The sequence below is a fragment of the Hippocampus bargibanti genome, linkage group LG20, assembly GCF_051943395.1.
Source record: "Hippocampus bargibanti isolate YZ-2025 linkage group LG20, ASM5194339v1, whole genome shotgun sequence".
NCBI lineage: Eukaryota > Metazoa > Chordata > Actinopteri > Syngnathiformes > Syngnathidae > Hippocampus > Hippocampus bargibanti.
In genome coordinates this window covers 1,707,143-1,774,267 of record NC_142753.1, presented here as the reverse complement: position 1 = coordinate 1,774,267, position 67,125 = coordinate 1,707,143, and the positions used below count along the sequence as shown (strand labels likewise).

Below are 67,125 nucleotides of genomic sequence, written 5' to 3'. Positions count from 1 at the left end.
CGAGCGGTGGGTGAGGCAGCAGCCGGCTGAGCCTCACCATGGATTGTGCAATCACTATGCTAACTGTGCTGGTTTGCTCTGCAGTGATAGCGCATTGCTGTCCATCTGCATATCGCTATTAGTGTTCAAAAACTTTTAGTATATGAACTACATTTCTACAGTTTAGCTGGTGTATATAATGTACAGTCACTGTACATTATAAACACTGTACTGCAGTGTTTATTTTATTTTAATCAAAACTGTGTGCATAGGTGAGGCACACAGTTCTCCTACCTCATGACAGGGGGCGCTGGTGATTGCGACTCCTCGGCTGCAGAATAATAGAATTAGTGATATCAAGCTACAGGAAACAGCAAGTTAAGTGCAACCATCCAGTCATTTTTTTCGTGTTGCTTGGCCTTATTTTCAGAATGGTGGATTACATATCTAAATTGAAAGAATTTTCTAAACTGGACTTTCAATCGAAGCAGGATAATTAATAATTCAAGGAGGACCAACACCGGACTGTATAGCTCACAAACGGTGAGAGATGGATGTAAATCTCCTGGACAGCTTCTCAGCTTTTTGGCCAAGAAGGATCTCAATGAAACTATTCGTGAGGTGACAAAGTTGCTCCAACTCGTGCTCACTGTTCCAGCTACTACAGCATCAGTGGAGCGGTCATTCTCAGCACAAAAGACTGAAAACGTGTATACAGTCGGAACAGGACTGATCAAGGACGACTTTTTTCACTGGCAGTGATCTCCATTGAGACAGAGAGACTTTTAAAACTGAAGAAAGATGAGGAAGGCTTCTACAAAGAAGTTATCGATGCCTTTCTTCAGATGGAGCGACGCATGGACTTCATTTATAAGTAAAGGTAACACGGTAATACTGTTTTTTTATTCTTTTTCTATGCTACAGTTTGTATACAGTATATAAAGAATGCTGACATGACATTTTAAACAAAACACGTTAACTGTTGCCAATCAAATGGTGAATAAACGACTCTGTAGAGTTCATATGTTTGTAAATCTGACTATGATGACGTCAGTGCCTCACTAGCCATCAACCTCAGCGCACGCCACTGCATCTGTGTTGGATGTCATGCATATTAGCATATTTGATAATAAAGCTGACTTTGACTTTTAAATACATATATTTTTCAAGATGCGCTATTCTGAGAAAAAAGTCACAAATTTGCAAATTTGAATCTAGCAAATTTGTGACTTTAAATGTAGTAAATTTGTGCCTTGAAATCTAGCAAATTTGTGACATTAAATCTAACAAATTTGCAAATTTGAATCAAGCAAATTTGTGACTCTAAATCTAGAAAATGTGTGACTTTAAATCTAGCAAATTTGTAACTTTAAATGTAGCAAATTTGTGACTCCAAATCTAGCAAATTTGCGACTTTGAATCTAGCAAATTTGCGAGTTTGAATCTAGCAAATTTGCGAGTTTGAATCTAGCAAATTAGGGACTTTGAATGTAGCAAATGTGTGCCTTTAAATCTCGCAAATTTGTGACTTTAAATGTAGCAAATTTGCGAGTTTGAATCTAGCAAATTTGCGAGTTTGAATCTAGCAAATTAGGGACTTTGAATGTAGCAAATTTGTGTCTTTAAATCTCGCAAATTTGTGACTTTAAATGTAGCAAATTTGCGATTTTAAATCGAGCAAATTTGCGATTTTAAATCGAGCAAATTTGCGCATTTGAATCAAGCAAATTTATGACTTTAAATCTAGCAAATTTGTGACTTTAAATGTAGCAAATTTGTGACTTTAAATCTAGAAAATTTGTGACTTTAAATGTTGCAAATTTGTGACTTTAAATGTAGCAAATTTGTGACTTTAAAAGTAGCAAATTTGTGACTTTAAATCTAGAAAATTTGTGACTTTAAACCTAGCAAATTTGTGACATTAAATCTAGCAAATTTGCGAATTTGAATCAAGCAAATTTCTGACTCTAAATGTAGAAAATGTGTGACTTTAAATGTAGCAAATTTGTGACTTTAAATCTAGCAAATTTGTGACTTTAAATGTAGAAAATTTGTGACTTTAAATGTAGCAAATTTGTGACTTTAAATCTAGCATATTTGTGACTTTAAATGTAGCAAATTTGTGACTTTAAATGTAGCAAATTTGTGACTTTAAATGTAGCAAATTTGTGACTTTAAATCTAGCAAATTTGAGACTTTAAATGTAGCAAATTTGTGACTTTAAATCTAGCAAATTTGTGACTTTAAATCTAGCAAATTTGTGACTTTAAATGTAGCAAATTTGTGACTTTAAATGTAGCAAATTTGTGACTTTAAATCTAGCACATTTGTGACTTTAAATCTAGCATATTTGTGACTTTAAATGTAGCAAATTTGTGACTTTAAATGTAGCAAATTTGTGACTTTAAATGTAGCAAATTTGAGACTTTAAATCTAGCAAATTTGTGACTTTAAATCTAGCAAATGTCTGACTTTAAATCTAGAAAATTTGTGAATTTAAATCTAGCAAATTAGGGACTTTAAATGTAGCAAATTTGTGCCTCTAAATCTAGCAAATTTGCAACTTTGAATCTCGCAAATTTGCAAGTTTGAATCTAGCAAATTAGGGACTTTAAATGTAGCAAATTTGTGCCTCTAAATCTAGCAAATTTGCGATTTTAAATCGAGCAAATTTGTGAATTTGAATCAAGCACATTTGTGACTCTAATCGAGAAAATGTGTGACTTTAAATCTAGCAAATTTGTGACTTTAAATCTAGAAAATTTGTGACTTTAAATGTAGCAAATTTGTGACTTTAAATCTAGCAAATTTGTGACTTTGAATCTAGCAAATTTGCAAGTTTGAATCTAGCAAATTTGCGACTTTAAATCTAGCAAATTTGCGAGTTTGAATCTAGCAAATTTGCGACTTTAAATCTAGCGAATTTGCGACTTTAAATCTAGCAAATTTGCGACTTTAAATCTAGCAAATTTGTGACTTTAAATGTAGCAAATTTGTGACTTTAAATGTAGAAAATTTGAGACTTTAAATGTAGCAAATTTGTGACTTTAAATCTAGCAAATTTGTGACTTTAAATGTAGCAAATTTGTGACTTTAAATGTAGCAAATTTGTGACTTTAAATGTAGCAAATTTGAGACTTTAAATCTTGCAAATTTGTGACTTTAAATTCCGCAAATTTGCGACTTTGAATCTAGCAAATTTGCGAGTTTGAATCTAGCAAATTTGCGACTTTAAAGCTAGCATATTTGTTACTTTAAATCTAGAAAATTTGTGACTTTAAATGTAGCAAATTTGAGACTTTAAATGTAGCAAATTTGTGACTTTAAATCTAGCAAATTTGTGACTTTAAATGTAGCAAATTTGTGACTTTAAATCTAGCAAATTTGAGACTTTAAATGTAGCAAATTTGTGACTTTAAATGTAGCAAATTTGTGACTTTAAATGTAGCAAATTTGAGACTTTAAATCTAGCAAATTTGTGACTGTAAATCTCGCAAATTTGCGACTTTGAATCTAGCAAATTTGCGAGTTTGAATCTAGCAAATTTGCGACTTTAAAGCTAGCATATTTGTGACTTTAAATCTAGAAAATTTGTGACTTTAAATGTAGCAAATTTGTGACTTTAAATCTAGCAAATTTGAGACTTTAAATCTAGCAAATTTGTGACTTTAAATCTGGCAAATTTGAGACTTTAAATCTAGCAAATTTGAGACTTTAAAAGTAGCAAATTTGTGACTTTAAATGTAGCAAATATTTGACTTTAAATCTAGCAAATTTGCGACTTTAAATCTAGCAAATTTGAGACTTTAAATGTAGCAAATTTGACTTTAAATCTAGCAAATTTACGAGTTTGAATCTAGCAAATTTGTGACTTTAAATCTGGCAAATTTGTGACTTTAAATCTCGGAAATTTGTGACTTTAAAGCTAGCATATTTGTGACTTTAAATGTAGCAAATTTGTGACTTTAAATGTAGCAAATTTATGACTTTAAATCTAGCATATTTGTGACTTTAAATGTAGCAAATTTGTGACTTTAAATGTAGCAAATTTGAGACTTTAAATGTAGCAAATTTGTGACTCTAAATCTAGCAAATTTGCGACTTTGAATCTAGCAAATTTGCGACTTTGAATCTAGCAAATTTGCAAGTTTGAATCTAGCAAATTAGGGACTTTAAATGTAGCAAATTTGTGACTTTAAATGTAGCAAATTTATGACTTTAAATGTAGCAAATTTGTGACTCTAAATCTAGCAAATTTGTGACTTTGAATCTAGCAAATTTGCAAGTTTGAATCTAGCAAATTAGGGACTTTAAATGTAGCAAATTTGTGCCTCTAAATCTAGCAAATTTGCGATTTTAAATCTAGCAAATTTGCGATTTTAAATCTAGCAAATTTGCGATTTTAAATCGAGCAAATTTGCGAATTTGAATCAAGCAAATTTGTGACTCTAAATCGAGAAAATGTGTGACTTTAAATCTAGCAAATTTGTGACTTTAAATCTAGAAAATTTGTGACTTTAAATGTAGCAAATTTGTGTCTTTAAATCTCACAAATTTGTGACTTTACATGTAGCAAATTTGCGATTTTAAATCGAGCAAATTTGAGATTTTAAATCGAGCAAATTTGCGAATTTGAATCAAGCAAATTTATGACTTTAAATCTAGCAAATTTGTGACTTTAAATGTAGCAAATTTGTGACTTTAAATCTAGCATATTTGTGACTTTAAATGTAGCAAATTTGTGACTTTAAATGTAGCAAATTTGTGACTTTAAATGTAGCAAATTTGTGACTTTAAATCTAGCAAATTTGAGACTTTAAATGTAGCAAATTTGTGACTTTAAATCTAGCAAATTTGTGACTTTAAATCTAGCAAATTTGTGACTTTAAATGTAGCAAATTTGTGACTTTAAATGTAGCAAATTTGTGACTTTAAATCTAGCAAATTTGTGACTTTAAATCTAGCATATTTGTGACTTTAAATGTAGCAAATTTGTGACTTTAAATGTAGCAAATTTGTGACTTTAAATGTAGCAAATTTGAGACTTTAAATCTAGCAAATTTGTGACTTTAAATCTAGCAAATGTCTGACTTTAAATCTAGAAAATTTGTGAATTTAAATCTAGCAAATTAGGGACTTTAAATGTAGCAAATTTGTGCCTCTAAATCTAGCAAATTTGCAACTTTGAATCTCGCAAATTTGCAAGTTTGAATCTAGCAAATTAGGGACTTTAAATGTAGCAAATTTGTGCCTCTAAATCTAGCAAATTTGCGATTTTAAATCGAGCAAATTTGTGAATTTGAATCAAGCACATTTGTGACTCTAATCGAGAAAATGTGTGACTTTAAATCTAGCAAATTTGTGACTTTAAATCTAGAAAATTTGTGACTTTAAATGTAGCAAATTTGTGACTTTAAATCTAGCAAATTTGTGACTTTGAATCTAGCAAATTTGCAAGTTTGAATCTAGCAAATTTGTGACTTTAAATCTAGCAAATTTGAGACTTTAAATCTAGCAAATTTGTGACTTTAAATCTAGCAAATTTGCGAGTTTGAATCTAGCAAATTTGCGACTTTAAATCTAGCAAATTTGCGACTTTAAATCTAGCAAATTTGCGAGTTTGAATCTAGCAAATTTGCGACTTTAAATCTAGCAAATTTGCGACTTTAAATCTAGCAAATTTGCGACTTTAAATCTAGCAAATTTGTGACTTTAAATGTAGCAAATTTGTGACTTTAAATGTAGAAAATTTGAGACTTTAAATGTAGCAAATTTGTGACTTTAAATCTAGCAAATTTGTGACTTTAAATGTAGCAAATTTGTGACTTTAAATGTAGCAAATTTGTGACTTTAAATGTAGCAAATTTGAGACTTTAAATCTTGCAAATTTGTGACTTTAAATCTCGCAAATTTGCGACTTTGAATCTAGCAAATTTGCGAGTTTGAATCTAGCAAATTTGCGACTTTAAAGCTAGCATATTTGTTACTTTAAATCTAGAAAATTTGTGACTTTAAATGTAGCAAATTTGAGACTTTAAATGTAGCAAATTTGTGACTTTAAATCTAGCAAATTTGTGACTTTAAATGTAGCAAATTTGTGACTTTAAATCTAGCAAATTTGAGACTTTAAATGTAGCAAATTTGTGACTTTAAATGTAGCAAATTTGAGACTTTAAATGTAGCAAATTTGAGACTTTAAATCTAGCAAATTTGTGACTGTAAATCTCGCAAATTTGCGACTTTGAATCTAGCAAATTTGCGAGTTTGAATCTAGCAAATTTGCTACTTTAAAGCTAGCATATTTGTGACTTTAAATCTAGAAAATTTGTGACTTTAAATGTAGCAAATTTGTGACTTTAAATCTAGCAAATTTGAGACTTTAAATCTAGCAAATTTGTGACTTTAAATCTGGCAAATTTGAGACTTTAAATCTAGCAAATTTGAGACTTTAAAAGTAGCAAATTTGTGACTTTAAATGTAGCAAATATTTGACTTTAAATCTAGCAAATTTGCGACTTTAAATCTAGCAAATTTGAGACTTTAAATGTAGCAAATTTGACTTTAAATCTAGCAAATTTACGAGTTTGAATCTAGCAAATTTGTGACTTTAAATCTGGCAAATTTGTGACTTTAAATCTCGGAAATTTGTGACTTTAAAGCTAGCATATTTGTGACTTTAAATGTAGCAAATTTGTGACTTTAAATGTAGCAAATTTATGACTTTAAATCTAGCATATTTGTGACTTTAAATGTAGCAAATTTGTGACTTTAAATGTAGCAAATTTGAGACTTTAAATGTAGCAAATTTGTGACTCTAAATCTAGCAAATTTGCGACTTTGAATCTAGCAAATTTGCGACTTTGAATCTAGCAAATTTGCAAGTTTGAATCTAGCAAATTAGGGACTTTAAATGTAGCAAATTTGTGACTTTAAATGTAGCAAATTTATGACTTTAAATGTAGCAAATTTGTGACTCTAAATCTAGCAAATTTGTGACTTTGAATCTAGCAAATTTGCAAGTTTGAATCTAGCAAATTAGGGACTTTAAATGTAGCAAATTTGTGCCTCTAAATCTAGCAAATTTGCGATTTTAAATCTAGCAAATTTGCGATTTTAAATCTAGCAAATTTGCGATTTTAAATCGAGCAAATTTGCGAATTTGAATCAAGCAAATTTGTGACTCTAAATCGAGAAAATGTGTGACTTTAAATCTAGCAAATTTGTGACTTTAAATCTAGAAAATTTGTGACTTTAAATGTAGCAAATTTGTGTCTTTAAATCTCACAAATTTGTGACTTTACATGTAGCAAATTTGCGATTTTAAATCGAGCAAATTTGAGATTTTAAATCGAGCAAATTTGCGAATTTGAATCAAGCAAATTTATGACTTTAAATCTAGCAAATTTGTGACTTTAAATGTAGCAAATTTGTGACTTTAAATCTAGAAAATTTGTGACTTTAAATGTTGCAAATTTGTGACTTTAAATGTAGCAAATTTGTGACTTTAAAAGTAGCAAATTTGTGACTTTAAATCTAGAAAATTTGTGACTTTAAACCTAGCAAATTTGTGACATTAAATCTAGCAAATTTGCGAATTTGAATCAAGCAAATTTCTGACTCTAAATGTAGAAAATGTGTGACTTTAAATGTAGCAAATTTGTGACTTTAAATCTAGCAAATTTGTGACTTTAAATGTAGCAAATTTGTGACTTTAAATGTAGCAAATTTGTGACTTTAAATCTAGCATATTTGTGACTTTAAATGTAGCAAATTTGTGACTTTAAATGTAGCAAATTTGTGACTTTAAATGTAGCAAATTTGTGACTTTAAATCTAGCAAATTTGTGACTTTAAATCTAGCAAATTTGTGACTTTAAATGTAGCAAATTTGTGACTTTAAATGTAGCAAATTTGTGACTTTAAATGTAGCAAATTTGAGACTTTAAATCTAGCAAATTTGTGACTTTAAATCTAGCAAATGTCTGACTTTAAATCTAGAAAATTTGTGACTTTAAATCTAGCAAATTAGGGACTTTAAATGTAGCAAATTTGTGCCTCTAAATCTAGCAAATTTGCGACTTTGAATCTAGCAAATTTGCAAGTTTGAATCTAGCAAATTAGGGACTTTAAATGTAGCAAATTTGTGCCTCTAAATCTAGCAAATTTGCGATTTTAAATCGAGCAAATTTGTGAATTTGAAACAAGCACATTTGTGACTCTAAATCGAGAAAATGTGTGACTTTAAATCTAGCAAATTTGTGACTTTAAATCTAGAAAATTTGTGACTTTAAATGTAGCAAATTTGTGACTTTAAATCTAGCAAATTTGTGACTTTGAATCTAGCAAATTTGCAAGTTTGAATCTAGCAAATTAGGAACTTTAAATGTAGCAAATTTGTGACTATAAATGTAGCAAATTTGTGACTTTAAATGTAGCAAATTTGTGACTTTAAATCTAGAAAATTTGTGACTTTAAATCTAGCAAATTTGAGACTTTAAATCTAGCAAATTTGAGACTTTAAATCTAGCAAATTTGTGACTTTAAATCTAGCAAATTTGAGACTTTAAATCTAGCAAATTTGTGACTTTAAATATAGCAAATTTGCGAGTTTGAATCTAGCAAATTTGCGACTTTAAATCTAGCAAATTTGCGACTTTAAATCTAGCAAATTTGCGAGTTTGAATCTAGCAAATTTGTGACTTTAAATCTAGCAAATTTGTGACTTTAAATCTAGCAAATTTGCGAGTTTGAATCTAGCAAATTTGCGACTTTAAATCTAGCAAATTTGCGACTTTAAATCTAGCAAATTTGCGACTTTAAATCTAGCAAATTTGTGACTTTAAATCTAGCAAATTTGAGACTTTAAATCTAGCAAATTTGTGACTTTAAATCTAGCAAATTTGCGAGTTTGAATCTAGCAAATTTGCGACTTTAAATCTAGCAAATTTGCGACTTTAAATCTAGCAAATTTGCGAGTTTGAATCTAGCAAATTTGTGACTTTAAATCTAGCAAATTTGTGACTTTAAATCTAGAAAATTTGCGAGTTTGAATCTAGCAAATTTGCGACTTTAAATCTAGCAAATTTGCGACTTTAAATCTAGCAAATTTGTGACTTTAAATCTAGCAAATTTGTGACTTTAAATGTAGCAAATTTGAGACTTTAAATGTAGCAAATTTGTGACTTTAAATCTAGCAAATTTGTGACTTTAAATGTAGCAAATTTGTGACTTTAAATCTAGCAAATTTGAGACTTTAAATGTAGCAAATTTGTGACTTTAAATGTAGCAAATTTGTGTCTTTAAATGTAGCAAATTTGAGACTTTAAATCTTGCAAATTTGTGACTTTAAATCTCGCAAATTTGCGACTTTGAATCTAGCAAATTTGCGAGTTTGAATCTAGCAAATTTGCGACTTTAAAGCTAGCATATTTGTGACTTTAAATCTAGAAAATTTGTGACTTTAAATGTAGCAAATTTGTGACTTTAAATGTAGCAAATTTGTGACTTTAAATCTAGCAAATTTGAGACTTTAAATGTAGCAAATTTGTGACTTTAAATGTAGCAAATTTGTGACTTTAAATGTAGCAAATTTGAGACTTTAAATCGAGCAAATTTGTGACTTTAAATCTCGCAAATTTGCGACTTTGAATCTAGCAAATTTGCGAGTTTGAATCTAGCAAATTTGCGACTTTAAAGCTAGCATATTTGTGACTTTAAATCTAGAAAATTTGTGACTTTAAATGTAGCAAATTTGTGACTTTAAATCTAGCAAATTTGAGACTTTAAATCTAGCAAATTTGTGACTTTAAATCTGGCAAATTTGAGACTTTAAATCTAGCAAATTTGAGACTTTAAATGTAGCAAATTTGTGACTTTAAATGGAGCAAATATTTGACTTTAAATCTAGCATATTTGCGACTTTAAATCTAGCAAATTTGAGACTTTAAATGTAGCAAATTTGACTTTAAATCTAGCAAATTTGTGACTTTAAATCTGGCAAATTTGTGACTTTAAATCTGGCAAATTTGTGACTTTAAAGCTAGCATATTTGTGACTTTAAATGTAGCAAATTTGTGACTTTAAATGTAGCAAATTTGAGACTTTAAATCTAGCAAATTTGAGACTTTAAATGTAGCACATTTGTGACTTTAAATCTAGCAAATTTGAGACTTTAAATCTAGCAAATTTGTGACTTTAAATCTAGCAAATTTGTGACTTTAAATGTAGCAAAGTTGTGACTTTAAATGTAGCAAATTTGAGACTTTAAATGTAGCAAATTTGTGACTTTAAATCTAGCAAATTTGTGACTTTAAATGTAGCAAATTTGTGACTTTGAATCTAGCAAATTTGTGACTTTGAATCTAGCAAATTTGTGACTTTGAATCTAGCAAATTTGCATGTTTGAATCTAGCAAATTAGGGACTTTAAATGTAGCAAATTTGTGCCTCTAAATCTAGCAAATTTGCGATTTTAAATCTAGCAAATGTGCGATTTTAAATCGAGCAATTTTGCGAATTTGAATCAAGCAAATTTGTGACTTTAAATCTAGCAAATTTGTGACTTTAAATGTAGCAAATTTGTGACTTTAAATGTAGCAAATTTGTGACTTTAAATCTAGCAAATTTGTGACTTTAAACCTAGCAAATTTGAGACTTTAAATGTAGCAAATTTGTGACTTTAAATGTAGCAAATTTGTGACTTTAAATGTAGCAAATTTGTCACTTTAAATCTAGAAAATTTGAGACTTTAAATCTAGCAAATTTGTGACTTTAAATCTAGCAAATTTGTGACTTTAAATGTAGCAAATTTGTGACTTTAAATGTAGCAAATTTGAGACTTTAAATCTAGCAAATTTGAGACTTTAAATGTAGCACATTTGTGACTTTAAATCTAGCAAATTTGAGACTTTAAATCTAGCAAATTTGTGACTTTAAATCTAGCAAATTTGTGACTTTAAATGTAGCAAAGTTGTGACTTTACATCTAGCAAATTTGTGACTTTAAATGTAGCAAATTTGAGACTTTAAATGTAGCAAATTTGAGACTTTAAATGTAGCAAATTTGAGACTTTCAATGTAGCAAATTTGTGACTTTAAATGTAGCAAATTTGTGACTTTAAATGTAGCAAATTTGTGACTTTAAATGTAGCAAATTTGTGACTTTAAATGTAGCAAATTTGTGACTTTAAATGTAGCAAATTTGTGACTTTAAATGTAGCAAATTTGAGACTTTAAATCTAGCAAATTTGCAAGTTTGAATCTAGCAAAGTAGGGACTTTAAATGTAGCAAATTTGTGCCTCTAAATCTGGCAAATTTGCGATTTTAAATCTAGCAAATTTGTGACTTTAAATGTAGCAAATTTGTGACTTTAAATGTAGCAAATTTGAGACTTTAAATCTAGCAAATTTGAGACTTTAAATGTAGCACATTTGTGACTTTAAATCTAGCAAATTTGAGACTTTAAATCTAGCAAATTTGTGACTTTAAATCTAGCAAATTTGTGACTTTAAATCTAGCAAATTTGTGACTTTAAATGTAGCAAATTTGAGACTTTACATCTAGCAAATTTGTGACTTTAAATGTAGCAAATTTGAGACTTTAAATGTAGCAAATTTGAGACTTTCAATGTAGCAAATTTGTGACTTTAAATGTAGCAAATTTGTGACTTTAAATGTAGCAAATTTGTGACTTTAAATGTAGCAAATTTGTGACTTTAAATGTAGCAAATTTGAGACTTTAAATCTAGCAAATTTGCAAGTTTGAATCTAGCAAAGTAGGGACTTTAAATGTAGCAAATTTGTGCCTCTAAATCTGGCAAATTTGCGATTTTAAATCGAGCAAATTTGCGAATTTGAATCAAGCAAATTTGTGACTCTAAATCGAGAAAATGTATGACTTTAAATGTAGCAAATTTGTGACTTTAAATCTAGAAAATTTGTGACTTTAAATGTAGCAAATTTGTGACTTTAAATCTAGCAAATTTGTGACTTTAAAAGTAGCTAATTTGTGACTTTAAATCTAGCAAATTTGTGACTTTAAATGTAGCAAATTTGAGACTTTAAATGTAGGAAATTTGTGACTTTAAATGTAGCAAATTTGTGACTTTAAATCTAGAAAATTTGTGACTTTAAATCTAGCAAATTTGAGACTTTAAATGTAGCAAATTTGTGACTTTAAATGTAGCAAATTTGTGACTTTAAATGTAGCAAATTTGAGACTTTAAATGTAGGAAATTTGTGACTTTAAATGTAGCAAATTTGTGACTTTAAATCTAGCAAATTTGTGACTTTAAATCTAGCAAATTTGAGACTTTAAATCTAGCAAATTTGTGACTTTAAATGTAGCAAATTTGTGACTTTAAATCTAGCAAAATTTAGACTTTAAATGTAGCAAATTTGTGACTTTAAATCTAGCAAATTTGTGACTTTAAATCTAGCAAATTTGAGACTTTAAATCTAGCAAATTTATGACTTTAAATGTAGCAAATTTGAGACTTTAAATCTAGCAAATTTGTGACTTTAAATCTAGCAAATTTGTGACTTTAAATCTAGCAAATTTGTGACTTTAAATCGAGCAAATTTGCGACTTTGAATCTAGCAAATTTGCAAGTTTGAATCTAGCAAATTAGGGACTTTAAATGTAGCAAATTTGAGACTTTAAATGTAGCAAATTTGAGACTTTAAATCTAGCAAATTTATGACTTTAAAAGTAGCAAATTTGAGACTTTAAATCTAGCAAATTTGTGACTTTAAAGATAGCATATTTGTGACTTTAAATCTAGCAAATTTGTCACTTTAAATGTAGCAAATTTGTGACTTTAAATGTAGCAAATTTGTGCCTTTAAACCTATCACATTTGTGATATTAAATCTAGCAAATTTGCGAATTTGAATTAAGCAAATTTGTGACTAAATCTAGAAAATGTGTCACTTTAAATCTAGCAAATTTGTGACTTTAAATCTAGCAAATTTGTGACTTTAAATCTAGCAAATTTGAGACTTTAAATCTAGCAAATTTATGACTTTAAATGTAGCAAATTTGAGACTTTAAATCTAGCAAATTTGTGACTTTAAATCTAGCAAATTTGTGACTTTAAATCTAGCAAATTTGTGACTTTAAATCGAGCAAATTTGCGACTTTGAATCTAGCAAATTTGCAAGTTTGAATCTAGCAAATTAGGGACTTTAAATGTAGCAAATTTGAGACTTTAAATGCAGCAAATTTGTGACTTTAAATCTAGCAAATTTGCGACTTTAAATCTAGCAAATTTGAGACTTTAAATCTAGCAAATTTGAGACTTTAAATCTAGCAAATTTATGACTTTAAAAGTAGCAAATTTGAGACTTTAAATCTAGCAAATTTGTGACTTTAAAGATAGCATATTTGTGACTTTAAATCTAGCAAATTTGTCACTTTAAATGTAGCAAATTTGTGACTTTAAATGTAGCAAATTTGTGCCTTTAAACCTATCACATTTGTGACATTAAATCTAGCAAATTTGCGAATTTGAATCAAGCAAATTTGTGACTAAATCTAGAAAATGTGTCACTTTAAATCTAGCAAATTTGTGACTTTAAATCTAGCAAATTTGTGACTTTGAATCTAGCAAATTTGCGACTTTAAATCTAGCAATTTTGAGAGTTACATTCGAGCAAATTTGCGACTTTAAATATAGTACATTTGTGCCTTTAAATCTAGCAAATTTGTGACTTTAAATCTCGCAAATTTGTGACATTAAATCTAGCAAATTTGCAAGTTTGAATCTCGCAAATTTGTGACTTTTTTTCTCAGAATAACCCCATCTCTAAAAAAACTATATTTCAACCTGGCCCTCATGCTCTTTCTTGTTGATCTCATCTTGATCGTGTTGTTTTTTTTCCCCCATTTGGTTGTTTATGTCTTTCGTAAGTCGTACCTGTTGAGATCTTCAGCGTGTTCGCAATGCATTGGGGAGAATAAAGACTCGAGATGAGATGGTCGGTCCTTCTTGTTTAGATCGTACAAGTAGGATGTTTCTCATCTGTGACTTTGATCACTGTCAAAGGACCGCATGCAGCGTTGTGGCTGGGTTGCCAGATCCGCTCAACATCCAGCAATATGCATCATTTATCTTCATCACGAATAGTATATCTTTGCATAAAATGAGGATACAAAATATCTGTTTCTTAACAGTACCAAGGAAGGAAGCAAAGCGCGCACCCCGTGCCACCGAGCCTCCAGACAAAACTCAAGAAGACTTCCGAGGTCGGGGGGGGCTCGACACCAATAATAATAATAATAATAATAATAATAATACATTTCATTTATAAGCGCCTTTCAAAACTCTCAAGGACACTTTACACAGTCAGGTAGCGAGTTAGCTAGTGAGCTAACTGGCAAGTTAGCTAGCTAGCGAGTGAGCGCAAAAGTGAGTGTAAAGAGTTTGATGTTTCTCTTTATTTGTAAGTAGGTTCGTTGTCAGATCTTCTAGGCAGATGATGCGCAGAGCTTGATCGTGGAGTAGAGTCGAGCAAGTCGTGCTGTGAAACTCCGTGCGATGCTGAGCAGGTCTCTGCGAGCGGTGCGACTGTCTGGGTCTGAGTCCGAGATGAGTCTCAATCTCCCTGTCCCACGACAGCTGCTTTTATACCATTTTCAAGCCTGTGATATGCGTCAGAGTGAGACGCACATCAAGGAGATCAAGGAATTGAAAGACATTAAAGCTTAAAGCTGCGGTGCGCACCGGTGACGCCACAGGTGCGCTAGATAGTAAGTTAACAAGATAGCGAGTTAGCTAGATAGCGAGTGAGCGCAACAGCGAGCGCGCTAGATAGTGAGTTAGCTAGATAGCGAGTTAGCTAGATCGCGGATGAGCGCCTAGAAGCCCCCGTGTTGTTCTTTCCTCCTGGTTCAGGTGGGGAAAAAAACCAAGATGAGTCGATGCTTTTTTTTTTTTTTTTTTGCTTTATTTGCTCAAGCACATTCATGGCTTGTGAGTGGCGGCTGTGGGGCGGGTCTTGAGCCGCAGCAGCTCGGTGATTGGTCGCCGACTCTCCTGGTAAAAGTCCAGTCCAGTCATCCACTCCACGTCTCTCACTCGGGCTTGATGGAACCAAATGTGATCCTCCACCCAAGAAGCTTCGTCTTGGGCGCTCTGCCGAGGTCGATTTCTGTGAGTGGCACCGACGGCAAAGAAATGGGCAAACCGACGGCTTTTGTTTACCTGGCAGCTCTCAGAGTTGTCTGGCCGGTGAGGCAAGAGAAAAGCGGCGGCGCGCAGCGGCCCGTCACATTCCGCCGGCGCTCGGCTGGCGTTGCGGCAGCTGGTCAGCACGGCAAAGTAATGCGTGGGCACACTCACGTTGCTCGGGGTGGCCCGCCTGGATCACAGGGTGCACAAATTTGCTAGATTTAAAGTCACGAATTTGGCTAGATTTAAAGTCACAAATCTGCGAGAATCAAACTTGCAAATTTGTTAGATTTAAAGTCACAAATTTGTTAGATTTAAAGTCACAAATGTGCGAGAATCAAACTTCCAAATTTGTTAGATTTAAAGTCACAAATTTGCTAGATTTAAAGTCAAATATTTGCTACATTTAAAGTCACAAATTTGCTACATTTAAAGTCTCAAATTTGCTAGATTTAAAGTCTCAAATTTGCTAGATTTAAAGTCTCAAATTTGCTACATTTAAAGTCTCAAATTTGCTAGATTTAAAGTCTCAAATTTGCTAGATTTAAAGTCTCAAATTTGCTACATTTAAAGTCTCAAATTTGCTAGATTTAAAGTCTCAAATTTGCTACATTTAAAGTCACAAATTTGTTAGATTCAAACTCGCAAATTTGCTAGATTTAAAGTCACGAATTTGCTAGATTTAAAGTCACGAATTTGGCTAGATTTAAAGTCACAAATTTGCTAGATTTAAAGTCACGAATTTGGCTAGATTTAAAGTCACAAATTTGTTAGATTTAAAGTCACAAATTTGTTAGATTTAAAGTCACAAATCTGCGAGAATCAAACTTGCAAATTTGTTAGATTTAAAGTCACAAATTTGTTAGATTTAAAGTCACAAATGTGCGAGAATCAAACTTCCAAATTTGTTAGATTTAAAGTCACAAATTTGCTAGATTTAAAGTCAAATATTTGCTACATTTAAAGTCACAAATTTGCTACATTTAAAGTCTCAAATTTGCTAGATTTAAAGTCTCAAATTTGCTAGATTTAAAGTCTCAAATTTGCTACATTTAAAGTCTCAAATTTGCTAGATTTAAAGTCTCAAATTTGCTAGATTTAAAGTCTCAAATTTGCTACATTTAAAGTCTCAAATTTGCTAGATTTAAAGTCTCAAATTTGCTACATTTAAAGTCACAAATTTGTTAGATTCAAACTCGCAAATTTGCTAGATTTAAAGTCACGAATTTGCTAGATTTAAAGTCACGAATTTGGCTAGATTTAAAGTCACAAATTTGCTAGATTTAAAGTCACGAATTTGGCTAGATTTAAAGTCACAAATTTGTTAGATTTAAAGTCACAAATTTGTTAGATTTAAAGTCACAAATCTGCGAGAATCAAACTTGCAAATTTGTTAGATTTAAAGTCACAAATTTGCTAGATTTAAAGTCAAATATTTGCTACATTTAAAGTCTCAAATTTGCTAGATTTAAAGTCACAAATTTGCTAGATTTAAAGTCACAAATATGCTAGCTTTAAAGTCGCAAATTTGTTAGATTCAAATTCGCAAATTTGCTAGATTTAAAGTTACAAATTTGCTCAATTCAAGCTCGCAAATTTGCTAGATTTAAAGTCACAAGTTTGTTAGATTCAAACTCGCAAATTTGCTAGATTTAAAGTCACAAATTTGCTCGATTTAAAGTCACAAATTTGCTCGATTTAAAGTCAGAAGTTTGTTAGATTCAAACTCGCAAATTTGCTCGATTTAAAGTCACAAATTTGCTCGATTTAAAGTCACAAATTTGCGAGAATTTGTCACAAATTTGCGAGAATTTGTCACAAATTTGCTAGATTCAAGATCGCAAATTTGCTAGATTTAAAGGCACAAATTTGCTAGATTTAAGGTTACAAATTTGCTCGATTTAAGTAACAGATTTGGTAGATTCAAACTCGCAAATTTGCCAGATTTAAAGTTACAAATTTGCTCGATTTAAAGTCACAAATTTGCTCGATTTAAAGTCACAAATTTGCTAGATTCAAGATCGCAAATTTGCTAGATTTAAAGGCACAAATTTGCTAGATTTAAAGTCACAAATTTGCTCGATTTAAAGTCACAAATTTGCTCGATTTAAAGTCACAAATTTGCTCGATTTAAAGTCACAAATTTGCTAGATTTAAAATCACAAATTTGCTCGATTTAAAGTCACAAATTTGCGAGAATTTGTCACAAATTTGCTGGATTCAAGATCGCAAATTTGCTAGATTTAAAGGCACAAATTTGCTAGATTTAAAGTTACAAATTTGCTCGATTTAAAGTAACAGATTTGCGCCGCCGCCATTCTCCTCTTACCGCCCGATGAGCTCCAGTCGGTCGTGGTGTCCGTCATGGTCGTAGTCGAAGGCGGGGCCCGCCAGCACGTTGACACCGTTGGAAAGCGCCGCGTATTTCTTCAGCAGGATGCCGTGGAAATAGGCCCAGATCCCTGCGGGCGCAAGCACAGGACGCAGACGCCCTGATGGCCGGTCCGACAGTCTCTGCGCCGCGCCGCCGACGTAGGAATGGGAAAAACGGTGGTTGCCATTGCCAAGGTCACGTCGGGAGTGTGACGCCGCGGCGACGCTACGTACTGTGGAACTGGGGGTACATGGGCACCACGTGGCTGTTGAGCAAGGCGTCGCGGCGCTCCTCCTCCGCTGACATCAGACCTGCAAGACCACACGGAGCTCATGGAGGCCGCTCGGGGGTGATGGCGGAGCGCGTGGCCGGCGCACCGCACCGGGCGGGTACAGGAAGGCCGGTCTGAAGCCGCCGTAATCGTCGCAACGGCGTCCGTCGGCCAGGGGGACGCGGACGTCGGCCCGCAGGCACTCGGGGCCGACGTGCGGGAGGGGCTCTGAGTCGCTCTGCCCAAAGGAGGACAAGTCATGGAGAAATTTGGTGCCGCCGACCCTCCCCCCCCCCAACCCCCGTGGCCTTTCATTCACCGTCGGGCAAGCGTACCGGCGCGTCCAGGCTGAAAGAGCTCCACAGCGCCATCTTCAGGTCGGCGCTGTAGGCGCTGACAAAGGCGTCGTGGTGGAGGACGCAGTAGCGTTCGGGACCCCGGAGCGAGCGAGGCCGGCCGAACATCAGGTGCTTGCGGCGTGCCGCCGCCTCTGCGCAAGTCGCAAGGGGGTCATTGCGCCCAGGTGGCGGCGGGAGGCGGCAGGTGGGCTCACCTTGAGCGGACGTCATGTTCAGGCGACGGTTGGCAGCCACGACATCGTCCGTGCTCTAAGGAGGAACCAAAAGGACAACGCTCCCTGCAGTCAAGGTCAACATGGCGGCAAACGGCGACGGTCCGGATCGGGGACGCGCGCACCATCTGGGGGCAGGAGCAGCCCAGCGGGTCGGCTGGCAGCAAGGCGCCCAAGCGGCACTCGCCCGGCGCGTTCTGCTCCGGTGGCGCCAGCGGGGCGTAAAAGGGTCGTCGCAGCATATAGTTCAGGCTGCCGTGCGTTCCGTTATTGGGGGCCGGCCAGATCTGCAGCACGTCTGCACACGGAAAGTCAGGGGGGGGTCGCCGGGACGGCCCCGGCGAAAGGGAGGCGGCACCGACCCACCGCACATGAGGTTGTAGAGCTCGATGTTGGCGAAGGGCTCCGTTGTGGCGCCGGGGGCAAACTTTGGACCATGGGCCACGAACATGGCCTGTGAGGGGGAGGGGAAACAACACAGCCGTTAGCACGCAGGACGCTAGCCGGCCGCGGCGGCAGGGGGTGGGCACACGGGACCCACGTGCATGCTGGCTGCATCATTGTCGTAGCCGTGCTGGCCGCCGGAGCAGAAGCTCAACGAACCGGGAAGCCTGAAAGCAAAGGGGGGAGGCGCCAATGAGGGAGAGGCTCGGGGATGCCGGCGATGCCCGGCCAGCACCTCTCCAGAAGCCACTTGGGCTCCACCAGCACGTTGACGTCTTCGATGCGGCGGCTGTTGGCGAAGTGAAGCCGTTTGGGCAGGTGCCACTTGAGGTACGGGCGCAGCTTTCGCCGGGGACCTTTGCACTGGCGAAAGGCAGCGGCAGACGCAGGGTCGCTCGGCCGCACTTCCAACGCGCCGTACGCGTCGTACGCGCTTACCGTCAGGTTGGCCACCAGAGCGGCCGCATCCACTGAAACACACGCGTGAATGTGTCTCTTACATTGCTGCAACTCGCCGGGGAACAGGAAGCGGTTCTGTTCGGGTCCGAGCTCGCCTTGCCACACACGAATTGGGCCCAAATGCAAAGTTGGTCCCAAATGCAGAGCCGAATTCGCGCGACGGGAATGCCGGAACGGCAAAGTGGGGCTCTTTGCCGTTGGCCTTAAAGGCTCTAGGTGGACGTTTGGAAATTTGGAAACTCTCGGATGTTGAAGTCTGCCGCCGGCGTGCTTGGGACGGTCCCCCCAGTGGGATCAGGGACGGCCGAGCAAACAGGCCGGGGGACTCTGAAACCCAGGAGACCGTCGCCATCCAAGCCGGTTGGCGTCTACAAATAAGCGCTTGACCTTTTCTCAAGAGCAAACAGCAATAAACGTGGTGCTTGCGAACGTTTTTGAATGTGAGAGAGCTGCAAGCAAGGAGGAGGGCACCCCCCACCGCCCTCCTACCTGCTGCAAGACTGGAATACTTGGATTTGACAAGTGGGCGGAAATCCTTAGGGCACAATGGCAGACAGCCCCCCTTCTGTACTCACGGGGGACGTCCGGGTTCCTGGCTCGGATCCGTCCGAAGGGTCCCTCGGTGACTATGTAGTCACCGACATCCCCCAGCAGCTCCTGTAGGTTTTCTTTCCTGTCGCAACTGGTCTCCTCCATGCCTGCCGATGCACAGCAGAGAGCTACTTGCCGCTCGGCGCGGTTCCCGGGAAACGTCGCCGCCGTTACCATGATCGGCGACCACAATGACGTTGACGCAGCGGTCCAGTCCCGCCTGCTTCAGTCCGTTCATCAGCTGACCCACCACCTTGTCCACGGCGTTGATGGACCGGGCCACCTGCGGCGGAGTCACAGGATGCGTTTGGCATGGCCCGGACGCGCCCAGGAGGCAAAGTCCCGAGCGCAGACTACGCAGACTCTCAGCCGGAACTGCGACCGCTCTGAGGAGTCGCGTGGACGTACCCCTCCGCTGACGGGACCGTAGCTGTGTCCCGATTTGTCCGGCTCCTCCAGGTACAGGGTGTAGAAGTCGGGTCTGGAAAGGCAGAGACGGGGAGAGACGGGGCGAGACGGGGCCAAACGGGGTCAGACGGGCAGAGACGGGGAAAGAAGGGGCGAGACTGCAAGCCGGGTCACCTTTGCCCTTCCGGCAGCTGGAGCCACTTCAACACCGTCAGGACTCGCTCCTCAAAGGGGATTTTCCTGCGGGGAACACGTGTCAGAGTCCGGGGTGCCTTTGACGCGCAGGTCCAAGACTCCTGTACCCGTCGTACGGCCGGTGGATGTCCGGGAAGCTGCCGTTTATTTTAACGTCCGATCCGGGCCAGAAGAAGGTCCCAGACCTCAGCCCCTGGTACTTGGCCGTGTGCCAAATCTGCAGAGGAAACGGCGCTCCATCACCCGTGAGGCGACTCAGCCGGCCGAGTCGGGCCACTCACCGGCTGTCCCAGGTACCACTTGGGGTTCTCCTTCTCAGGACCCGACAGAGTGAAAACGGCGTCCATCACCGGATCGTACATCACGTTGTCAATCAAACCGTTGGACTCGGGATACAGACCCTGCCGATCGAGATTAGGGGGGGGGAGGCGTAGCGTCACCGCGCCCGGGTGTGTGTTGACGTGTTTTGGAGCGTGCCTTACCGTCACGATGCTGTAGTGGTTGGGGAAGGTCTTGCTGGGAAAAGCCGACTGCATGTATGGAGCCGATGTCCCGCATTTCTCTGACGACAAATCAATGGAAACAAACACTGACTTTCAAGAAGACCAAGGATCCTCCGGCGCCACTCACCAAGTTTGGCGAGCGCCGGGATGAGGGGGCTCCACAGGCGCAAGTAGTCGGCCCGCAGGCCATCCAGCGACACCAGAAGCAGCGGTTGGCGCGAGAAGCTAGCGCGTGACAACCAAGAACGTCAGACGGGTTTGCCGCGGCGCAGTGCAGTGCAACACGGTGAGCGTGTGAGCGGGTGTGCGCTACCCCAGTGGGCAGGAGGGGCGTGACAGGTCCTGGCACTCGTCATCCAGCCAGTCGCTTTGTCCTGTGGGTCGGCGCACAAAAGTCTGGCGCTCAAGCGTTGCCACCGTCAGCCGCCGTTTGCCACGTCTCACCTAGACACACGTGGCCGTAGTTGCTGCAGCAGTCCGAATTGGCGGCGCAGTCGTCGGAGCAGTGGCACCTGCTGGTGGGCAGACGGGTCTCGCCGCAGCGCAGATGGGTGCACTCCCACAGTTGACCTGCACGCACGCAAGGGGCGTCGGTGGGCCGCTCGGTCAGGGCGACCTTTCGCGCCGAGGCTTACTGGGGGCTTCGCAGAGGTCGCGGTAGTCGCGGCAGCAGTTTCCGCCGTCCCGGCAGGCGGCGTCGCATCCGCACCCGTGGGCGGCGCTGTCGTACGACTGCCCGCAGCGATCCCTGCATGACGTCGGCGGTCCCGCTTTGGGGCGACAAAGAAGCGCAGATGGGCGCACTGGTGGTCCGGGGCCCCACCGGAGGCAAGGACCAATCAAACGGGGCGGCACAGGTCTTTGCCGGCCGTCGGAGTCTGCCACAAAGTCTCGGGGAGCTGCGGTGGCAACGAGCCCTTTGGCATGTCTCCAACCGGGCGGGATGATTTTGATTCAGGCTAGAGTACCCGCAAGGACGTCGCAGCCGGACGACTTTGCCGCCTCGGTGGCTGGAGGGCCCGTCGCTGAAGCCCCTCCCACCCTCACCTGGCCGGCGCCTTTTCTGCTTGGTCATCGGGCTTTCCGAACTGCGCTCACGCTGCGAACGAGCGCGTCGTGGCAATGACGCAGCATTGAAAGAAGCAATTCGAATTTTCATAACGGCATCAACAAATTTCTGCAGCGGACACCATCATTAGCCCGACGTCTTACGACAGCCCAGAAGCACTTCTCGGAATCTTTTTTGGAAGATATTCTGAAAAGGGTAATTAAAAACCAAAAAAGTCCTAACATGATATTTCATGATACTTTGCTTTCAAAGTAATGAGCATTTACGTCTTAGAAGTGCCGGTTGCAGAGACCCAAAATAGGGTTAGGGTTATACTAAAAAATACTACAGTAAAGTCTCGTTATATCGATATCGGATATATCGATAGTCCCGGTTATATCGATACTATTTCTATGCACGCACGGAGAAAATTACATGCAAACAGGGTCGGATATATCGATAGTCCCGGTTATAGCGATATTTTTTCGGACTCCCTTGAATATCGATATAACGAGACTTTACTGTAATTGAAAACTAAATATAAAAAAATAAAGATAAATACATAGAAAAAAATAATAAAATGTTTAATTTTAAAATTGTAATTTTAAATACAAAATAAAATAATAAATAAAAAAATTAATCATTTGGCCTCGGAGAGTGGCCTTCATAAAGATCCCCAGTGAGCAATAGTGACACAATAGTGACACAATCGCGAGTGAATTTGCAAAGGGCGCCAATTATTCACGCCTTCCCTTCTCGTGCCATTCGGGCGGACACCTGCGACGGGTGGCCCACCTCGGTCTCGGCATCTCTGCAGCTCGAGACCCAGTCCCAGTCCCAGACCCAGGATCAGCGTCACCAGGGACACGGACAAGACCCCCGCCTGTGAACGACCACATGTGGGCAAGTCAAAAGGTGGTGGAAGATGGCAGGATATGGCGGCGGTATGGCGGATCGCGGCGGTATGGTGGCGGATGGCGGCAGATGGTGGCAGATGCTGCCATCTTGACACCATTGGACAACGCTAGGGGTTGGTTGGGGCGACCAGCTGAAGCTAATTTGTTGCACCGACTCCCAGTCAAGAATCCGATTGGCCGCACACGTCGACTCGGTTCCGGTACTCGACTATTGCGCAGACAACCGCAGGCCGCGTTTGAGCCGGTGTGATTTTGTCCTCTTTTCAACGCAGCCGTATGGGTCAAAGGTCACGGCGAGGCTTGATACGGGACGCCCCCCCCAACCCATCGAGTCGCGGTTCCTTTCTGATGGACGCCGTAGACTCTCGCCATCTGAGCCTCGGGGGAGGTGGAACCACGCAGAAAAGGCAAAGTCGGCTACTCACCAGCAAGATCAGCTTCCTCTTGCTCGGCGCTGCCGTCATGCTGCACGCTAGTCGGCCTCGGAATACGATTGCGACGATCACGGCGGTTCGCGACCTCCGGACCCCGCGGGCGTGACGGCGGTCACTGATTAAGCGTGAGATGCAGATAAGCTCGGGCGCAATAACGCCGCCGCACGTAGAGAGGAGAAAGCGGCCCAACCGACGGCTTCCGTTTCCGTGGCGTGCGCAATTCAAGTCAGATACGCAAGACAGAAAAAGGTACTCTGAGATTGGCACGGTAAGATGGCCGCCGGTGGCTTCACTCCATCAGAAGAGGATTTGCCAAGATGGATTCCAAAACACTTTATTGGCCAAGGTCGTCTTTGGACAAGCGCTAAATGCGTTCGGATAGAACAAACGAAAGCAGAGGTTCAAAAGCCGCCGCTTTGCTCAGCGGTCGCCGCTTGGCGCCAATCGACAGCGCTCGCCGTGGTTTGGGGAGACGTCGGACGACCCTCTGGCGCCGGAGCGCGGGCGGGCAGGGACTTGGCTCGCCGACGCCCATCCGGACTCCGGCGCGGCGACGTCTCGAGGGAGGAACGGCGGCGCCGGGGCAACCGCGCCAAGCCTAACGGGAATAGACCACAACATTTAGCCTGTAGGAAACGTGCATCTTTCCCTACATGAGTTGAGTGAAGGCCTAGCTAGCTATCTGCTATCTGTCCGTGATTAGAGAATTGACAGCAGGTGGAGGGCAGCCGAGAGAGGCAGCCCCGCCCCCCGCTGTCAACTCGCACGTGACAGGAGCAAAGAGATTTGAACGTGTGAGCACCCCTCAGACAGAAGAGCTCCCCGAAGTTTTTATGGAAGGGGACTCTCCTTCCAAACAATAAATTTCCTTCCTCCGTCCACCTGTCGCGGCTTGGAATTGAAGCGGATTTATGTGGGAAAGGAGATGTGAGACAATGTTATTTCGTCAGTGGATGCTACATCTTCGTGTTTGCTTTCAACATTTAGCTTGTAGTAGACGTACAAATTCCACCATGATGTCCCTGATCCACTGCTGACATGGATGCTTTGATCCACTCCTCTTTCAACTAGAACTGCTTCATGTCATCACAAAGAGGGTACAGCAAGTCCTGAAGAATGAATAATTCTGTGTCTTTGTGTTGTCATATTTGTTATTTTTATTTTTTTCCTAAGATGGCGGCGCGTGAGCACGCAGCGGCTCCCCTCTCCCGGCAAATTGGCGTTTTCATGTTTGTTAAAGTAATTATTATATAAATAATTAAGTGCCTTGCATGCTGGGTCCGAGAGGACAGTAATTTCATCTGTGCTGTATGTCATACATATTAGCATATTTGACAATAAAGCTGACTTTGACTTGGACTAATGTGCAATTTCATGCATAAAATAATGTATAAAATACTGTACTAAAAAGGTAAACATTCAGGGTGTTGGAACGGATTAAAACGATTTACATTATTTGTAATGGGAAAAATGGTTTCAGTGTTCGAACAAATCGGTTTTCGAACAGCGTTCTGGAACGGATTATGGTCGAGAACCAAGGTACCACTGTAATAATAATCCATTTAATTTCTCAGTGCCTTTCAAAACTGTCAAGGTCACTTTAGTCACAGGATCGGTTTTTCTGTGGGTGAGCAGCGGCAGCCACACGCGCCAGCGTTCACTCAACCCAGAATAACTCAAATAGATAGAAAGTTAGCTCGCTAATATATAATCAATAGATAGCTAGCTAGCTAGTTATATAACTAATAGATAGCAAATAGAGAGTATGGCCCCAAGCGCGGCGATTGGTGCCCGCCTGGACTTACCCGAACGGCCATCTTCTTGTGACGTCTCCAACTGCAGCAAAACAAACAAACAAAAAAAAACGTCAGGGAATCACTTGCCCCGTCGCCACGCCAACGAATCCTTTTCCTCACCTTGTGAGCGGCCATTTTCTCCTGCCGTGCCCGCATCTCCGCCATGAGGTCGGCGGCCAAGACGGGGACGCCCACGTGCCGCGCAGGCCGGGGGCCTCCCCCGGCGGCGGGCGCGTTGGCCTCGGAGCGGTCGTCAGCCCCGGGCGGTGCCACGAGGGACCCACGCCGTGGCGGGGAGGGCGACGCGTCCGCCAGCATCGCCGGGGCGGGGGACGCCCCCTGATTTTTCTCCGAACCGGATGTCGGACTTTGGACGACGTGGAAGAAGCCGCTCCCCCCGGAAGCCCGTCTCTCTAGCGGGGGAAGGCGCCTGCGAGGTTGGGAAGGTGCGGCCGATTGCTCGCCATCAACTCGGCTCAACGGCGACGACGGCGTGCGGCTCTCACTTGGAGCTGCTCTGCAGGACTTTCTTGGAGAAAAAGTCGTCCACGCCCTCGTCCAGCTTTGCCAGCGCGCCCCGGGGTTCCGCCGGCGACAGCGGCGCCTCACGCTGCACGAAAAGACCATTTGGAGATTGAGGCTGGATGAACTAATAATAATAATAATAATAATAATAATAATAATAATAATAATACATTTCATTTGTAAGCGCCTTTCAAAACTCTCAAGGTCACTTTACAGTCACTGGACCAGTTTTTCTGTGGGTGAGCAGCAATAGATAGCCAGCTAACCAGCTAGCTAGCTAATAGAAAGCTAGCTAGCTGGATAGATAGCTAACAGATATCCAACTAGCTAGCTAGATAGCTAATAATAATAATAACAATACATTTCATTTGTAAGCGCCTTTCAAAACTCTCAAGGTCACTTTACAGTCACTGGATCAGTTTTTCTGTGGGTGAGCAGCAATAGATAGCCAGCTAATCAACTAGATAGCTAATATAGGTAGCTAGCTGGATAGATAGCTAACAGATAGCCAGCCAGCTAGCTAGATAGCTAATAATAATAATAATAATAATAATAATAATACATTTAATTTTTAATTGCCTTTCACAACTGTCAAGGTCACTTTACAGTCACTGGATCAGTTTTGTGTTCCCGGTGACCTACGCGGACTCTGCCGGGTGGGTTTCGCCTCCTGGCTCTGGGCCGCCTTTTGGTGGGATGCTGCAGCGGCGGCGGTAAGCCGAGGGGCGGGAAAACTTCCACCGGATGGGGCGGCGGGGACGCGGCGTGAGCGGGAACCTCCGCCATGGCCTTGTCCAGGTCAAAGTTCATCTCTGAGATAAAGGTGAAACTTTAGTTTCCCGGGCAGAGTCAAGAGACGACGGAACTTTGGCCTCACCAAAGGCCATCGAGACCGGCCGCAGCATCCGCACCAGACGATTTACATTATTTGTAATGGGAAAAATGGTTTCAGTGTTCGAACAAATCGGTTTTCGAACAGCGTTCTGGAACGGATTATGGTCGAGAACCAAGGTACCACTGTAATAATAATCCATTTAATTTCTCAGTGCCTTTCAAAACTGTCAAGGTCACTTTAGTCACAGGATCGGTTTTTCTGTGGGTGAGCAGCGGCAGCCACACGCGCCAGCGTTCACTCAACCCAGAATAACTCAAATAGATAGAAAGTTAGCTCGCTAATATATAATCAATAGATAGCTAGCTAGCTAGTTAGATAACTAATAGATAGCAAATAGAGAGTATGGCCCCAAGCGCGGCGATTGGTGGCCGCCTGGACTTACCCGAACGGCCATCTTCTTGTGACGTCTCCAACTGCAGCAAAACAAACAAACAAACAAACAAACAAAAAAAAACGTCAGGGAATCACTTGCCCCGTCGCCACGCCAACGAATCCTTTTCCTCACCTTGTGAGCGGCCATTTTCTCCTGCCGTGCCCGCATCTCCGCCATGAGGTCGGCGGCCAAGACGGGGACGCCCACGCGCCGCGCAGGCCGGGGGCCTCCCCCGGCGGAGGGCGCGTTGGCCTCGCAGCGGTCGTCAGCCCCGGGCGGCGCCACGAGGGACCCACGCCGTGGCGGGGAGGGCGACGCGTCCGCCAGCATCGCCGGGGCGGGGGACGCCCCCTGATTTTTCTCCGAACCGGATGTCGGACTTTGGACGACGTGGAAGAAGCCGCTCCCCCCGGAAGCCCGTCTCTCTTGCGGGGGAAGGCGCCTGCGAGGTTGGGAAGGTGCGGCCGATTGCTCGCCATCAACTCGGCTCAACGGCGACGACGGCGTGCGGCTCTCACTTGGAGCTGCTCTGCAGGACTTTCTTGGAGAAAAAGTCATCCACGCCCTCGTCCAGCTTTGCCAGCGTGCCCCGGGGTTCCGCCGGCGACAGCGGCGCTTCACGCTGCACGAAAAGACCATTTGGAGATTAAGGCTGGATGAACTAATAATAATAATAATTATAATAATAATAATAATACATTTCATTTCTAAGCGCCTTTCAAAACTCTCAAGGTCACTTTACAGTCACTGGACCAATTTTTCTGTGGGTGAGCAGCAATAGATAGCCAGCTAACCAGCTAGCTAGCTAATAGAAAGCTAGCTAGCTGGATAGATAGCTAACAGATATCCAACTAGCTAGCTAGATAGCTAATAATAATAATAACAATACATTTCATTTGTAAGCGCCTTTCAAAACTCTCAAGGTCACTTTACAGTCACTGGATCAGTTTTTCTGTGGGTGAGCAGCAATAGATAGCCAGCTAATCAACTAGATAGCTAATATAGGTAGCTAGCTGGATAGATAGCTAACAGATAGCCAGCCAGCTAGCTAGATAACTAATAATAAGAAGAAGAAGAAGAAGAATACATTTAATTTTTAATTGCCTTTCAAAACTCTCAAGGTCACTTTACAGTCACTGGATCAGTTTTGTGTTCCCGGTGACCTACGCGGACTCTGCCGGGTGGGTTTCGCCTCCTGGCTCTGGGCCGCCTTTTGGTGGGATGCTGCAGCGGCGGCGGTAAGCCGAGGGGCGGGAAAACTTCCACCGGATGGGGCGGCGGGGACGCGGCGTGAGCGGGAACCTCCGCCATGGCCTTGTCCAGGTCAAAGTTCATCTCTGAGATAAAGGTGAAACTTTAGTTTCCCGGGCAGAGTCAAGAGACGACGGAACTTTGGCCTCACCAAAGGCCATCGAGACCGGCCGCAGCATCCGCACCAGAATACTCTTCCGTTTTGATTTGGCCGTCACCTGCCAGGAAAAAAGAAAGCATCTCTCCAGCTTGTTCAAGAAACCTCACCAGGGGGCGTTGGGGGGCAGGGGTGTGTGGAAAAATTCCAACCACGGAAGCGTCCGCTCGGCCTTCCGCCTGGCCGCCCGCCGGATGAAGCACCGTTTCGTCCAAAACTTGGGTTTCCTCCGGAGATTCGGGACGTAGCGCTGGCTGGCCCTGCCTCGCCACGTGGTCGCCCTGCAAAAGGACACCAGGAGGACGGATGCAGTCATTCCCAGGGGGGGGACGGGACGGACGGACGGACAAGGGCGAAAACCGGCAACCGACCAGCGTGTGGTACCACACGGACAAAGAGTCCAGGATGCGGTCCGCGATGCGATCGGAGAAGAAGGACGCCACGCTGAGCTTCAGCTCGCTGGGGACAAAGACAGAAGACGCTGAAGGGGACGGGGGGGTACGCACGGGCACGGGAGGTGGCGGTCGGCGGCGCCACCTTATCTTGTTGAGGATGTCCAGGCCCGCCTGTTCCAGGAGCGTCTTGGTGACAAACGCGCGAGGGACGCTGATCTTCCCGGCGCCCGCCGTCAGCAGTTCTGCAGCCAGACCACCCGTCTTCATGGCATGAGGACACAACGCCGAGGCCGCTTCCAACATGGACGCCAGCATCGCCTACAGCACCGCAAAGAGTCACGCGGCGCGCTTGGGGCTTGTGCGCGCAGTGGGCGTGGCCACCTGCAGTTCCTCGTCCATCACGGCCGCCACCTCCGGCGCCACCGCCTCAAGTTTGGTCCGGATGGCGGCCCGCAGACGGTCCCCTCGCACCCGGTAGAGGCCGGCCAGCAGCTGGAAGATGCAGAGAGGAAAGGAGAGCGCGTTCAAGTGCCGCTAGGGTCCGGCTGGCGGCTCCGGCGCCCCATACGGTCTTGGACTTCCTGGCGTCCGTCATCAGGTTGTTTGCCACTTTCATGTCCTCCCGAACCGAGCGGTCCTGAGAAAAGCTGAGCGAGTTCAGGTGGTCCTGGACCTTCACGCACATGGTGTCCATCATCTGCGGAGAGGAGCGGAGGGTCAGCGAGAACGCGGTCGATCCCGCCCCTGCCCCGCGCATGCCTGCTGCGTGGTGCTGGTGACGATGCCCTGCTGCAGCCGGTACGCCTGCTCCAGGAGATACTTTCTGCTCTCGTGGTTCCTCAGCAGGAAGCGCTCCATCTGCGCGTGCAGGCCACACGTGAGTGGGCCGCCCGGGACTCGCTGAACCCGACCCGAGAGGTGGCCAAAGCTCCTCGGCTCGGCAGCGACCTTGAGCAGAGCCTCTTGCGTCTTTTCCGGGTTGGTCTTGAGCGCCTGGGCTGCGTCCACGATGGGGACGGGCATGAAGCGGATGGTGAAGTTCCTGAAAAGGCACGCGACAAGCGCTCGCCGTCACGCCGCCGCTTTTCGCCAAACGGCCCCCCTCCCCGTAAACTGGACAGAGCGGGCGCCTACTCACTTCTCCAAGGCGGATGCCACTTCCTGCAGACCCCGAGGGCTGACGTTGTTCCTGTCCCAGATGAGTGTCCTAAAAAAGGAGCAAAGCGTGGTGGTGGTGGGTCAGGTGGGGTTCCGTGGGGTCAGAGCCATGAAGGCGCAATAGATAGCCAGCTAACCAGCTAGCTAGCTAATAGAAAGCTAGCTAGCTGGATAGATAGCTAACAGATATCCAACTAGCTAGCTAGATAGCTAATAATAATAATAACAATACATTTCATTTGTAAGCGCCTTTCAAAACTCTCAAGGTCACTTTACAGTCACTGGATCAGTTTTTCTGTGGGTGAGCAGCAATAGATAGCCAGCTAATCAACTAGATAGCTAATATAGGTAGCTAGCTGGATAGATAGCTAACAGATAGCCAGCCAGCTAGCTAGATAACTAATAATAAGAAGAAGAAGAAGAAGAATACATTTAATTTTTAATTGCCTTTCAAAACTCTCAAGGTCACTTTACAGTCACTGGATCAGTTTTGTGTTCCCGGTGACCTACGCGGACTCTGCCGGGTGGGTTTCGCCTCCTGGCTCTGGGCCGCCTTTTGGTGGGATGCTGCAGCGGCGGCGGTAAGCCGAGGGGCGGGAAAACTTCCACCGGATGGGGCGGCGGGGACGCGGCGTGAGCGGGAACCTCCGCCATGGCCTTGTCCAGGTCAAAGTTCATCTCTGAGATAAAGGTGAAACTTTAGTTTCCCGGGCAGAGTCAAGAGACGACGGAACTTTGGCCTCACCAAAGGCCATCGAGACCGGCCGCAGCATCCGCACCAGAATACTCTTCCGTTTTGATTTGGCCGTCACCTGCCAGGAAAAAAGAAAGCATCTCTCCAGCTTGTTCAAGAAACCTCACCAGGGGGCGTTGGGGGGCAGGGGTGTGTGGAAAAATTCCAACCACGGAAGCGTCCGCTCGGCCTTCCGCCTGGCCGCCCGCCGGATGAAGCACCGTTTCGTCCAAAACTTGGGTTTCCTCCGGAGATTCGGGACGTAGCGCTGGCTGGCCCTGCCTCGCCACGTGGTCGCCCTGCAAAAGGACACCAGGAGGACGGATGCAGTCATTCCCAGGGGGGGGACGGGACGGACGGACGGACAAGGGCGAAAACCGGCAACCGACCAGCGTGTGGTACCACACGGACAAAGAGTCCAGGATGCGGTCCGCGATGCGATCGGAGAAGAAGGACGCCACGCTGAGCTTCAGCTCGCTGGGGACAAAGACAGAAGACGCTGAAGGGGACGGGGGGGTACGCACGGGCACGGGAGGTGGCGGTCGGCGGCGCCACCTTATCTTGTTGAGGATGTCCAGGCCCGCCTGTTCCAGGAGCGTCTTGGTGACAAACGCGCGAGGGACGCTGATCTTCCCGGCGCCCGCCGTCAGCAGTTCTGCAGCCAGACCACCCGTCTTCATGGCATGAGGACACAACGCCGAGGCCGCTTCCAACATGGACGCCAGCATCGCCTACAGCACCGCAAAGAGTCACGCGGCGCGCTTGGGGCTTGTGCGCGCAGTGGGCGTGGCCACCTGCAGTTCCTCGTCCATCACGGCCGCCACCTCCGGCGCCACCGCCTCAAGTTTGGTCCGGATGGCGGCCCGCAGACGGTCCCCTCGCACCCGGTAGAGGCCGGCCAGCAGCTGGAAGATGCAGAGAGGAAAGGAGAGCGCGTTCAAGTGCCGCTAGGGTCCGGCTGGCGGCTCCGGCGCCCCATACGGTCTTGGACTTCCTGGCGTCCGTCATCAGGTTGTTTGCCACTTTCATGTCCTCCCGAACCGAGCGGTCCTGAGAAAAGCTGAGCGAGTTCAGGTGGTCCTGGACCTTCACGCACATGGTGTCCATCATCTGCGGAGAGGAGCGGAGGGTCAGCGAGAACGCGGTCGATCCCGCCCCTGCCCCGCGCATGCCTGCTGCGTGGTGCTGGTGACGATGCCCTGCTGCAGCCGGTACGCCTGCTCCAGGAGATACTTTCTGCTCTCGTGGTTCCTCAGCAGGAAGCGCTCCATCTGCGCGTGCAGGCCACACGTGAGTGGGCCGCCCGGGACTCGCTGAACCCGACCCGAGAGGTGGCCAAAGCTCCTCGGCTCGGCAGCGACCTTGAGCAGAGCCTCTTGCGTCTTTTCCGGGTTGGTCTTGAGCGCCTGGGCTGCGTCCACGATGGGGACGGGCATGAAGCGGATGGTGAAGTTCCTGAAAAGGCACGCGACAAGCGCTCGCCGTCACGCCGCCGCTTTTCGCCAAACGGCCCCCCTCCCCGTAAACTGGACAGAGCGGGCGCCTACTCACTTCTCCAAGGCGGATGCCACTTCCTGCAGACCCCGAGGGCTGACGTTGTTCCTGTCCCAGATGAGTGTCCTAAAAAAGGAGCAAAGCGTGGTGGTGGTGGGTCAGGTGGGGTTCCGTGGGGTCAGAGCCATGAAGGCGTCGGCTCACCTGAGCTTGGTGTTGATCTGCAGGGCCTTGGCCAGCATTTTGGCGCCCATGTCGCCCATGGCGTTGCCGCTGATGTCCAGCCGGGTCAGCGAGGCGTTGCCCCCAAGGGCATTGAGGACCACAACCAGGTCCCCCTTCAGCTTGGAGTCGGCCAGCGACAGCGAGCTCAGCGGCTAGGCCAGGCCAAACCACTTTAGGCTCAGGGGCGGGCGCCATCGATCGATCGATCAATAGTCCTGGGCGGCGGCGGACGCAGCTCACTCACTCACCGAGCCCTCCTCCTGGATCAGACGGACCAGGTCGTTCAGGACCGCCGCCACGTTCCTGCCAGGCAAGAGAGTAAAGCCACACGCCCGGATGGACAGACGCCCCTCTCCCCCGACTCACTTGGACTTGATGCCCTGGAAGTTTCTGCCCAGCGAAAGGTGGCGGACCGAGCGGTTCTTGGCCAGCCAGACCAGCAGGGTGCTCAGGTCCCCGTCCAGACCTGACAGGAGACAAGGCCACGTGAGGACCAGTTGGGGCGGAACCGCCAGCGTCTCCATGGCCTCGCGTGGTCCGTCTGTCCGTTTGCTCAATCCGTCAATCTGTCAATCCGTCAATCTGTCAATCCGTTATTCCGTCATCCGGCAATCTGTCAATCTGTCCGTTTTCTTTGTCCTGGAATCAGGTCGGCAGAGAGAAGCCACGCGGAAGGGGACTTGGGGGAGGGCGCACCGTTATCGGAGATGTCCAGACTGGAGATGTTGGGAATCTCGGCCACGCAGCCCTCCAGGATCCGGGACCCCGCCGATCGCAGCTGCAAGTCAAATAAGAGCGAGGGTGGCGTGGGTGCCCCTCCCTGCGTGCCCCCGCGGGATGGTTTTACCTCGCAGCTGCTCAGGTCCAGAGACACCTCGCTCAGGTTGGGGTTGCAGCCCAGGCCCAACAGCAGCGCCCTGAGAAAAAACGTCGGCGGGTGGGCGGGTGGCTGAGTCAGGCATGCTTTGGCCGGCCTTTGGGCGCGCCCAAAACGCAGCAACGCACTTGAGAGCCTCGGCGGGAAGCCTGCACCCGGACACGTTGACGGAGCTCAGCGCGCGGCTCAGGCCGAAGAACTGCTTGAAGGACGGCGCCACCTCCCGCCATTTCCTAAAGGCAGGGGGGTGGCGGGGACACGCGTCAAGGCGCGAGTGGTGCCTATCGTACGTCGCCCTCACATGCTTCACCTGTGAGAGTAGACCGTCTTGGCCATGTTGAGGACGCGGAGACGCTCCAGGCACCCTCCCAGCAGAGACGCCGATGTCTGACGGGCGCCAACAATGAGTCACCGCGAGACTTTGGGGCGAGGCGGCGCCCGCGCGGGTGCTCACCTGCTCCAAAGGAGCAGTCGGTGCAGGACAAGTCCAAAACTTCCAAGCTGTTGTCCCGGCTCAGGAAGCGCTGGAGGTCCTGTCAAGAGCGAGAGAGACGGGCGTCGCCGCAGGTTGCCAGCGCGCCGGCGACCCGCGAGTGGTGCCACCTGCAGCTCGTCCCCTTTGAGCAAGTTCCCCGCCAGTTGGAGGTGCGTGAGGGTGACGGCCACCGTGGGGTTGGCGCACAGCGCCTGAGCCAGCAGGTTTGCGCCTTTGGGGGACAAGGAGGTCCTGCTCAGGTTGACCTTCTTCAGGCCCGCCGCCAGTTGGCCCAGCTGGGCGCTCAGAGCCCACATGCCTTCAGCACACGCCGGACATATTGATGGACATTTTCTTGTGCGTGCGTACGTGCTCGCGTGTTGAACCTTTGTCATCCAGGGAATTGTTGCTCAGGTTGATGGTGTGCAGCGCCGAAGTGGGGTTGTCACACAGCGCCAAGGACAGCTTGTGAGCAAAGTCACTGAAAAGGCGAATCAACTTTGTTTGTTTACTCGTCCGCTTATTCAAAAGGGAGCGTTTACCTGTTTCAACATCAATGGGACCTAAATCAAGATTATCCAATCAAAATGGAGCTTTCCGCCAACACAAGCCCAAACAGGAAATGAACAGCGAAAAAGCGAGAGTACATATTTAGTTTTATCTGGCCATTTGGTCTGAAAAAGTCAGAAATCCGCCGATCGGTGGAAAATTCTCATCCCTGAACGTGACTGCGCCCGCTCTGACCTTCTGAGACCGACGTTGTCCAGAACCAGCTCCTCCAGGCAACTCGATCGGGACGTAACGCGCACAATCTGCTCACACACGTCTGCCGACTACGCACGCACACACGGGCACATGAGTGATCAACCTTCACTGCTGCCCCCCTGCCCTCCTCACCAGCTTGAAGTCCTTGGCAACCAGCTTGGTGAACCACCTGTTGTACTCCAGAGTGCCGACGATGGCCGCCAGGTCCCTGCAACATGCGGCGACGCGCTACCACATGACACACGAGACCTCCTGAAGCGCTTCTCGCCACGCGCGCACCCACCTGCCGTCCAGGTGACTGAAGTCGTGCAGGTTGAGCTCCGTGCTGTCCTGGCTCAGGTAGATGGTGTCCACGTCCTTGGGCGTCACAACAAGACGAGTACTGTCACGGTGAAGCGCTCTCGACAATCAGGTGTGATATAGAATTGTGGTTGACATCCAAAAATATGAAATTTTGGCTCAGATTTTAGCAATCATCATGTCATTTAACAAGTATGATTTGCTTTCGCGGGCCGAAAAAAATGATGTGGCGGGCCGGCTTTGGCCCGCGGGCGTTGACTTTGACACCTGTGCTTTACAGTAACAGGATAGGTTTTTCTGCAGGTGAGCAGCGGCGGCAACATGCGCCGGTGTTCACTCAACCCTGAAGTAACTGAAATAGACAGAAAGTGAGCTAGCTAGCTAATAGATAACTAGCTAGATAGGTAGATAGCTATTACGCTAATAGATAGCCAGCCAGATAGCTAGCCAGCCAGCCAGCTAGGTAGCTAATAGATTGCAAATAGATAGCTAGGTAGCTATCCAGATAGATAACTAGCTAGATAGCTAGCCAGACAGATAGCTGGAAAACGTAATGTGTGTGTATAACCTGACTGGCCAGTTTGGACACGAAACAAACACATTCCAGGAAGATAAAAAAATGGCTGAATGGACGCAACATATTGCAGGATCATGCGAGTTCCCAGCGGGCTTGATATGAAAAACACAAAGCAGACCAATTGTGGACCGGGGCCATACTTTGCCCACCCTTGCTCTCAACGCTTTGTGGCTCCGGCTCGCCGCGCTTTCACGCAACAATCCAGCAAAATCATGAGGGGCTCACGCCCCGAGTCACCCCTCCGGCGTGACCCAATTTGGTTGAGGTGCGGTCCAGTTAAAAGCGCGCCAGGCTTTGGGGAAAATCCCAGTCTGCAAGGACCAGGACCGTGACCACAAGTTTGGGCCGCCCAAGCGCCTCAGCAGAAAACAAGGAAAAAAGAGGAGCAAAAGGAAATGGGGGGGCGATGAGAAAGGGGTCAACAAGAACGACCAGGCACTGACCCATTGGACTTCCTCCCGGTAGGCCAAGTTGAGACTGTCGCACACGGCTCGGTACTGATCCGAGAATCCTCCTGGACCAAACGGCGCTTGGCGTGAGTTTGACCCCTCCCCAAAAAAATGCCCCACCCTGGCGGCCAAGAGGCGTCACCGACCGCAAGGGCCCAAGGTCGCCGGGTCCCGCTGCTCCCACGCCGCCTCGAGGGCGGCCCGTCGCTCGCATGGCGCCACCTCAAATTTCTCCAGCGGGTTCCTGGTGAGAGGGGCACGAAGTGCCTGTCGAGCATGAGGGCCTTCCCCCCCCCCCCGAAAGCCCCCCGCTTGCTACTCACCTGTGCGGCCAAATCCGGGTGAGGTATGAGCCCAGGTGGGCGATGACCCGGTCGCTGTCCTCCTGGGAACTAAACCACAGCGGACAAGGGCCGCGTCCGCACTCCAGTAGCACCTGTGCGTGCAGGCGCCGACACACACAAACACACACTCGGCACTCGAGAGGCCGCGCTAACAGCCAGCCTGTTGCTAACAACCACTTATTATTACAATAATAATAATAATAATAATAGATTTAATTTCTAAGCGCCTTTCAAAATTCTCAAGGTCACTTTACAGTCACAGAATAAGTTTTTCTGTGGGTGAGCAGCGGCAGCCACACACGCCAGCGTTCACTCAACCCGGAATAACTCAAAGCTAGATAGATAGAAGGCTAGCTAGCTAGCCATCTATTAGCCATCTGGCTAGCTATTAAATATCTATTAGCTAGCCAGCAAGCTCTCTAGCCACTTGAGTAGCGAATACATAGCCAACTAGCTAGCCAGATAGCTAAAAGCTCAGGTAAAAATGACCCACAACATAATCAATGTCAGCTGTCAATAATAAATAGCTTATAGCTAGCTAGTTAGCCAGATAGCTAAACGCTAGCTAGCTAGATAGCTGCTAACGTTACCCATTATTTGTCTGTTTTGTGCGGATTTTTACATACAGGTTAAAATGACCCACAACATAATCAACATCAGCTGTCAATGATAGATAGCTTATAGCTAGATAGCTCGCTAAAAACTAGCTAGCTAGATAGCTGCTGATGTTACCTATTATTTGACTGTTTTGTGTGGATTTTTACATACAGTCAAAAATGACCCACAACATAATCAACGTCAGCTATCAATAATAGATAGCTAATAGCTAGCTAGATAGCTAAAAGCTAGCTAGCTAGATAGCTGCTGTTACCCATTGATTGTTTTGTGTGGATTTTTACATACAGGTAAAAATGACCCACAACGTAATCAACGTCAGCTGTCAATGTTAGATAGCTTATAGCTAGCTGGCTAGCCACATAGCTAAAAGCTAGCTAGCTAGATAGCTGTTGATGTTACCTATTATTTGACTGTTTGTGTGGATTTTTACGTACAGGTAAAAATGACCCACAACATAATTAATGTCAGCTATCAATAATAGATAGCTAATAGCTAGCTAGCCACATAGCTAAAAGCTAGCTAGATAGATAGATAGCTGCCAATGTTACCCATTGACTGTTTTGTTTGGATTTTTACATACAGGTAAACAACGTAATCAACGTCAGCTGTCAATAATAGATAGCTTATAGCTAGCTAGCTAGACAGCTAAAAGCTAGCTAGCTGCAGATGTCACCTATTATTTGACTGTTTTGTGTGGATTTTTTTTTTATAAAAATCCAAACAAAACAGTCATATAATAGGTAACATCAGCAGCTTTTGGTCATTTGTGACATCTCACCTCCTTGGGCTTGTTGCTACGGAGACCGAGGATGTCCAGGAAGCTGAAGGAGTGCTCCACCTGCAGGCGCCACAAAACGTCAACACGTGCGCACACGTGCGCAACCAAGACACCCACTGACCTTGGAAGGGCTGCGTGCTGACAGCAGGAAGCCGCGATGTGACGCCAAGGCCTGCAAGTCCACACATTCAGAGTCAAAATTCAAATCTTTTCAGTTCTTCAAGTCGCAATTGATTTCCTTGCTATCGGCACCCTCTAGTGGACGTGTAGTCATATCACACCACATTAGCAGCCGATTGATTCAGACATAGCACGACTGAAGGCCTACGAGTGACAAGCACGGCCTGCCACTGGCGCTTTGTCACATGACCAGGAGGCGATGTTAGCCAGGAAGCTCTCGCGGGCGCTAAGCCATAAAAGTAAAACATTTAGAAATGTTTTTCAGTGAGAGCCACAACACGCGAGCGCACACACACATGCACACCGACGCACGCACACAGACGAACTCACCGTTAACATGAATGGTTTTCCGTTCCTTATGATAGGTAAAAATCCAGCCAAATGATCGGAATGAAAGTCAACTTGCCGGGTCCATACGCGAAGTTACTGCTAGCTGTCATGATCTGGTTGACGACCAACGGGGGGCGCTGTCGCCCCCGCCTACACCTCACAGGTGCTGGTCGCCCGATCAGATTGGCGCCAAGGCCTGCAAGCCTCGCAGGTGCAGGTCAAAATTCATAATCTTGGCAGTTCTTCAAGTCGCAATTGGATTTCCTTGGCTATCGGCACCTCTAGTGGACGTGTGCATATCACCTATTAGCAGCCGATTGATTCAGACATAGCACGACTGAAGTGCCTACGAGTTGATTCAAGCACGGCCTGCCACTGGCGCTTTGTCACATGACCAGGAGGTCGATGTTAGCCAGGAAGCTCTCGCGGGCGCTAAGTTTTTCCATAAAAGTAAATATTTAGAAATGTATTTAGCCACAAGTTCACGCGAGCTTATTTACACATGCACACCGATTTGCACGCAACAGACGTACTCCCTTAACATGAACGGTTTTCCATTCCTTATGATCGGTAAAAATCCAGCCAAATGATCGGAATGAAAGTCAACTTGCCGGGTCCATACGCGAAGTTACTGCTAGCTAGCCTGCACACGGCTCATTAGCTTCCACACTTGCTATGCAACATACTTCTCACAGAACTATATTGATGCTAGCGTTAGCATGGGGCTTGTTAAAATGCCACTGATATTCGATTGTTTCATCGATTGTATTGTTTCGATGCAAATTAGAATCAGAACCTTTTCTCTCCATAAAGGCGAATCCTCCGGTGCATTCAAGCTTAAAGGACAACCGACATCACTTTTTTGTTTTTTTAACTGACACCAGAAAAACGTTTGACAGCATCTAAAATACCCAAAACACGCAGTATGATATTTTTAGTCAAATGCAAAACACCAATAAAAATGACTTAAAGTGTCCAAAATCTGCAAAAAATTGAGCTGTGAATTGGGCATTTTCAGAAAGTCCCGCCCCCAGTTCGTGACGTCACGCCAAGACGTCTTGCATTGCTGGAGAATCCAAACAATGGCTTCAGATTCGGAGAATATGCTTTCTTGTTACACATCCAGTTATGAATATGATTCAAATACTTCTGAAGAGGAAAGCATACATGTTTGCAATCGATTAAAGAATTTATTCCATGCCATTTTGAGGCAACATTGGGGCAACAATGGATAATAAGAAAAGAGGCACAAAATGGCGACCTCCAGAGGCCACCTCCGCTTCCACAGGCTAATAAATTCCTTACATGGAGCTTGGACTCCCTCTTCTGGCGGCATTTGGGTGCAACACGGTTCTCAGACCAAACATGTACGGCAAAATACATTGACGTGATGGGAGGACGCTACAATGCGTCTTTTTTACGGTCAGGGGCGGTCCTTTCACGACGTCACGTACGGACTTGTCACCAACTCAAAAACAAGACTTCCTGAATATTCAGAGCGAGTCTTAAAACGTAAAATATAGTGATATACGGTGGAATCTTTGTAAAATACGCTCAGTAGAAGTCATTTGAAGCCATTTTACAAATTATGGACACAACTTGTCCGGAGACGTTGGTTGTCCTTTAAGTGTACTTTGTTTTTACTCGTCGGGCTCATTTAAAGGGGCGTTTACCTGTTTCAACTGACGGCCAGTATCATCCAATCAAAATTGCACTTTTCGCCAACTGCAGCCCCAACAGAAAATGAACAGAAAAAAGCGAGAATATGTATTCAGATTTATCGGCGAGCCATATGCAATTATCAAAAGAGCCATATATGGCTCGCGAGCCATAGGTTCCCGACCCATGCTGTAATATATATAAATGTGATTTCAACAAAATCCCAGAATGTACGTATTATTTAAAATAACTTGCTGAAAGCTGGAAAATGTATTCAAGGAAGAGGAGGAATTGGGTTGACGAGCAATGAGATTGCAGACTCTGAGAAGTCTACGTCATGAGCGGCAGCAGACATCGTCGCATGGAGGCCGTGCGCCTGCGCAAGGAAAACCAGATCTCTAGTGCAGACGAGAAGAGCGTTGGCCTCTTTCAATCAGGAGGAAATACGGAAAAGAGAGAGCAAGATCCTGTCCAACTTCAAAGAGATGGTCTATAGCAGCATGGGCAAACTAGGCTTTTTAATCCGTCCCGCCGAACTTGTCCAAATTATAGTAAAAACAGTGTCTGAAACTCATGACAAAAAAATTAGTGGACACCAGGGCAGACAAACCAGGGCAGACAACTCTGAAAAGCTGCCTGCCCAGCCATAAAGTTGTCTGCCCCATTTTTCACAACTTGAAACACAATAAGACGACTAATCGCAAAAAAAAAAAAAAAAACATTGTTGCAAAGTATAAAGGATTTTTATATAATGGATATACCTATCACAAATGCTTCCATGTTTATTTTTGTCACGGTTTGCAAGGTGGTGATGACGGGTGCGGATCCCAAAAAGCAGGCAGGAGGGAACAGGAGGTTGTTTGACAAATTGTATTAAAATAAAGGTCAGCAGGAACAAAATGTAAAACATCAAAATCAACTGAACAGAAAAAAATACAAAGTAGCAAAAGAAGACCAAAAGTAAAAGTCTGCCAAGGTTAAACAAACACATGCACAGCATACACAATGCATGCAGCAAACAAGCAGCAAACAATGAACCGACACCGGATGGTCGTGCCGGGTGTCCTTTTAAGTATCAGCGATTAAAACGACCAGCACCTGCGAGGCTGCAGGCAGGGCTGACATCGCTACCCGTTGGTCGCCAATCTGATCGGGACGACCAGCACCTGTGCAGGTGCAGGCGGGGCCGACAGCGCCCCCCGTTGGTCGCCAACCAGATCATGACAATTTTACAGTAAATATCCCTTGCTGAAGCTCATGCTCCAGTTTACGTTTGTCCATTCACTGGTGCACAAAGCAATATTTGCGTTGCATTGTCTGCTAAATGCCACAAAGTGCCTTTCAAAACTCTTAAGGACACTTTACAGCAGGGGCCTCAAACTCAATTTACCCGGGGGCCGCTGGAGGCAGAGTCTGGGTGAGTCTGGGCCGCATCAGTTTTTCCACAAGAAAATCACAGATAAAACATTCCAATGTTCTCAAAATCTTTAGTTTTAACACCCAAAAAATGAATTAAACGAATAAATGGAAAAATGAATAAAAAAATTAATGAACCAGTAATAAATAAATAAAATAATTTAATGATCCTAAGGCAGTTACAGACGACTGAAAAAAAAAACACAGGAAAACGAATTATTTTAATAAAATTTCAAATGTCATATTCACAGTTCTTTAACCTTTAACTTTCTTAACATAAAGAAAATATTGAACATTAACTGTCCTAAACATTGCTTATCTCGCCTACTTGTTCAGCTCCACACACAAGTTTCATTCATATCAATCATGCGGGCCGCACTAACATTAATTTTTCATATCAAGGCGGGCCACAAAATATTCTTTCGGGGCCACATTTGGCCCGCGAGTTTGAGACCCCTGCTTTACAGTCACGGGATAATATAAGTTTATTTTTTGTAGCGTCATAAATTTTGTTAGCTTCTTTTGAATCTTTCTTCTGGGGCTGAGGTTCTGTCACCTATACTTTGGAAAATGATATGCAAATGCACAACCTTATAACGCTTGGGAAAGTCCGAAGCACGAAGCAGGCTTCTGATTGGCTGCTGTGTCGAGTATGCAAATTTCAACTGCAGGTTGGATATTTCATACAGCCAGCCTATGCCTGTGGGCTTGGCAACGTTACACGTGTACTGTTTGCGAGTGAAGGCGAGGGCGTCCGTGGCGAGTTTGTTGAGTGCGTGATTGATCCATCCATGATTTTGCGGAGTTTAACACAAGTAGATATTATTGAGCCGGAGTATTTCGTTTTGAATGTTGAAAGTGATTCCATTTTTCAATAAATGTTGATTTCTTTAACTTTGCACCTTCGATTGAAACTTATTAAAAACAGACGCAATCTTGATAAATCACAGTGCGTATGTTATTTTAATCTATTTCCATTTCCTCCTCCCAGTATCTGCGAAATAGTATGTAAACGCCATCTCTTGCATATTCTTTGAGACAAATGTATTAACTGATCAGGGATATTTTCACATTTGAAAGACAGTTAATGAATTGGGTTGTAGTGTTCTTACTGTGCTATGAGTTTTGCACACACTACATTTAATGCTTTACTATACGGCCCAAACACTCCCTCCAAATGCTCCTGGCCCGGCTCCTCTGTCAAATTTTAGAACCCATTGCGGCCCGCGAGTCAAAAAGTTTGCCCACCCCCGTTCTATAGGAAGACCAAAGGGAAAGAGGAGAAGCCATGAGACTACCAGCTCTATTTTGACCCCCTTTTGAAGCTATTGTGTAAATACACCCTTTTTTGTAAGATCAGTTAATTATTTACTTTCATTTACCGGTACTCTTTATAGAGTTGCAAATTTGTTAGTGAAAGGATTTTTGCAACTACCGGAATTGAGATATTTTTGGATTTCTCTTTGTTTGTTCATCACACTCTCGATATTGTATTAAAATAAAGGTCAGCAGGAACAAAATGTAAAACATCAAAATCAACTGAACAGAAAAAAATACAAAGTAGCAAAAGAAGACCAAAAGTAAAAGTCTGCCAAGGTTAAACAAACACATGCACAGCATACACAATGCATGCAGCAAACAAGCAGCAAACAATGAACCGACACCGGATGGTCGTGCCGGGTGTCCTTTTAAGTATCAGCGATTAAAACGACCAGCACCTGCGAGGCTGCAGGCAGGGCTGACATCGCTACCCGTTGGTCGCCAATCTGATCGGGACGACCAGCACCTGTGCAGGTGCAGGCGGGGCCGACAGCGCCCCCCGTTGGTCGCCAACCAGATCATGACAATTTTACAGTAAATATCCCTTGCTGAAGCTCATGCTCCAGTTTACGTTTGTCCATTCACTGGTGCACAAAGCAATATTTGCGTTGCATTGTCTGCTAAATGCCACAAAGTGCCTTTCAAAACTCTTAAGGACACTTTACAGCAGGGGCCTCAAACTCAATTTACCCGGGGGCCGCTGGAGGCAGAGTCTGGGTGAGTCTGGGCCGCATCAGTTTTTCCACAAGAAAATCACAGATAAAACATTCCAATGTTCTCAAAATCTTTAGTTTTAACACCCAAAAAATGAATTAAACGAATAAATGGAAAAATGAATAAAAAAATTAATGAACCAGTAATAAATAAATAAAATAATTTAATGATCCTAAGGCAGTTACAGACGACTGAAAAAAAAAACACAGGAAAACGAATTATTTTAATAAAATTTCAAATGTCATATTCACAGTTCTTTAACCTTTAACTTTCTTAACATAAAGAAAATATTGAACATTAACTGTCCTAAACATTGCTTATCTCGCCTACTTGTTCAGCTCCACACACAAGTTTCATTCATATCAATCATGCGGGCCGCACTAACATTAATTTTTCATATCAAGGCGGGCCACAAAATATTCTTTCGGGGCCACATTTGGCCCGCGAGTTTGAGACCCCTGCTTTACAGTCACGGGATAATATAAGTTTATTTTTTGTAGCGTCATAAATTTTGTTAGCTTCTTTTGAATCTTTCTTCTGGGGCTGAGGTTCTGTCATCTATACTTTGGAAAATGATATGCAAATGCACAACCTTATAACGCTCGGGAAAGTCCGAAGCACGAAGCAGGCTTCTGATTGGCTGCTGTGTCGAGTATGCAAATTTCAACTGCAGGTTGGATATTTAATACAGCCAGCCCATGCCTGTGGGCTTGGCAACGTTACACGTGTACTGTTTGCGAGTGAAGGCGAGGGCGTCCGTGGCGAGTTTGTTGAGTGCGTGGTCAGGACATTCCATCCATGATTTTGCGGAGTTTAACACAAGTAGATATTATTGAGCCGGAGTATTTCATTTTGAATGTTGAAAGTGATTCCATTTTTCAATAAATGTTGATTTCTTTAACTTTGCACCTTCGATTGAAACTTATTAAAAACAGACGCAATCTTGATAAATCACAGTGCGTATGTTATTTTAATCTATTTCCATTTCCTCCTCCCAGTATCTGCAAAATAGTATGTAAACGCCATCTCTTGCATATTCTTTGAGACAAATGTATTAATTGATCAGAGATATTTTCACATTTGAAAGACAGTTAATGAATTGGGTTGTAGTGTTCTTACTGTGCTATGAGTTTTGCACACACTACATTTAATGCTTTAGTATGCGGCCCAAACACTCCCTCCAAATGCTCCTCTGTCAAATTTTAGAACCCATTGCGGCCCGCGAGTCAAAAAGTTTGCCCACCCCTGGTCTATAGGAAGACCAAAGGGAAAGAGAAGCCATGAGACTACCAGCTCTATTTTGACCCCCTTTTGAAGCTATTGTGTAAATACACCCTTTTTTGTAAGATCAGTTAATTATTTACTTTTATTTACCGGTACTCTTTATAGAGTTGCAAATTTGTTAGTGAAAGGATTTTTGCAACTACCGGAATTGAGATATTTTTGGATTTCTCTTTGTTCATCACACTCTCGATCCATCTGATCATTAATAGTTAATTATCAATTAGTCAACGAAGAGGCCTTGTAAGTTTGACACATTTTACCCAACATATTTATTTGCTATCCATTAGCTAGCTAGCTATTAGCTGTCTAGCTGATTGGCTGTAAGCTGTCTAGGTATCTATTAGCTATTTATTTGCTATCCATTAACTAGCTAGCTAGCTTCCTATCTATTTGAGTTACTTCGGGGTTGAGTGAACGCTGGCGCATGTGGCTGCTGCTGCTCACCTACAGAAAAACGTATGATGTGACTGTAAAGTGACCTTGAGAGTTTTGAAAGGCGCTTATAAATGAAATGTATTATATTATTATTATTATGTGGATCAAACCTCTAAAGATGGACGACACTGATTTGCTGTGGCGACCCCTTGAAGGGAAAAACCGAAAGGAAAAAAGAAGAATATAAATGGTTGTCTGTTCCTCATGATTGGTAAAAATGCAGCCAAACGATCGGATTAATAGTCAACTTGTTACTGCTAGCTAGCCTGCACACTGCTTATTAGCTTGCACGCTTGCTTTCTGCTGCCTCTCGCAGAAGTATATTGATGCTAACGTTAGCATGGGGCTTGTCATAGTGCCACTGAAATTCCACTGTTTCATCCATGGTATTGTTTCATTGCAAATCAGAATCTATGAAATTAGAAGCTGTTCTCTCCACAAAGGCGAATCAACTTTTTGTTTTTACTCGTCCGCTTATTCAAAAGGGGGCGTTTACCAGTTTCAACATCACTTAAGTCAAGATCATCCAATCAAAATGGCACTTTCCGCCAACCGGCGTCACTGTCATCCAATCAAAATTGCGCTTTCCGCCAACACAAGCCCAAACAGGAAATGAACAGCAAAAAAGGAATATATATTTTGTCTGGTTTCTGGTCTTAAAAAGTTGGAAATCTCCCGATCGGCAGAAAATTCTCATCCCTGCATTTTCATCCTGTGAGGATTACTCAAGAAGGAAAGACCGTGGTGTGAGGAGGTCAGGGTCAAAGGTCACTCACCAGCACTTTGTCATCCACCTTTTCGCCCTTGACCTCCAGCTGAAACTGGCACCTGAGGGTCAGCTGGAGGCTCCGCCCCACCGTCTCCTGAACGCTCTCTGACAAACAATCACATCCGGTATGAGGAGGAAGCGTGGAATTATTTTCACACAAAGTTGAGCATTTTGTGCGGCGCCACAAAAATGAGCGTTGGGCTCAATTTGGACGTGTATGGGGAAGCCCCTCGCACATTGAAAGGAGCCAGGAGAAAAATCAACTCAACAATCAATCTGGCCATCAATCCACAACATTCAATAGTTGGTCAACTTTTGTTAACTCGCCGCCGCCGCCGCCACTAGCAACCCCTGGAATGCGTCTGTTCTCACCGAGCAATTCTTTTGGCAATTGTGACGGCTCCATTTGTGTCTTGGCTGTTGCGGGAGGAACCTTTCTGTGTTGCTTCTCTCTCCTTCTTCCGCGGGCAGCATGGAAACACCCGAGCGAGCGCAAGTTCAAACACATTCCAAAGGCGGGCAAGCGCACACACGCCAGCCAAAAAAAAGAGTTTGCGCACCGGCGAGGTTTCGCTTGAGCCTAGATTCAAGAGCTCAAAGCTAGCTGGAGCGTCAAGGGTTATTATTAAAGGACAACCGACACCATTTTTTTGTTGTTTCCTAACTGACATCAGAAAAACGTTTAATCTAAAATAGCCAAAACACACAGGCTGATACAGTAAAGTCTCATTATATCGATATCAGTTATATTGATAGTACTGCTTATTACGATAATACAGCAAAGTCTCGTTATATCGATATTCTCGGGAGTTGGAAAAAATATCGATATAACCGGACTATCGATACATCCGATCCTGCGGCATGTACATTTTCTCCTTGCGTTCATAGAAATAGTATCGTAATAAGCAGTACTACAGTAAAGTCTCGTTATATCGATATCGGATATATCGATAGTCCCGGTTATATCGATACTATTTCTATGCACGCACGGAGAAAATTACATGCAAACAGGGTCGGATATATCGATAGTCCCGGTTATATCGATATTTTTCGGACTCCCTTGAATATCGATATAACGAGACTTTACTGTATCTATACAACCGATATCGATATAACGAGACTTTACTGTATTTTCATTTTCCGGCAAATTTCTGGTCTTTTTATATATAATTAGTTCCGTTTAGTACGATACATGGTTATTACGATAATCCGGTTACTACGGTGCCCCTTTTCATCTCCCGCCAGCCATTTTGCTCTGTTTATATCGATACAAAAGCAGCTTAAGATGAATCGATATTTGCTTTGGGATTTTTATACAGTAGCACCATTATGGAAATCTGTATCGGTATCCGTGTCTTGCACAGTGTAGCAGAGCTGCAATAGCAAGCCCAGGCCCCAAACATGGACAACACAAGCGCCGAACGTTACAATACTATAGTCTTCTTATATACAGTACTGTTGTTCAACACCAATTTCAACCATGGGGAAACGTAAAAATTTTGATATCGGAACGACGTACAAGGCAATCGTGGCTGTGGAGGACAATCCAACAAGCAAATCCGTCATCGTGAAAGAGTTCGACCTGCCGCAAAATACTTCATCAACGTAATGTAAACATTGCAGTTTTTGTTTTCCATACATGTATTTAATTGTGTTGTATTCAGAAATCTTTTTCGCTTGCCAAATCACTGTTTTTCATGTTTGTACATGCTGGTGTTCTTAGTTTCTCTGGTATAGAACAACGTGAGGATTTTGCATTGGTTGAATTTTAGAAAGGAAATAGTCATTACAAAAGTGTAAAGACGTTATTTAATGCATACGTTTATTTTTCACTTCACTACATTACAAAAGCATGCTAGATACTCAATCCATGAACCCAGTGACATGCGGTGAGGTTCATGGCTGGTAAGGCACTGACGTCATCACAGTCAGATTTACAAATATATGAACTCCAGAGTAGCTTATTCACCATTTGATTGGCAACAGTTAACGTGTTTTGTTTAAAATGTCATGTCAGCATTCTTTATATACTGTATACCACAGGTGTCGAAGTCAAGGCCCGCGGGCCAAATCCGGCCCGCCACATCATTTTTTCTCGGCTCGCGAAAGCAAATCAAACTTGTTAAATTCCATGATGATTGCTAAAATCTGAGCCAAACTTTCATATTTTTGGATGTCAACCACAATAAAAGTCATTATTCTTGACTTCAGATTTGAAAACGAGTTATTCATTAATTTGCTGTGTGCTCTATATGTAATATTTGAAAGGATTTAAACATTCTAATGGGTTTCCCCAAATTCATAACGGCCCTCGAGAGGAAACCATAACTACAATGTGGCCCGCGGCAAAAAATGACTTTGACACCCCTGCTGTATACAAACTGTAGCATAGAAAAAATGTTAAAAAAAAAACGTTATTATCGTGTTACCTTTACTTATAAATGAAGTCCAAGTCCCTCTGTCTCAATGGAGATCACTGCCAGTGAAGAAAGTCGTCCTTGTTCAGTCCTGTTCGACTATGTTTCAGTCTTTTCAGTGCTGAGAATGAGCGCTCCAGTGATGCTGTAGTAGCTGAAACAGTGAGCATGAGCTGGAGCAACTTTGTCACCTCACGAATAGGTTCAATGAGATCCTTCTTGGCCAAAAAGCTGAGAAGCTGTCCAGGAGATTTACATCCATCTCTCACCGTTTGTGAGCTATACAGTCCGGTGTTGGTCCTCCTTGAATTATTAATTATCCTGCCTCGATTGAAAGTCCAGTTTAGAAAATTCTTTCAATTTAGATATGTAATCCACCATTCTGAAAATAAGGCCAAGCAACACGAAAAAAATGACTGGATGGTTGCACTTAACTTGCTAACTGTTTACTGTAGCTTGCTGTCACTAATTCTATTATTCTGCAGCCGAGGAGTCGCAATCACCAGCGCCCCCTGTCATGAGGCAGGAGAACTGTGTGCCTCACCTATGCAGTTTTGATAAAAAACTAAAATAAAATAACCACTGTAGTACAGTGTTTATAATGTAAAGTGACTATACATTATATACACCAGATAAACTGTACAAATTTAGTTCATATACTAAAAGCTTAATAGCGATATGCAGAGGGGCAGCAATGCGGTCTCACTGCAGAGCAAGCCAACACACTGAGCAGTCATTGCGCAATCCATGGTGAGGCTCAGCCGGCTACTGCCTCACCGCTCGTGTCCATTTAGTATTTGAACGGTAAATGTGAAAATTCAGCGATTTTGAAAAAAAATCCAAAAACGGTGAAGTTAAATGGAAAAGAACGTTAAAGTACAAATCACTAAATAAACATAACTGTTTAATTTATTTTGTCATTTGATATTTCCATGATGACAGGTGAGGCACAGCAATATGAGAAAATTACATCCCATATCAAAGATTTATTGCCCCCGCTTAATGCAGTTTGGCGCAGGATTGGATATATCGATAGTATGGTTATATCGATATTTTTTCCAACTCCCGAGAATATTGATATAACGAGACTCTACTGTAGCAATATAGCGTCAACTTCGGTGATATGTGGCATATCAGGACATGAATAACAAATAATAAGCCACACAATGTCAACATCAATTCAGATTGTTGAATGTTTGCATGCAAAACGTTGTTTCAACTTTCAAGATGAAGAGTTATGAACTTACGTATGAATGACAGCGGTTATCCATCGCTAACTCCGGTTAGCTTCTCGTTCCAGCAGCTGAATGCTTGTCCGGTTTGCTCCACTATTATGACGATTGCTCTCTTTCACCACTGGAAAGCAACTTTCTACCCATTGTCAGGCTGAGTGGATGACAGCGGTTATCCAAGCGGGGATTTGCGCATTCTGGGGAGCTCCTCAGCTTGCGCTATACTGCTCTGCTCCGTTAGAAATGGCTGGCTTGTCTGTTGCGAATTTGTGTAAACTTACACCTTCTTTATGCGTTGTTACCGCAATTGGCTGCCACACAAGGATTCACCATCACGTTATTTATGTAGTTTACCTTCCAATTTCGTGATCAACACTGTGTTTTCAGATGAAAAAAAGTACCCAAAATGCTAATATAGCTATATAATAATAATATAGCTAATAGCACACTAGATAGTAATAATAATACATTTCATTTGTAAGTGCCTTACAAAACTTTCAAGGTCACTTTACAGTCGCAGGATCAGTTTTTCTGTGGGTGAGCAGCGGCAACCACACGCGCCAGCGTTCACTCAACCCGGAAGTAAATAGAAAGCTAGCTAACCAGCTTGTAGGTAGTTAATAGATAGCCAACAAATAGCTAGCTTGATAGCTATATACCTAGTTATATAGCTAATAGCACACTAGATAGATATTTAGCTAATACATTGAACGTCACTATTAAATACACAGAAAACTTATCCTGTGACTGTAAAGTGACCTTGAGAGTTTTGAAAGCCGCTTAGAAATGAAATGGATTATTATTATTATTATTCTCCGGTTTAAGGAGATTCTTCCTTCAGGTGGCCGTGCAGCCACCGGGCCAGCAGGGGGCGACAAAGCTTTGCTTTGAAATCTTGTGGGCAGGTTTTTGAGGCACCCCTCCGGCGGCTCTCCACGCCTGAGCTGCTGCGCGAGGAACCCACTCCAGACACTTTGTGTGGCGAGCACGCCCGCGCAACTTTTTACTTTGGACTTGAGATGACAAAGCGCGGCGGCGGCGACTACGTCAGAAGTTGGGCTTGTGCTTCTTGACCTCCACCATGAGGTGATGCAGGTTGATGAGCTCCGAGCGGGCCGGCAGGCTGCGGAAGGCGGGCTGACTGAGGATCTTGTGGAAGCCGTGGTAGTACTGGATCAGCTGGGTGAGGGCGCCCTGCGGCGGCAAAGGCGTTACGGGGGCGGGCGACGTCCGGCGGGCGGGCGACGTCCCATCCGGCCGGCCCCCTCACCTGGATGATGCCGGTTCCATTCTTGAAGTTGGTGAAGGACCTCATGACGTCTTGGCTCATGGCCTCCACCGACTGCTTCCACGAACCCGAGAAGCCTCGCACCAGCTGGCAGATCCGAGCTGAACGCAGAAGGCAAGCGTGGCGCCATGATTAGTAGAACTTATTGGGGGGGTTTGAATCACACTAATAATAATAATAATAATAATACATTCCATTTGTAAGCGCCTTTCAAAACTCTCAAGGTCACTTTACAGTCACAGGATAACTTATTCTGTTGGGGAGCAGCGGCAGCCACATGCGCCAACGTTGGCCAGCTAGCTATTAGAAAGCCAACAGATAGCCAGCTAGCTAGCTAGGCAATAGATAGCCAGCTAACTAGCCAGCTAACTAGTCAGCTAGCTAATAATAATAATAACAATCACAATCACAATAATAATAATAATAATAATAATAATACATTTCATTTGTAAGTGCCTTTCAAAACTCTCAAGGTGACTTTGCAGTCACAGGATAAGTTTTTCTGTAGGTGAGCAGCGGCAGGCACATGCAAGGAAAGAGCCCCGCACGTGCTCGGAATGCAACCGTTGCTTGAGCGATTGTCGACTGGCGTTGCGATTGCCATTGACTCGCCCATCAGAAACGGGCAACGGGCAAATTGCTGGCGGGCGACCAAGCAGGCATTTGTCACCCCTCCGCTCACCTTCGTCACGCTTCAGGCACTCCAGCTGGCCTTTCTCCATCAGGGGCTCAGCCTCCTTCACAAAGGCGATCATCCCCCCGAAGGGCGCCGACAGGAGCTCCTCAATAAACTCCTGTCGGGGGAGGAGAGGACAGAAATAATAATCCATCCATCCATTTTCCATACCGCTTATTCCTCACTAGGGTCGCGGGGGGTGCTGGAGCCTAATAATAATGATACATTTCATTGATAAGCGCCTTTAAAAACCCTCAAGGTCACTTTACATTCACAGGATAAGATTTTCTGTGGGTGAGCAGCGGCAGCCACACATGCCAGCATTCACTCAACCTGAAAGTAAATCAAATAGATAGAAAGCTCACTAGCTAGCTAGTAGATAGCAAGCTAGATAGCAAATAGATAGTAAATATATAGCTAATTATAATAGATAGCAAATTTATGTATACAGATAGTCTTGTTATATAGATATCGGATATATCGATAGTAGCTAGTTATATCGAAACATATTTCTATGCACGCACGGAGAAACATACATGCAAATCAGGGTCGGATATATCGATAGTCCCGGTTATATCGATATTTTTTCGGACTCCCTTGAATATCGATATAACGAGACTTTACTGTAGCTAGCTAGCTAGATAGCAAATAGAGTGTAAATAGATAGCTTGATAGATAGAAAACAGGCATCTAGATAGCTAGCTAGATAAATAAAACATTTTCCCAGATAGTCAGAGGCTGAATAAACATACATGAAAATCTGGACTCACCCCATTCGTATTGTAAATAGAAATTGCGGAATAATATAATATGTGGAATATTATGCATTTTTATGAGCTCCAAAATTTTCATCTCATATTTATCACAATACAATAAGAAATATAATTTTCACAGATTGTTTCCTTCTTTAAAACGTTTGTGCTCCTTAGGGGTTTTCATGGAATACTGTCCATTAATTAGCCTTAAATTTCTAAGAAAAAAAGGACAGTGATACTTTGGCTAACGAACTTCATTGGTTCCTAGACAAAGTGTGTAAGGCGAAAAGTGTGTATCCCAAAAAAATATTTCCCATAGGAAACCATTAAAATGTGAATAATCCGTTCCCAGGTCCCCATAAAACAATTTTCTACTTTCTAATTTTCTAAGCCTTACAACTACACAAAATAGACATTATTTTATGTATAAGTCTCGTTATATCGATATTCAAGGGAGTCCGAAAAAATGTCGATATAACCGGTACTATCGATATATCCGACCCTGTTTGCATGTAATTTTCTCCGTGCGTGCATAGAAATAGTATCGATATAACCGGGACTATCGATATATCCGATATCGATATAACGAGACTTTAACTGTATAATAAATGTTCTATGGTATTATAATTAAAGAAATAAACTACTGTATAATAAAGTCATTTTATTTACCATTATGATGGTCGTTGACGGCTTGATGGAATGGAGTGGCCGGTTTCATCAGCATTAAACACTTGATGAGGAACGTAGCCTTTTTCCACCATCTTGAGGAATGATCCCTTGTAGGTTCTTTCTCTGCGATAATTTGACCTTGTTCCTCATCAATTGTGTTCTGTTTGGCTGGGTTGATAGCTTTTTGCATCAAGTGTACAGATGGCTCGTGCGGGTTATTTGTGGAGCCTGATTGATGGGATATTTAACCTTGCAGTCTACACTCTGCCTTTGAATGATCAAAGTTGAAACAAGTCCAAATTTCACCATTTTCTATCCATTTTCTCACTCTCTGTCATCTGCCTGTCTCTTTCAGGTTTAACCCCCCCCCCCCCACTCACTGCTGCGTTCTTGACCAATCACATGGCTTTAACCGAAGACTTGGGGCGGGAAATAGAGGACAAAAAAAAGTCGGCTGCCATTTTGTTGTTAGGAGAACGGGCTCCTTCGCGAACGACATATCAATCATTGTGGCGCTCCGTGTGTACCCTGAAAAATAGTTTGCATGCCAAGGTAAAATTTTCATACATTTAACGTTTGTACACCCAAACGTTCGTAAGCCAAGGGGTTCGTAAACTGAGGTTTGACAGTAGTTTACTTTCATGTAATTTTAGTTTTTAAGCATTACGGCGGGCGCGGGGGTGGGCAGTGGGTGTTTGGCAAGAAAAGCACTGGCCTGCGTCCTGGCCAGCAGAAGCTGCTGGAAGCCTTCCACCTCCTTGCTGTCGTCCGCCACCCTCTCCTGGACAAACACAGCGTGGACTCAGGGACACTTTTTGGGACTGGGTACTCGGTTCGGGTGGGGGCGGGCCTCGTTTGGCGCTCGTTTGGACTCACCGTGAGAACGCCGAGCATCATGTCGTAGTTGTTGATGAGGAAGATGAGCTGCTCCCTTCTGGACGGGAACTCGGCCGCCATCTTCAGCACAAAGTTCTCCACCTCGGCCTAGAAAGAGTCATGTCGATGGCGTGGCGCTGGGAAGCTCGCGTTTGCGTTTGGCCGCCGCCCCTCACCTGCAGCTGAGCCAGCAGCGCGTCGGTCCTCACGTTGGGGAACGTCTGGTTGATGCCGACCACGGCTGACGAGAACTCGGCGTAGCGGCGCGTGATCTGAAGGGACGGCGGCCGTCACCCATTTGGGAGAAAACAAACACACGTGTGCAATGAAGGCCTTTGCGGATCCCTTTTCACACAGACCGAAGAGGTGGTGACCCGGATGCAGAGCCTTTTTGCCCTTTGTTCCTGTCCTCCATACGCTTTTTCTGACAGCCCCGACCCACTTTCACACAGACCGAAGAGGTGGTGACCCGGATGCGGAGCCATTTGGCCCTTTTTTCCTGTCCTCCATACGCTTTTTGCGCCAGCCCGGTCCAATTTTGTCCTTTGCTTCGACGTCGGAGAAGCCACCAAGCGCCCGTGGCGCAGCCGCTTGGTGACGCGACGGTCAGAGGGTTTTGTTTCTCTTTTCATTTACACATTATGTACTTGATGACACAAAATTTCACTCCATCGCCAAATAACTTAATAGATTCCGAATCATCTGTGACAGCCCGCGGGAAAAAAAAAAACGTTTTCGGTCCATTACAAATGATGTTGTATTATCTATCCATTAACTAGCTAGCTGGCTGTTAGCTATCTAGCTGGCTCGCTGTTAGCTATCTATTAGCTATTTATTAGCTATCCATTAACGAGCTGGCTAGCTATTAGCAGTCTAGCTGGCTGTAAGCTGTCTAGCTGGTTATTACCTATTTATTAGCAATCCATTAGGTAGCTAGCTAGCTTTCTATCTATTTGAGTTACTTCGGGGTTGAGTGAAAGCTGGCGCAGGTGGCTGCTACTGCTCACCCACAGAAAAACTTTATCATGTGACTGTAAAGTGACCTTGAGAGTTTTGAAAGGCGGTTATAAATGAAATGTATTATTATTATTATTATTACAAGAAGGGAAGTGGGCCGCTCCGTTTTCCAGGCGAGCTCATGCCTTCATTTTGCTGAACACCAGGGAGCGACGTCGCCCAACGCGGCTCCCGACCAGGATGAAAGCGTGAGAGATGAACGAGTTTGGAACCTCTCCAGGAAGGAAAGAAAAGTGAAAACTTGGCCAAGCCCAAATGAAAATAAGGAAAAGTGAGAGGCCAGAGGCATAAAAATTAAAAAGCTGGACGGCAACTCAGCGAAACTATGGCCGGCCGCCATCAACATTCCTACTTTCACTGCTGAAAATATAAAAGTAGCAAAACGATGGGCAAAGTCTTTCAGATTTGGACGTCAACTCAAATAAAAAATACGCTCAAAAATTATGATTATTATTTGCAGACCTGGAGCCTGAATGAGTCTCATCCACCCAAGTCTGCGCCTTTGACTCTCACTACAAAAAAAAACCTGCATTTTTGTGGGACCCACGCGCGCCAATCAAGCCAAAAAGTCAAATCAGTTCATTCATCCATCCGTTTTAGAATAATAATAATAATAATAATAATAATACATTTTATTTCCAAGCGCCTTTCAAAACTCTCAAGGTCACTTTACAATCACAGGATAAGTTTTTCTGCGGGTGATCAGCGGCAGCCACACGCGCCAATTTACACTCACCCCGGAAGTTACTCAAATAGATAGAAAGCTAGTGAGCAAGCCAATAGATAGCCAATAGCTAGAAAGCTATCCCTCATATAGCTAATATACATAGATAGATAACTTGCCAGCCAGCCAGCCAGAAAGCTAGCCAGCGAGACAGACAGCTAGCGAGCCATATAGCTAGCCAGCCAGCTAATAAATAGCAAGTAGATATCAAATAGACCCCTTTCAACAGTGGTGGCCCTTCAAGGCCTGCAAAGCCTTATCTGCTGGCCTAAAAATGTCTGAATCACAGACTGATGTTAACTCATTCACTGGGAAATGATGCGTCCACTCCAGTGCCAGGGTTTTTGTCATTGTCAATCCAATTTCAGGACCCACAGAATATTGTTTTTTAGTACTACATAAACATTCAATGCAGCGTAAGAAATCTTAGACTCTCTTCTCATGAGAACAAAAAGTTAATTATATCAGTCTGGAGTTATATGAGAGTTATATGAGACTGAAATGGGGGCAGCTGCACAAAATAATTAATAATAATAATAATAATAAATGTCATTTATAAGCGCCTTTCAAGACTCTCAAGGTCACTTTACAGTAACAGGAAAAGTTTTACAGCGCGCAAGCGTTCATTCAACCCGGAAGTAACTCAGATATGAAGCTAGCTAGCTCGCTAAGAGTTAGCTAATAATCAACACGGAAGTAACTCAGATAGAAAGCTAGCTAGCTCAGAGTGAGCTAATAATCACTCAACCCGGAAGTAACTTTAATAGATAGAAAGCTAGCTAGATAGCTAAGAGTTAGCTAATAATACATTTGTCCTCACTGGCCGGAGGGAAGCACTCTGAACCGGTCTACGCGGCACGGGCAGGCCGGCCGCTAGCAAAAACAAAACCCAAAGCGGCGCACGGACGGGACGTACATAATGCGGCCGGCTGTCGAGTAGCCCCAACTTGTGCGGGTCGCTGTTCCTGATGCTGTGGATGTTCATTTCCAGGATCAGCTCAAAGCGCGGCCACAGTAGCTCCAGCACCGCCTCCCAGTACCTGCCGCAAAGGCGCAGACACGCCGTCAATAATAATAATTATAATACATTTCATTTCTAGGCGCTTTTCAAAACTCTCAAGGTCACTTTACAGTAACAGGATAAGATTTTCGGTTGGTGAGCAGCGGCGGCCACATGCACCAGCGTCCAGTCAACCCGGAAGTTAATAGATAGAAAGCTAACTAGCCAGCTAGTAGATATACATATAGATAGCCAAAAGATAGATAGCTAGATGGCTAGCCACCTAGATTGCTCTATAGCTAATAGCTAGCCACTTAGATCACTATATAGCTAATAGATAGCTAGTTAGATGGATTGATCCGTATGAGATAAAACAGTATAACAACACACACGACTACGAGGGTCCTACCACAGGCCAAAAGACCTTAAATAATGGACAAAATCCAACTTCAACGGGAAGTTAGGACGGCTGAAAAAAATCATTGGCACCGCCGTAGCCACTCTTGAGGACTTGCACAAGGCAAGAATCGAAAAAAGGGCGCGGAAAATCTTACTGGACCCTCCGCACCCTGCCCACCACCTTTTCCAGCGACTCTCCTCAGGCAGACGGGACCGATTCATGTGCACCAAATCCAGCAGACATTTAAACCTGTCGCCATTAACTCTCTAAACAGTGACCCAAATACATCTGTAGAGTGCCTCTTTACAATTTTTCGATGATGATACTAGTGCACCGTGTTCTACCGGAGACAAATTCTTTGTGTGTTCTACATACTTGGCAAGACATCAGAGACCCTGTCATGAAAATAGCCTACAATCAGAAAAAATCTGCGTTGGATTGTATTGGAACGGATTATTCTCATCTTAATGGCCTCTGATGGGAAATACATGTTTGGAAGACGAACATCCCGCCTCAAGGGCCGACGCAGGCGCACTCACTTGTCCAAAGCCGGAATGTTTCTCTTGGCGGCGATGGCTCGGAAGCGCAGGATGATGTGGATGCACAGGAAGACGGCGATGCCGTCGTAGCAGTCGGCCACATACACCGATGTGCTTTTCTACGCGCACGCAACAGTTGGCGTCAGCGCTGGCTCGCCGCGACAAGGCGAACTGGGTGGCGGCACGCACCAGGAACATGGCCAGCGTCTTTCCCAGGATGCCATTGAAAAGGTCCAGGGCGGAATTTCCTGCCACCATGAAGAAGTCGCACAGGAACAGGAACTCGCGGCAGCCATTGTCCAGCAGGGCGTAGTGCTGGCTGCGGAACAGCGTCTCGTACGGGTACTGGGGAGGGAGCGCAAGATGGCCGCCATTGCCCGCCATTGCCACAAAGGAAGTCTCACTCACCCTGCTGTCGCCTCTCTGCGCCGTGTGCGGGACCAGGATGGGAGCCTCAAGCTCGGAGGGGTTCAGGATGGCCCCCCGCTGGCCCAGAGTGAAGATGGTGTTCCTGCTCTTCAGAGACGGTTTGGAGAAGAAGCCTGCGGCCGATGGACAAAAAGTGTCACGGGAATCGCGGGCGCCAGGCCCAATCCCAGCAGACTCCAACGTCTCCGGGGCCCGTCGGGCCTTCTCTGCTGGCCTCTGTCTTATTCGATTCGCTATGTAGCTGGCTCGCTAGATATCTAGCGAGCTATCTATTAGATATCTGGCTGACTAACAAGCTTGCTATTAGCTGGCTAATTAGCTTTCTATGAGTGGGTTGAGTGAACGGTGGTACGTGTGGCTGCCGCTGCTAACCCGCAGAAAAACTTATCCTGTGACTGGAAAGTATTATTATTCTATTTTGGCCACGAATGATCTTTGGGCTTCCTTTCATTGCTTGTCGTGCTTTGTGGAGCCAATCACATTTCCGCCAGCTTTTGTTGGCCGGGTCAGCAACGGACCCGGACGGACGCAGAGTGGCCGGCGGCATTCAATGGGCGGCGTTCAAAGTCCCATTTCAAGGGGATGCAGGCGCAGGGAAGTTAATTCCTGGCGAACGCTACCCTGGAGTAGCCCCGCCTCTCGGCCACCGCCCCCCTCCGGTGGGATGGGGGCCATTGCAAGACCCCCGCCCGCCCCCCAAGTCATCCACTGGGCAATTTTGCCGCCACCGGCGGGAGCTTTTTCTGCGGTTGCGCTGCTCCCGCTGCACCTTAGATGATGAGGCACTTTTCGGGTGGCCACACCCACATCGGCGACGCTCCGGGCATTTCTTGTCTCGCGCAAGCGCCGCTTGGACAGTGAAACTCACGTGCGGCCACACGTTCGCACCCCGACAGCCGGCATGACGGAAGGCGGCGCGCCAATGTACCCGCAGATTTTGCCTTACCTTTTTTAGCTGTGTCTTCCACTCCCATTAGGTCGTCCTTGTCCGCCACTTCCTCATACTGCGCACACACAAAGACAATGAGAGATGACGATGACGAGGATGATTCGCAGCAGCCATTATCAGGCCTTCGTGCCGTAATAGTCCGAGTGAAATGCACCGTCGATACCAGACAATCGGCAAATGACGAGCAAAGCATCCTCGTTCATCTCTGATGGCTGATGGATAGCTAGCTAGTTAGCTTTCTATCAATTTGAGTTATTGAGTGAACACTGGCGCGTGTGTCTGCCGCTGCTCACCTACAGAAAAACTTTTCCTGTGACTGTAAAGTGACCAATACAGTTTTAAAAGGCACTTATAAATGAAATGTATTATTATTACAATATGGGTGGCTAGCTAGCTATTAAGCTGGTTATCTATTAGCTATATAGCTGTCTGGATGGCTGGCTATCTAGCTAGCTAAGTATTATCTATGTATTAGTTAGCTATAGCGATCTATTACCTATCTATCTATCTAGCTAGCTATAAGATAGCTAGCTTTCTATCTATTTGAGTTGCAAATTTCCCCATTGTGGGACGATTAAAGGTTTTTTGATTCTGATTCTGAGTTACTTCCGGGTTGAGTAAATGGTGGCGCGTGTGGCTGCCGCTACTCACCTACATAAAAACATATCCTGTGACTGCAGAGTGACCTTGAGAGTTTTGAAAGTCGCTTATAAATGGAATGTATTAGTCTTATTACTATTATCTATCTATCTATCTATCTATCTATCTATCTATCTATCTATCTATCTATCTATCTATCTATCTATCTATCTATCTATCTGCTAGCTGGCTCGCTTTCTATCTATTTGCTAGCTATTGGCTATCTATTCGCTGGCAATTAGCTATCTATTCACTATCTATTAGCTATCTATTCGCTATCTAATAGCTATCTATTCACTAGCTAATAGCTATCTATTCGTTAGCTAATAGCTATCTATTCACTAGATAACAGCTATCTATTACCTAGCTGATAGCTATCTATTCACTATCTAACCAACTAATAGCTATCTAGTCGATATTAAAGGCAAATCCAATCCATTGGCTATCTTTTCACTAGCTATTAGCTATCTTTCCGCTTGCTTGCTAGCTTGCTTTCTATTTGAGTTACTTCCGGGTTGAGTGAACGCTGGCGCGTGTGGCTGTCGCTGTTCACCCACAGAAAAAAACGTATCTTGTGACTGTAAAGTGACCTTGAGAGTTTTCAAAGGCGCTTATAAATGAAATGTATTATTAATTGACCTATTTCGGGTTGAGTGAACCCTGGCGCATGTGGCTGCCGCTGCTCACCCACAGAAAAGTTGATCCTGTGACTGTAAAGTCGCCTTGAGAGTTATGAAAGGTGCTTAGGAATGAAATTCTAGCGACTGAACAATCAGGGCTGCCAAATCACAAGTAAATCAATCAAAAGCACCGACCGGATTCTTATTTTTTTAAATCACGGAAGCTATTTTGGTCGTCATTTGTGTGTCACCTGGATGACACTTTGTTGCCTGGGGCCTTAGGGAGCGTCAGATTTCGACGCTTGAAAGAAAGAGGATGGCCGAAGTCTCCCCGCCCGTTTATCACCAGGCTGGGGGGCCCTTTAGAAGAGACGTAACCCCCCCGGTGCTGAAAAAAGAACGTTTCCCGGCCGCAGCCGTCACATGTGGAGCTCACCTTTACGGCGGGCGACCTGCTGCTTTTTTTTCAAAACGTCTGGAACTCTTTCGAGACAAAACCTTCAGTCAATTAAAGATAATTAGCCACCTGCTAGCTAATTAAAGGGTGTGTACGCATTCACACACACGCGTGCACGAGGCTGGCTGGCATGTTTGTGCATGGGCGCGTTTGCTCACCTGAACTTTGAGTAGCCGGCCGCTGTACGACTTGAAGTAGCTCAGGTAGATCTTGCTCATGGTGTCCACGTAATCGTCTCGCACCTCCTTGGCCACCGTCCTCTCGTTGGCCAGGAGGAACTGGTAAAAGAACCTGCGCGCGCACGTGCACGCACACACACGTGTTGGCGGTAGTTACGGGAAGGCGCACGTGCACGCGGGCCCCACCTGTACTTGAGCAGTGTGTTCTGCGGAATCTGGTAGTTGGTCATGGGTTTCCTGAACGAGTAGATCTTCTGAAGGATGAACTCGCGAATCTTGCACACCGCCTGGAACAGGTTGGGGTGAGGGAGGGTGGGTGAGGTGGCACTCTGACACAAAGTCAAGAAAAGGGAAGCGTCAACTGCCCCAAAAATAATAATACATTTCATTTTTAAGCGCCTTTCAAAACTCTCAAGGTCACTTTACAGTGACAGAATCAGTTTTTCTGTGGGTGAGCAACGGCAGCCACACGCCTCTTTGTCTTTTCTCTAATACCGTACAATAGCTATCAGGCTGGCTGGCTAGCTATCTAGTTGGCTAGCTATTAGCTTGCTCGCTAGCTTTCTATCTATTTGTCTTACTATTCTATCCGAGTTACTTGCGGGTTGAGTGAACACTGGGCCCATTGCTTTGAAGGAGGATTTGTACCCTTAGTGCCCCCCCCCCCCCCCCCAAAAAAAAGAAGGGGGTTGTCGGGTGGGGGGGCCTCACTTGTGAGATGCCAAAGGAAGCTTTTCTGTCCATTCGCCGTCCATTGACATGGATGGACAGTGAGAAAAAGCTCAAAATGTCATCGACAATGACCCCTCCCCCTCTCAAGGATGCATGCGGGCCACAAATTCTTCCATGCTGCTTTCAAGGATCGAAGGCTAACATCATGCCAAGCCTTTTCTGTCAGCTGAACACAATGATACACATTGAAATGGACTTAGCATATCCGCTCAATCAGACAAACACACACCTCGTTTGTGTTTCTCAATGATCTCCTTCTCCTCGACTGTAATTTTGTTTTGTGTCTTCTTTGGCTGACCACGAGCCTGTGGTGGGGTCTTTTTCTGTCCCATAACAGCAAAATTATCTGTAAAAAAATCCTTGGAGGCGATCAACGTGTGGTCAGCAACAACCCACGGCCACGGCTTCTACCCACAGGATAAGTTTTCCTGTCGGTGAGCAGCGGCAGCCACACGCGCCAGCGTTCACTCAACCCGGAAGTAACTTGAATAGAATAGTAAGACAAATAGATAGAAAGCTAGCTAGTAAGCCATTAGATAGCTAATAGCTAGCCAGCTAGATAGCTATTGTACGGTATTAAAGAAAAGACAAAGAGAATTGACTTGGCACAATATTTCTTACTAATGTCTACAGTGAACAAAAGTCAAAAGAACAAAAAATAAATAACAAATAAAGTGCTCCAATCCATACATGCCGGTAAAGCTCTAGCTGGATACCTAACTAGCTAGCTATTTGCTATTTATGAGCTATCTATCTAGCTAGCTATTAGTTATCATGAGCCAGCTAGTTAACTTTCTATCTAATTGAGTTATTCCAGGTTGAGTGAACGCTGGCGCATGTGGCTGCCGCTGCTCACCCACAGAAAAAAAACTTATCCTGTGACTGTAAAGTGACCTTGAGAGTATTGAAAGGCACTTAGAAATGAAATGTATTATTATTATTATTATTAAGGTGGCGCAATGTCAGGCCCCGCCTCTTGTCGCCAAGGGGACAAGTGGACGAGACAAGCTGGACGAGTCGGCCCCGTCGTTGATGCCGAAAGCAACCCGGCGGACGCGAAAGCAAGAGCCGAGTCGCCGGCCGCCTGCTGTGGTCTCCAGGAAAGCTGGCTAGACCCCTGCCCTCCCCCCTTGGGTCAGGCTGAAAAGCCCAAGAACCTTTTGCTGACCTTGACCTTGAGGCGGTCCACCACGTCCTGGATGTCGGCGCAGGCCAGCGTCTCTCGGAAGCTCAGCTCCTTGGCCAGGTTTATCTTGTTGTTGAGTTCGTGCAGCTGCTCCACAAAGTCTTGCTCTGTCGCCGGACTGTCCAGGATGGTGCTGGACAAACAAACAAAGCAATCCATCCTTTCATCCATCACCAAGTTCATCCAATCAAACGGGCGGGGCGGCCATTTTAGAATACAGTGATACCTCAGTTTTCGACCATAATCCGTTTCAGAAACCTGTTCGAAAACCGATATGTTCAAAAACCGAAACAGCACTTTCCATTAAAATCAATGTAAATAATCTTAATCCGTTCAAAGTCTCGAAAACAACTTTTTAACTATTTCATCGCTTTAACTGGATAAAAACTTAATAATAGAGCAGGTCATGTGTAAAATTCTATGAAAACAAACTTTTATTTTCACCAATTTTCTTTCTGCCACGGGGCGTGTTGGCACCTATCCCAGCTGTCTTTGGGCAAACATAGGGCACACTAACTTTTCAAACCATCCTCTGCTTGCTTTAAAATCATGCTATTCAGGAGATCTTAACCAAATATGTCTGGAAGTGACGTATAAGGAAGCGGAGGGTAGTCGAGTGATGCATTCAGATGCACTCAGTTTGGTTGAGAACCAAATTTCAGTTGTATACCGGGGCATAAAAAATATGATATTTTTGGTTGAAAACCGAATGGGATGAGAACCGAGACGTTTGAAAACCGAGGTTTGACTGTAATAATAATAATAATAATAATAATAATACATTTCATTTCTAAGCGCGTTTCAAAATTCTCAAGGTCACTTTACATTCACAGGTTAATTTTTTTCTGTGGGTGAGCAGCGGCAGCCACATATGCCAGCTTTCACTCAACCCCGAAGTAACTCAAATAGATAGCAAGCTAGCTAGCTAGCAAATAGACAGCTAATAGCTAGTGAATAGACAGCTCTTATCGAGCAAATAGATAGCTAATAGCCAGCGAATAGATAGCTATTAATACTTGAGACGTGAAACAAAATGGCAGATCAAACAATGAACACCCCTAAAGATACCGGCCACCCCCTCTTGCGAGACATTGCGCCCGCCAAGGCAAAGCGCAGCTGCGGATTCTTACGAAATCATGGCGCCCGGCACCAGCAGCTCGTCCACCAGCTGGCTGAGGTGTCCGCGGACGGCCTGTCGGTTCTTCAGACGGACGTTCATGCCCAGGGACTGCTGCTGCAGCGTGTGGATTTCGCTGCTGATGGACGACAGGTCGCTCTGGAAGCCGCTCAGCATCTCCTCCATGCGCTGCAAAGGAAGGCGGACGCCGGTCAGAAGGGGGCAGGGCCGGGGCGGGGAGCGGGGGGTGGTGCCCACCTCTAAAATGGCGTCACAGGCGCTGATCTGCTGGTGCAGCAGAGCGATGTTTTGGCTCTCCTTAATGTCTGACTCACGCACGCACGCTCAGGAAAGACCACGACTTGCGACGGCGTCGTTATCCGGACGGCGAGAGCGGTTCGAAACGAGACCTCACCGCGCCAACCGAGGCGCCAAGCCTTTTGGATACAGTCCTTGATGGATGCCTGCTCAATCTGCTCAAGCTCCGCCTCCACCTGTTTGGAGTACTGGCGAAGGTCCACGCCCTGCCCAAAAAGTCGGTCGCCGCCGAGGTCACGCAAGAGACGTGGCGCCGCCGCCGTGCGCGAGGACCGACGCCGATGCTCACCGTCTCAAGCGCTTCCTTGACCAGCTCGTCCTCCAGATTGGCTTGGATGTCAACTGCGGGACAAGACGGTGTGTCAACGCATGCGGCAAAATGGCCGTCAAGAGACCAATCGAGCCCGGTTGGATTCTCGTATCGGAGCGGCTGGACCGGGCGTGCGACGCGATGGCGCTTACGGTCCACTTGATCCAAGATCAGCTCATGGCTCCTTCCATCCGCGTCTCCCAAGTGCAGCTGGGCCATTTCCCCGTCGGCCATCTTTGGGGGGACACAAGCAGCCTATGCTTAATCTTTCCACGGCCACGTCGGTTTTTCGAGAGCCCGGCCCGAAACGGCTCGGCCCCCGTTGGGCTGTTGGGGCGGACATTTTGGGCCGAGGGCAGCAAGCTCTTCGGAAACTAGATATCTAGCTAGCTACCTATTAGCTATCTATTTGCTAGCTAGCTAGCTTTCTATGTATTTGAGTTACTTCCGGGTTGAGTGAACGCTGGCGCGTGTGGCTGCCACTGCTCACCCACAGAAAAACTTATCCTGTGACTGAAGTGACCTTGAGAGTTTTAAAAGGCGCTTAGAAATGAAATGGATTATTATTATGATCTTTCCATCGTATCTAGAGCCCACTTCAGAATCATCTTTATTGCTATCTATTTGCTATCAAATAGCGGTCTAACTAGCTATCTATTTGAGTTATTCCAGGCTAAGTGAACGCTGGCACTCCAAGACGTGTCCCTGCCGCTGCTCACCCACAGAAAATATTATCCTGTGACTGTAAAGTGACTTTAAGAGTTTTGAAACGTGCTTATCAATGAAACGTATTATTATTATGGCCAAGTATGTAGCTCACACAAGGAATTTGTCTCCGGTACACCCATTCCACCATGTCCAAATGGCTGCTCATTTGGCCCCATTCATTCCATCCGCCATATTTTCACTCTCTGGTGAGGGTTTGTTCATTCTGGACAACCAGGTGAACATTATTTCAAGTACTTCCGGGTCACCCCATCTCGCTTTAGCAACACATGAAAGGAACTAAAATGTCCTGGGGAAACGACGGCCAAGTGGTTTCCTCACTCGACGCTGCACGAGCCACCCAAGTGGAACGAGACCGATGAAAAAAAAAAAACAATAAAACGTTCTATTCTTCCTAACATCATTCAGTTTTGCTAACGCCAACAAACGGTAGCGACTGAGAACGAGGACGGCTTTCTGGACGAACGACAACGACGCCATGAAAAACGTTCTACGGTTGTCACCTCGTCGTCAAAGAACGCCATTGCCGCTCGTGTCAACCTTTCCGCAGTGTTTACGTCCGCGGCAGCCTCCGCCATTGTTGCAGTGACGTCATTAGCAAGAATGGACGGAAGGGGGGAACGAGAAAAAAATTACACACGCTTTCCTCTCATAAAAAAACATCTTATCTATTCGGGATGTACTTGTGTTTTTTGTGATTATTTTAACACATTGTCCTCAATTTTGAAAATGATGAGTTGATCTTTGTGCGTGACGTTTTCACCAAAACGACTTCCGCTCTCAGCTCGGTCAAACTGTCGCGAGAATTGCGTACCTTTCCTCTTTGCGTGGAAGCGGCTTCCAAGATGGTGAGCTCGATTTAGCCGAACGATCCGAATCGGACGCCATCCGTTGCAAATGGCCGCCTATCCGCGGGAAGACTTTGTTTGGGGGGCGCGCGTGATGCGCGCGAGCAGGCGACTCGTTGAATTTGTCAAGTTTTTCCTTTTCAAGGCCAACTTGGCTCGAACGACGTGACCGTGTCGGCGAAGCGTTCCAAGTGGATCGCTCGTTCGCGCCCAAGTTCCGACGTTGTTGTAGCGGTCGCGCCTTATCGTTTTTCGTTTGTGTTGTGTAGGCTTTGGTTATCCCGGAGAAGTTCCAGCACATTCTTCGTGTTTTGAACACAAACATCGATGGCAGGAGGAAGATCGCCTTCGCCATCACCGCTATCAAAGTAAGGGAGCGAGTCGGAGTCCTGCTCTCGGCGCACCTCGTTGTTGATGTTACGTTTGATTTCAGGGGGTGGGCAGACGCTACGCCCACGTGGTCCTGAGGAAGGCGGACATCGATCTCAACAAGCGGGCCGGTGAGCTGACCGAGGAGGAGGTAAGCAGAGCTGCTCCGCGGTCGCTGGCCGCCGGACTGAGCCAAGCTAAGCCGGGCGCTATGGACGCCGCAGGTGGAGCGCGTGGTGACCATCATGCAGAATCCTCGCCAGTACAAAATCCCAGACTGGTTCCTCAACAGGCAGAAAGATGTCAAGGATGGCAAATTCAGTCAGGTGGGTCACCGGGAAGGACTCGTCTGCCGCGGCGGCTTGACGAGCCCTCTGCTCCGTGCTTTCAGGTGCTGGCCAACGGCCTGGACAACAAGCTGAGAGAAGACCTGGAGAGGCTGAAGAAGATCCGAGCTCACCGTGGCCTCCGCCACTTTTGGGGGTGAGGTGTCGTCGTCGGTTCATGTGAACTTTGAACCCTGGGGTGGGGGTGGGGGGAGCTCTCCGCTTAACCGTCTTTCTCTTCCAGCCTGCGGGTGCGTGGGCAGCACACTAAGACCACCGGCCGCCGCGGTCGTACTGTGGGAGTCTCCAAGAAGAAGTAAACTGGCTGCATCCTTGTTCTTTGAATAAAGCGCCCCTCCCCTTCCAAAAAGCAAAACGTGTTGTCGCCTCCTTCCTCGCCCATGGACGCAAGAGTTTGAGAATCGGCGTGTCGTTTCCATCTTGGTTTGGATGTACCTTTATTCGGCACGCAGTGGAGAAATTGACATCTCACAGAAGCAAACTTCTGAAAGCAAGAGGAAAGAAAGAAGTAGAAAAACACGATACAGGAGCTGCTGGAAAAACAGCCACTCTTGCGGTGCCATCTTGAAGTAAAAAAAAAATAATACATGACAACACAAAGACAGTCTTTCATTCTTCAACACTTACTGTACCCTCTTTGTGACATGAAGCAGT

The 67,125-nt window shown here is 44.9% G+C and overlaps 4 protein-coding genes across 5 annotated transcripts; 1 reads left to right on the top strand and 3 right to left on the bottom strand.

Moving 5' to 3' along the window:
• Positions 1-14,905: 14,905 nt before the first annotated feature.
• Positions 14,906-23,498, bottom strand: LOC148882630 (venom phosphodiesterase 1). Of its 2 annotated transcripts, XM_089023634.1 has the most exons (25): positions 23,352-23,496; positions 22,805-22,892; positions 21,597-21,731; positions 21,406-21,531; positions 21,275-21,335; positions 21,089-21,186; positions 20,941-21,020; positions 20,740-20,859; positions 20,566-20,675; positions 20,438-20,503; positions 20,264-20,336; positions 20,030-20,138; positions 19,840-19,962; positions 19,244-19,275; positions 19,041-19,168; positions 18,903-18,972; positions 18,728-18,815; positions 18,487-18,659; positions 18,344-18,398; positions 18,126-18,280; positions 17,902-18,028; positions 17,753-17,830; positions 17,475-17,607; positions 15,179-15,335; positions 14,906-15,109 (listed from the first exon to the last, which is right to left on the bottom strand). In XM_089023634.1, exons 1-25 carry the CDS (start codon positions 23,388-23,390, stop codon positions 14,939-14,941), a joined length of 2,595 nt encoding a protein of 864 aa, XP_088879760.1. In that variant the 5' UTR covers positions 23,391-23,496; the 3' UTR covers positions 14,906-14,938. The 2 variants fall into 2 exon arrangements, with proteins under 2 accessions (XP_088879760.1, XP_088879762.1); XM_089023636.1 differs by lacking the exon at positions 14,906-15,109 and having other exon boundaries at positions 15,195-15,335; positions 17,475-17,659; positions 23,352-23,498.
• A 180-nt stretch (positions 23,499-23,678) lies between these two features.
• On the bottom strand, positions 23,679-46,182 carry LOC148882629 (F-actin-uncapping protein LRRC16A-like). Its single transcript, XM_088986882.1, has 49 exons — positions 46,025-46,182; positions 45,660-45,757; positions 37,667-37,717; positions 37,546-37,605; positions 36,129-36,241; positions 35,952-36,049; positions 35,800-35,870; positions 34,763-34,836; positions 34,612-34,687; positions 34,459-34,547; positions 34,101-34,195; positions 33,843-34,033; positions 33,702-33,772; positions 33,550-33,633; positions 33,368-33,472; positions 33,210-33,279; positions 33,059-33,140; positions 32,729-32,828; positions 32,611-32,665; positions 32,342-32,514; positions 32,195-32,263; positions 32,005-32,098; positions 31,816-31,914; positions 31,625-31,753; positions 31,438-31,548; positions 31,199-31,374; positions 31,033-31,120; positions 30,814-30,942; positions 30,656-30,722; positions 30,392-30,590; positions 29,891-29,959; positions 29,701-29,794; positions 29,512-29,610; positions 29,321-29,449; positions 29,134-29,244; positions 28,895-29,070; positions 28,729-28,816; positions 28,510-28,638; positions 28,352-28,418; positions 28,117-28,286; positions 27,468-27,571; positions 27,082-27,391; positions 26,924-26,989; positions 26,559-26,598; positions 26,324-26,493; positions 25,663-25,766; positions 25,277-25,586; positions 25,166-25,196; positions 23,679-23,958 (listed from the first exon to the last, which is right to left on the bottom strand). Exons 1-49 carry the CDS (start codon positions 46,158-46,160, stop codon positions 23,762-23,764), a joined length of 5,517 nt encoding a protein of 1,838 aa, XP_088843008.1. The 5' UTR covers positions 46,161-46,182; the 3' UTR covers positions 23,679-23,761.
• Positions 46,183-47,457: 1,275 nt separating this feature from the next.
• vps52 (VPS52 subunit of GARP complex) lies at positions 47,458-65,540 on the bottom strand. Its single transcript, XM_089023637.1, has 20 exons — positions 65,411-65,540; positions 64,334-64,415; positions 64,161-64,213; positions 64,002-64,077; positions 63,812-63,879; positions 63,567-63,742; positions 62,419-62,569; positions 60,705-60,805; positions 60,498-60,630; positions 58,621-58,678; positions 57,654-57,787; positions 57,435-57,590; positions 57,246-57,364; positions 56,223-56,346; positions 53,742-53,837; positions 53,566-53,673; positions 53,405-53,470; positions 51,272-51,383; positions 50,572-50,690; positions 47,458-50,495 (listed from the first exon to the last, which is right to left on the bottom strand). Exons 1-20 carry the CDS (start codon positions 65,483-65,485, stop codon positions 50,349-50,351), a joined length of 2,154 nt encoding a protein of 717 aa, XP_088879763.1. The 5' UTR covers positions 65,486-65,540; the 3' UTR covers positions 47,458-50,348.
• Positions 65,541-65,677: 137 nt separating this feature from the next.
• On the top strand, positions 65,678-66,826 carry rps18 (ribosomal protein S18; the record flags this gene model as incomplete). The annotated part of the gene is made up of 6 exons (XM_088986880.1): positions 65,678-65,755; positions 66,025-66,123; positions 66,189-66,275; positions 66,349-66,450; positions 66,516-66,607; positions 66,695-66,826. Coding segments are annotated over 6 exons (534 nt in total), but the record flags the coding sequence as incomplete, so codon positions are not given.
• Between the last annotated feature and the right edge of the window lie 299 nt (positions 66,827-67,125).

Excerpts from the sequence above, each read along its gene's own strand:
- LOC148882630 (XM_089023634.1), bottom strand. The coding sequence starts at position 23,390 with ATGACGGCAGCGCCGAGCAAGAGGAAGCTGATCTTGCTG. Across the intron at positions 19,276-19,839 it reads CAGGAACCCGGACGTCCCCC|TGGATGCGGCCGCTCTGGTG; the intron begins GTGAGTACAGAA and ends CGTGTGTTTCAG. Across the intron at positions 18,973-19,040 it reads CCCAAGTGGCTTCTGGAGAG|GCTTCCCGGTTCGTTGAGCT; the intron begins GTGCTGGCCGGG and ends CTTTGCTTTCAG.
- LOC148882629 (XM_088986882.1), bottom strand. The coding sequence starts at position 46,160 with ATGTGTTTGAACTTGCGCTCGCTCGGGTGTTTCCATGCTGCCCGCGGA. Across the intron at positions 34,034-34,100 it reads CAATTCCCTGGATGACAAAG|GCATGTGGGCTCTGAGCGCC; the intron begins GTTCAACACGCG and ends CGTGTGCTGAAG. Across the intron at positions 27,572-28,116 it reads ACCCACCCGGCAGAGTCCGC|CGTGAAGCGCCGCTGTCGCC; the intron begins GTAGGTCACCGG and ends CTTTTCGTGCAG.
- vps52 (XM_089023637.1), bottom strand. The coding sequence starts at position 65,485 with ATGGCGGAGGCTGCCGCGGACGTAAACACTGCGGAAAGGTTGACACGA. Across the intron at positions 64,416-65,410 it reads TGGCGTTCTTTGACGACGAG|ATGGCCGACGGGGAAATGGC; the intron begins GTGACAACCGTA and ends GTCCCCCCAAAG. Across the intron at positions 60,631-60,704 it reads AACACACTGCTCAAGTACAG|GTTCTTTTACCAGTTCCTCC; the intron begins GTGGGGCCCGCG and ends GTGCGCGCGCAG.